The sequence below is a fragment of the Rhinatrema bivittatum genome, chromosome 1 (assembly GCF_901001135.1).
Source record: "Rhinatrema bivittatum chromosome 1, aRhiBiv1.1, whole genome shotgun sequence".
Lineage (NCBI taxonomy): Eukaryota > Metazoa > Chordata > Amphibia > Gymnophiona > Rhinatrematidae > Rhinatrema > Rhinatrema bivittatum.
Genome location: NC_042615.1, coordinates 243,302,975 through 243,375,063, shown reverse-complemented (window position 1 = coordinate 243,375,063; position 72,089 = coordinate 243,302,975). Strand labels below are relative to the sequence as shown.

At 44.0% G+C, this 72,089-nt stretch overlaps 1 long non-coding RNA gene across 1 annotated transcript; it reads left to right on the top strand.

Moving 5' to 3' along the window:
- The first annotated feature begins 29,675 nt into the window (after positions 1 to 29,675).
- On the top strand, positions 29,676 to 56,696 carry LOC115080382. The gene is made up of 4 exons (XR_003853557.1): positions 29,676 to 29,799; positions 51,618 to 51,697; positions 51,850 to 51,964; positions 56,370 to 56,696. It is a non-coding gene; the product is annotated as an uncharacterized LOC115080382 (long non-coding RNA).
- The last annotated feature ends 15,393 nt before the right edge of the window (positions 56,697 to 72,089 follow it).

Sequence of the window (72,089 nt, the reverse complement as noted above, 5' to 3'; positions counted from 1 at the left end):
TGTGAAGCCAGCCTCTCACTAGTAATGCAGGGAGGGAGCTGTCTCAGCCTTCACCATCCTCCCCCCCCCCCCTCACCCACACACCATTCACTAGCTGGGACATGGGGGAAGTCAGGAGTGAGGGTCAGGCAGCTCCCCCCTGTCTGTGAAGCCAGCCTCTCACTAGTAATGCAGGGAGGGAGCTGTCTCAGACTACACCATCCTCCCCCCCCCCCCCTCACCCACACACCATTCACTAGCTGGGACATGGGGGAAGTCAGGAGTGAGGGTCAGGCAGCTCCCCCCTGTCTGTGAAGCCAGCCTCTCACTAGTAATGCAGGGAGGGAGGTGTCTCAGACTTCACCATACTCCCCCCCCCCTCACCCACACACCATTCACTAGCTGGGACATGGGGGAAGTCAGGAGTGAGGGTCAGGCAGCTCCCCCCTGTCTGTGAAGCCAGCCTCTCACTAGTAATGCAGGGAGGGAGCTGTCTCAGACTGGTATCAGGGATAGGGCACTGAGTGCAGAAAGATCACAACACCCCTGGTATCAGGAATAGGGCACAGGTTCTAGTCATATTGACTGATCACATTACTTTTTTTGTCAACTACCAACAGTTTTCATTTCCCATCCCCCCAACCATCACCTCAGTTGGAACCTTGGTAACATCAATAGATAAGAGGGCAGCCAGCCAATAGGAACACATATTCATTCTTAACTGACCTTTACTGACCTGGATAGTGTCAATAATTTGTATCATTTTCCGTTAGTGTTCCTGAGTTTCCATTTCCATTTCCCATCCCCCCAACCATCACCTCAGTGGGAACCTGGTTAACATCAATAGATAAGAGGGCAGCCAGCCAATAGGAACACATATTCATTCCTAACTGACCTTTACTGACCTGGAAAGTGTCAATTTGTATCATTTTCAGTTAGTGCGCACTAACTCGGAGTTAGTGCGCACTAACACGATTTAACGATTTTTAACGATAAATCGTTAGAATTTCTATTGTATCGTGTTCTATAACGATTTAAGATGATATTAAAATTATCGGACGATAATTTTAATCGTTAAAAAACGATTCACATCCCTACCTGTCATTGCTATTCATGGTACCTTGTAAGTATGTACAGTTCTCTTTCAATGTTATATCTGTCTCTGTCTGGCATAATATTATAGTATGCGCTGAATTCTCCAGCCTCTTCCATGTGTGTCATTTGGTCCAAATTTAACACAGTCAGACTTCAGTTTCTCTCTATTGCAACTGTGTGTATGGTTGTTTATATAATTATATTACATTGTTTCCTTTCTGTGCTCTGAATGTAGCCCTTTGCTGCATACAATAGAATGGTAACTGCTGTTTCTGTGTTCTCTACAGAATATGTCATGTTGCTTGTCTTTGTTTTTTTTTCGTTTTTTTTGTATTGTGGGAACATTTTCAATAGGTTGCAGTTTGCAAAGTGTGGATAAAGCGTGCTCTGGCTTTTAATTTGGCTTATTTTGTTTTTAGCTATTTGCATTATGTCATTATTATTGCTAGCCTTATATGGGTTTTTAATATAATATGAAATGTGAGTGTGTTATCCACATTGAACTGATGTATTTGGAGGTTGAGAAAAATAAACTCTTCTAAATAAATTAATAAATAAATTCATAAACTAACTAACTAGCCCCATCATTCATCAAAAAATGTAAATAACGCATGCGTTATCTAAAAGGGGCGTGTTTAGTGAAATTTGTAAGTTACTGCAGCAACTTACTGCTTCAGATAGGTATTATCGCATGGCACAGCACAACCTGTGATAATCCGTATTTTTTGCATGAGAGAGAAAGAACACCTCTGGGGAGCGCCTCACTGTGTGCACCTATTTATATCTCTATAGAAGAGCCCCCTGATAGATCAAGATGAGGTGTTAGTGGTGGTTTAGGGTTTAACCCATTAATGCCCAAATCTTACGTGATGAAACAATTTTGGTTTAGCTTAAAGTTTGAAACACATGACATGAGAGGATCACTTGACTGAACAAATTTTTTTAATATTTGTCACGTACACAAGATGGCGCTTTGTTCCCATTTGGGAACAACACTGTTTTAATTATGAACTAATGACATTAAAATCATAGACTCAAGTATTTTAAGCAGTTTTGATAGAAAACTATCTAGTAACTACAGAAAACCATTTAATTAGCTACGGGAAACTATTTAGTAACTGTGTTCTCAATCAGCAGAGTTTGCTAACTGGCTCTGGGCTATGATACTGCTGTTCGCAATGAAGATGAAGCGGAACCCTGCACTTGGAGCACACTAGGTGGGAGTTTTTCTTGCACATCCTACATCTTCCTTGTTTCTCTGATGGAGTAAGGTGATGATTATGACCATCAAACCTCACATTGCTGACTGGCCTACTGGAAGGTCCAGATGTCGATGGTGTGCGATGTTCTGAACGCTGAAGCAGGGTGTGAACAATGTACCGACGAAACTCCAGGTGATCAAATTTACCTCCTACTTCAACATGAAGACGCCAAGCTGCAACAACTGCCATGTTAATACCGTTGACAATTAGAGGCCACCACCATTTATTTGAACGAAACACTGGACGTAGTTTGCCCTAATAAGCTAACTAGTTCTAGACCAAGCTCGGTCATTTCACTATGTATTTAATTTAATACCCTCTTAAGGCTTCTCTTTTCTCAGCTGAATTCAGCTTCCTAGTTCATGGTCCTTGTTATTATGTAACTTTTTTACTTCTCTGCTTTGTCTCCACTAATTATAAAAAGTTGTTCCTTATGTTACTTTATGTTACACTGATCTACCCCTGTTCGATGTAAACCGACCTGATATGGTATTCAACCTTGAAGGTCGGTATAGAAAAATTTTAAATAAATAAATAAATAAATCAATCTGTCCAGTATGTCCACTCCTCCCATATGGGTATTGTATAAGCCAATTACCGCTGGCTGTGGAAGGTCAACTGGACACTTTTTGGCATTGCTCCACCTTCTTGCTTTTCCCAGTGGTTCTATGTTGTTGTAGTTTGAAGCTACAATAACACTCTGGTTGTCATGCCATTTCACAGCCAAGACATGCCCGTCGCATATGGCATCAAAGCAGCCTCTCTCCTTCTTTTTCATTTGGCTTGTCTCCATCAATGAGCACTGCTTCAACCTATTTTCGCGAACAGTTCCAGTGGCCTTGATGTTTTGCTTTTGCAGTGCCAGAAGAAGATCACATGAGGTGAAGAAGTAATCAAAGAATACCTCATGGCATAATGGATTTTCTATGCAGCTCAGTAATAATGTCACAACACGATGACCTAGCCCAAAACTTTGATTCTGACCATCCTGTTCGCAGTTGGTCTTTTCACAATAAACATCAACATTGAAAGGATAACCTTTTGATGAGGCAAAATCACTTAAATATAAGGATGTTCCCAATAGTCGAAGTTGTGCCCATTGTTCCCATTTGGGAACATCACTGAGTTGATGCAATTTACATATCTATAAACATTTTCAATTTTAAAATAAATAAAATCAAAATGATAACTAAACACTTTTGTATAGTTTTGCAGCAAAATTTGTAAAAAATATTTTATTCTTTCCTGCAGAAGAACTTTTTAACAAAAAACACACGTGGCTGTTGTAAAAGGTCAACTTTCAAGATGGCTGCCGCAAACACAGAGTGACTAAATATACCTCAAATGATACCAATGGATGCAAAAACAAAGAATTAGAGTCAATATGGGAATATCTTACGTATCACAAAAATATTAATGTGAAATTTCAGTGTTCCCAAATGGGAACATTGGGCTTTAAGGGATTAAGGGACAGTTTCACATGTAGAATGAGACGTATGAACAGCACAATACACCTTGGTGAAGATTTGACGTCATTTGGAATGAGGAAAGTCTCACAAAGATGAAATTTTGTACTATGTTCTCACACCCTAGCTTGACCACTAACACCACACCTTGATCTATCAGGGGGCCCTCCTACAGAGATATAAATAGGTGCACACAGTGAGACCCTCCCCAGAGGTGCTCTCACTCTCTTTCTTTCTCTCTCTCTCCCTCCCAGAAATGGCCAAAACACATAAGAACATAAGAAATTGCCATGCTGGGTCAGACCAAGGGTCCATCAAGCCCAGCATCCTGTTTCCAACAGAGGCCAAACCAGGCCACAAGAACCTGGCAATTATCCAAACACTAAGAAGATCCCATGCTACTGATGCAATTAATAGCAGTGGCTATTCCCTAAGTAAAATTGATTAATAGCCATTAATGGACTTCTCCTCCAAGAACTTATCCAAACCTTTCTTGAACCCAGCTACACTAACTGCACTAACCACATCCTCTGTCAACAAATTCCAGAGCTTTATTGTGCATTGAGTGAAAAAGAATTTTCTCCGATTAGTCTTAAATGTGCTACTTGCTAACTTCATGGAATGCCCCCTAGTCCTTCTATTATTCGAAAGTGAAAATAACCGAGTCACATCTACTCGTTCAAGAACTCTCATGATCTTAAAGACCTCTATCATATCCCCCCTCAGCAGTCTCTTCTCCAAGCTGAACAGCCCTAACCTCTTCAGCCTTTCCTCTTAAGGAAGCTGTTGCATCCCCTTTATCATTTTGGTTGCCCTTCTATGTACCTTCTCCATCGCAACTATATCTATTTTGAGATGTGGCGACCAGAATTGTACACAGTATTCAAGGTGTGGTCTCACCATGGAGCGATATAGAGGCATTATGACATTTTCCATTCTATTAACCATTCCCTTCTTAATAATTCCTAACATTCTATTTGCTTTTTTGACTGCTGTAGCACACTGAGCCGATGATTTTAAAGTATTATCCACTATGATGCCTAGATCTTTTTCCTGGGTGGTAGCTCCTAATATGGAACCTAACATCATGTAACTTTAGCAATGGTTATTTTTCCCTATATGCAACGCCTTGCACTTGTCCACATTAAATTTCATCTGCCATTTGGATGCCCAATCTTCAAGTCTTGCAAGGTCCTCCTGTAATGTATCATAGTCTGCTTGTGATTTAACTACTCTGAATAATTTTGTATCATCCGCAAATTTGATAACCTCACTCGTCGTATTCCTTTCCAGATCATTTATATATATATTGAAAAGCACCGGTCCAAGTACAGATCCCTGAGGCACTCCACTGTTTATCCTTTTCCACTGAGAAAATTGACCATTTAATCCTACTCTCTGTTTCCTGTCTTTTAACCAGCCTGCAATCCACGAAAGGACATCGCCTCCTATCCCATGACTTTTCAGTTTTCATAGAAGCCTCTCATGAGGGACTTTGTCAAACGCCTTCTGAAAATCCAAATACACTACATCTACCAGTTCACCTTTATCCACATGTTTATTAACCCCTTCAAAAAAATGAAGCAGATTTGTTAGGCTTGACTTCCCTTGGGTAAATCCATGTTGACTATTTTCCATTAAATCATGTCTTTCTATGTGCTCTATGATTTTGATCTTGAGAATAGTTTCCCACTATTTTTCCCGGCACTGAAGTCAGGCTCACTGGTCTATAGTTACCAGGATCGCCCCTGGAGCCTTTTTTAAATATTGGGGTTACATTGGCCACCCTCCAGTCTTCAGGTACAATGGATGATTTTAATGATAGGTTACAAATTTTAACTAATAGATCAGAAATTTCTTTTTTTAGTTCCTTCAGAACCCTAGGATGCATACCTTTCGGTCCAGGTGATTTGCTACTCTTTAGTTTGTCAATCTGGCCTACTACATCATCCAGGTTCACAATTCGAAAAAATGTATCGTAAATTGCCTCATAGACATTTTGGACATATCACATAGCTTAATGCTAGGGAAAAAGGTGTAGTAATATGGCCCCTAATTTAACTAAAAACCGCTCAAACTCCTCCCCCAATCCCACCCCCCCCCCCTCAAACATTTGCATTTGCACCATACGCTACTATACTTTTCACATGCGTTATGGTGTGAATGCCTGCGATAACGCGTTAACACTCACGTTAATGCCATAATGCATTTTAATGCATGATGCTATTAATAAATAGAAGACCTTGTTGCTAGTTAGCTGCTACAACTAGCATATAAATGGCATGCCTACATTGCACTTGCAAGTTTTTCAGGCAGCTGTTCAGATATCAAGCAATGTACAATTTAAAATCCAAGTCTACATGCAGCACTGTTTGCGGCCACAACCTAAATACCTCTGGAATGCTTCTTTTTAACCAGCTAAAAGTATTCAGATTGGGAAATCCTGTGTTTACTTTTAGATGCACTGAGGGCAATGTTAGGCAAATATCTGTTTATCTGGGTAAATGTGTTTGACAATTGAATTTTCTTCTGTGCATCCTGCCTTTACATTTTTTTTTATTCATGGTTTTTAGTCTAACTGGAACTGTCTTGTAGCTGAATTTATTCTCTATTCTTATCCTTTCCTCTGATATCCCTAAGCTTGAAGCCGCCTTTCTACAGGGCTAGTATCCTTCAAACCATACATCCCAGAAATGGATCAGATGAAATCTGTAATGGAAATCTCTTATTTTTATTTGTATAAGTTTTTTGGGGGATTGAGAAATGTTCTCCTTACACAGGACACAACTCTTTCCTTGTGGAAAGGGTGAAGGTTTTCTTGGAGCAGGTACATTATTCTCACCCTTCTAGAAAGAAAAGGAGTATGTTGAGGTTTAAAAGGAATTCACTCTCCTCTCCCCCTTCCCCCCTCCCCCATGGACCAGATTGCAATATAATCATCTCGTGTGTGTGTGTGTGTGTGTGTGTGTGTGTGTATGAAGGGGGAAGGGGTAGATGAGACACAGTTTAAGGGAAGGGCCATCTATAAATGACATCATTAATGGGAAGGAGGGAAGTTACTACTTTTGTGATGAGGGGGTAGCGGGGATGGAACATATTGTGATGTCACAAATTAAACGTCATAAGATTACTTTGCTATCATGGTGGCAGTGGGATAGTGACGGCATGCTGATATGTTCCATATGACCGTCAGTCCAGTCAGATTTGAATTTTAGGATATGCAAGATATGTAATCAATATTTTGTTCTATGGTAATGCTGCAAAGCCAAACAGCAATGCACAAACAACAGGCAGTTCCAACCAAAATTGTAAGAGCTCTGAGAGTGGCTGCCCCTCGTCAACGTGAGCTGATGGTGATCATTTCACATGCAGAGAATGTAGAGAGTGTGGCGTGGCGAGATGAAGATGATCTAGATCTACGTGGACTATCTGCTCCAGAAAACAATGCTTCTGTCAGCAGCATCCCTGTTTGCACAATGACAGATCACTTTTCGTCACCATGGTAGGATGAATAGTTTTTGCCACAAAACAGTTCAATGTCTTAGTTATTTTATTTTGCAACACTGAACAACAGCTTTAATTATAATGCAAACTGACTGCAGGCGTGATGAATGCTAAACTGTGTACAGTACTAATCTATTTTGCGTGAGTAAAACAAAGACTGATAATTGTTTGCAGCTTAATATAAGGAAGAGGGGTGTCTAAGTTTGGATTGTTATAATTGAAAGGGGGTTTGGAGATTTGTGACAAAATGTGACGAGAAGGGGGGTGGGGGATGATTTCATTCCAAAATAGTGTGATGTAATTTATGGATGGCCCCCATCCACATAGTACTTAATGCACATTATCTCACCTATCATAAAATACCTCACTATACTAAGGCCACTTCCTCAGTATACAAGCAGCAAGTTTATTACGGTGTTAAAATAAGAGCCAAGAATGAATTATTAATCAATATATTAACATTCTCTGCATGCTAGCAGTATGCTGAAATTAAATGCATTTATTGGATGCTGATGACATGCTTTGGCAAAGATATATGTAAGGAACAAACTGATTTTATATGTAAGAGAAACCCTGATTTCTATGGGAAGTTATTATAGATACAGCTGCCATTGCCTTATGTTCCATTTTAAATGATTAATATTGTTTGCTGCTGCCAAAGTATCATTCTGGTCTGCTAACATCCAGTGCAGAGTCAGAGTGATTGCCTTCTTTTGTGGATCAGAGTGATTAATGATGGATAAACCCCTTTTATTTTATTATGAGCCTCTTTCAACTGAAGAGTTGGGTTATAAAAACTTCAGCAGAACTTTATGAATTAAACACAGATTAGGAAACTTTATTTTTCTCTTTCACGCTGCCCTTGTAATACACAGAATGGAAACACAAAAGGGAATGTTATTTTTCTTCTACTTGAGTAGCAGGATATGTGGAGATAGCCACAAAAGATTAAAGGCTGGCACAGAAGGAAAACTAATTAAGTTCTAGTGAAAAGCATAAGCATGGATAAAAATGAACCCATTGGAAAACCACACTTGAATGAGAAAATATAGCTGTAAAAACAAGAATATTTTAAATATTGAGAAGGTTTGAGAAAAAAAAGTGTCCCTTCACTTTTTTCCCTTTGTTCTTCTACCTTTCCTGTCACCCCTCCCCCCCAATCCTGATGTCCCCACCAGTGCCATTTTGATCACCTGCCCGCTGTCAAGCCCTGCTATCTCCACCCTGTTCTCTCATCCACACTGTGCCAAATCCTACTGTTTCCACCCTCCTCGCTTCTTAATTAAATGTTCTAATTTTTTAACTGCCCAGGCTGGTGTACAGGATACATAAAATAGCAGCCAGTTAAGGCAACAACACATCAAAAGTATTATCTACCAAGGTAGTGTCGTGTTCTGATCCAGATCTTTGGAACTGACCACAATAAGATGACTATGGATGAGATGTACTAAAGGTTTTTCCAGTAGACACAAAGAGAGCAATTTTCAAGAGCAATTGCCTGAGGAAAATGGCCATCACTATGAACTTATGACCTTGGCAATCCTATCTGAAACATGACTGACCAAAACAAATAGAACTAACTGCTGTAGACACTCTATAGAGTAGCTAAGCAATATTACATTATTTGGATACATTGCATTGCCTATACGAGATACCTTTCTTGCATATGCCATACAAATATAGTAATCTCTTGGGTCCCTGCACTTTCTGTTGCCATGCACTGTTGCACATATCCTAAGAACATAAGAACATAAGAAAATGCCATACTGGGTCAGACCAAGGGTCCATCAAGCCCAGCATCCTGCTTCCAACAGTGGCCAATCCAGGCCACAAGAACCAGGCAAGTACCCAAAAACTAAGTCTATTCCATGTTACCATTGCTAATGACAGTGGCTATTCTCTAGGTGAACTTAATAGCAGGTAATGGACTTCTCCTCCAAGAACTTATCCAATCCTTTTTTAAACACAGCTATACTAACTAGGGATGAGAATCGTTTCTGGACGATTTAAAAAAATCGTCAGATATTTTTTAAATCATCAAAAATTGCCAAAAATCGTTAGAGTCGCGATACAATAGAAATACCCCCGATTTATAGTGAAAAATCGTAAATCGGGGGAGGGGGAGGGCGGGAAAACCGGCACACCAAAACAACCCCTAAACCCACCCCGACCTTTTAAAATAAATCCCCCACCCTCCTGAACGCCCCCAAAATGTTTTAAATTACCTGGTGGTCCAGTGGGGGGGTCCCGGCACGATCTCCCGCTCTCGGGCCATCGGCGCCATTTTGGCTGCCACTAATATAAATGGCGCCGATGGCCTGATAAAAAAAACAACCCACCCGAAACTTTAAAATGACCCCCTTGACCCCTCAAAAAAACCTTTTAAAATTACCTGGTGGTCCAGCGGGGGCACGATCTCCCGCTCTCAGGCCATCGGCTGCGTTAATAAAAATGGCACCGATGTTCCTTTGCCCTTACCCTGTGACAGGGCAAAGGTAGCGCCGGCACCATTTTGAATATTGGCAATATGGCCTGAGTGCAGGAGATCGCTCCCGGACCCCCACTGGACCCCCAGGGACTTTTGGCCAGCTTGGGGGGGCCTCCTGTCCCCCACAAGACTTGCCAAAAGTCCAGCGGAGGTCCGGGAGCGACCTCCTGCACTCGGGCCATATTGCCAGTATTCAAAATGGCGCCGGCTCTACCTTTGCCCTGTCACAGGGTAAGGGCTACCTTTGCCCTCACTATGTCACAGGGGCCGACGATCGGCCCCTGTGACATAGTGAGGGCAAAGGTAGCGCCGGCGCCATTTTGAATACTGGCAATACGGCCAGAAGTGTAATCTTCCTTTATACTTAAGCACAGCCCACTACTACACCCTTTATATAAACACAATACGTCATCCTATATATTTGAGCACAATACAACAATGCATGCATAACACATTTCCATTACTAAATATATAAATGTAAAATTTACACTTCATGATATGTTCCTAAGTATTACAATACAGTATTGAAAAAAAGAGCTGTTATGCCTGATCATAACTTTGCATCTCTTAGTATCACATTATGTGGTTTAAATGGCATAACTCATCATTCGCTTGTCCCTATCCATCTCCCACTGTGTCCAATGATGGCGTATTCACTTTTTTTGCTTATCCCAACAAGGCCTCATTTCACCTATTCGGCTTCTTCAGGGGAACTTTAATTTTTAAGTGAAACCGTCAGCTACACTCGGAACACTGATCTCAGTATAAACTGTATCTGTATTCCACATCCCATAATCTTCTAAGTGTCCATTAAACCAACATTCACTCGACCTCAAATGCTCAACTCATTGCTATTAAGAAGGGCTCCAATATTTACAGGGGCACAAATGTTAAAGATGTTTGAAACAAAGTTGATTCCCTTGCTCCTTAACGGCTCTCTTAGATTTTTACTCTGTGCTAGCCAAGTGGCTACAAACTTTTGTATATATATATATATACACACACACACACACACCACTGTAAGAGGGGACACTTTCAACTTGGAGTAGGTTTGGGGAGGAATGGTTTTACATGCAGTGAGAGGAATTAACTGCAAATTTTATATGACTGATGAATTTCTATCATCAATGAAAGGAACTAACAAGAGGAACTGATTTGTATAAGCTAGCTAGAGACTGCTTGTACAAATCAACTCCTCTTGTTGGTACTATTCATTGATCATTTAGGGCAGAGGAAGAAAACAATATACATGCATTCAGCTTCCAAATTCACACCTGCTATTAGTTCAAGAGCAGATTGGTTGGCAAAAGACTAACATTAGACAAGGCGTTTTTAAAATAGGCCCAGTGAGCGTAACCCGATTTACGTGCATAGAGCTTTGAAAATCTGGCCCATATTTTGCTTTGAAATTATTTGCAATACACTGGGAGTATTTGGGTGTCAGAACTCTTAAGTTGTTGATCAGGAGAGTCTGCAGAACTTTAGACCATCTTTCATTTACTATTTTCCTTAGCGTAAGGCACATACTATGTATTGGTTAATGCATTTTGTGTGCCTTAAACTTTTTTCACCACTAGATGGCAGCATTTACATATGTTTTGTTCCAGATTTAGCTCCTGTGCTCACCACAGAGGCACTAAGAAGGTAGAACTCAGTGTGTAGCATCTGGTATATTGATAACATCTGATAATTTTGCTGTTGACAGTGTCTAACATTTTTCTTTCTATAACCTCATGTGTTGTGTATTCACTTGGCAGTTCCCTATTTTTTCCATTTTCTGGTGGGGAATATACAGGATTGACTAGGCCCTTGTATATTTTACAAGAGAAAAATATTCCAGCAATGGGCAATTTCAAGGGTGTTGTGGTCACTTAGGAGTGACAAGCAAATCCAAAAGTGAGTCAGTGAGGAGGTCTGTATCAATGACTCAGAAAGTTATTAGGGGAGTTCTGAGGGGTGAGAAATTGGCATCAAAGAGAGCTGATGAGACACAGTCATGGGCTGTGGTTCTTGCTGGGCTCCTGGAAGAGAGGAAATTGGTTACCTTTCATTCCATGGGGGGATCCAGTAGTGTCCATATCCTAGAAGACTTCCTGATCCAAAGATTGATGGGAGAAGGGAAGAGCTTGCTAAAGAGCTGGGACAACCACTAGGCAGAATGCTACCTTTCTTGTGTAAGAGAAGAGGGTAAGAGGAGAGGATTTTCCTGGAGTCCAAGGAAAATCAAAGGGAGAAGATGCCTTTTAAAAAAGTGGGATGAAATCCAAGACCTGCTTTAGTACTCAAGTGGGAATCTTAAACTTGTATTATATTTACCTTTGCTATGATATTTTCTCCATTATTTGTTTTACTTTTTTAAATTTTATAATCCAAAATATTCAAAGGAATTGCATTATTTGGCTTAATTTGTAAAATTGTATTAAAAATAAAATAAAAACTCATCATTTTCCTTTTGACTTCTTGCTAGAGGAGTTTACTGCCCAAGGTGAGGCTCTGAACTCTTTGAGAGGAGTTGATGGATGGTTATATCATGTGTCTTATAGCTAATATGTAGCCTTAGTCTTGTCTCCATAGTATACTGCACTTCCTACAGTAAAATAGCACATTTAAATTACCTAAAGCTCTTGAAATCTCTGGTCAATGACTGCAAAGTATACTATATACTATATGCAGCATATACACACACACCAGATTACTAGCAATATAAGCCAGAACAGCAGTACTAAGAGCTTTGTGGGGAAGAAAGCAAAAAACTAATTGTAACTCCACTGTCCTCCTCCTCCTCCTCTACAATGTAGGGGCACACTTTGATGCTACAGAGTACCAGCCAGCTCACTGCAGTACCTGGGGTTCTTCCAATGGAGAGAAGAAATTGCTTTGAGGCCTACAAAATCAGGACAAAGTTACCATGCAGGAAATAATCCACTGTCCACTCCATGGTTTATTATCCCAGAAACTGAAAGGTTTTACTGAAGCAATGAATGGCAATTTCGAAATGAACAGTTTAGAGCAATATCCAGCAATGAAATCCAAGAAGTCACATGCAAAGTAACTTTCAAATAACTCGTTGCAACCCCATATATGCATCTATATGGACGTGCGAAGATCTACTATAGTATTTTATAACCTGGTTATAAAATATGCATATGTCCATATCCAACAAATATACATATGTTTCAGTAAGTGCAAATATTGGCAGAGCATTGAAAGCACATTCTTTTTCTATCTATTTTATAAATATACGCGCATATATTTTACTTGTGAAAAATTATAACTTGTTTGCATAAAACTTTATTTAAACATGGAAGCAGGGGCTTTCTTTAACTCCTGAAACTACTTGTGAAAAATTAAAACTTGTTTGCATAAAACTTTGATTTAAACATGGAAGTAGGGGCTTTCTTTAACTCCTAAAACTCCTATCAGGCTACTCTTTAGAAATCTCCGAGAGCTAGGAACTTCCCTTTTGATACTTAATCTCTCATCCTTTCTCCTCCTCCTTTTGAAACATAGGGCAGGTTCCCAGTACTAGGATTTAGATATTTTGCTCTCTGCTTTGAAGGAGGGGGGGGGGGGGGTGTGGAAGGAATGAGGAATTTGGATTCAGAGACAACCCACAACCAAGTCCATAAGCAAAGCACGTCAATCAAAATTGACTTATGTATGGGGGTAACCTGCACGGTGTGGCAGATACTACCATGGGAAGCTTGCTGGGCAGACTAGTTGGCACGAGGCCTCCAATATAGCGGCCGGAGGCAGCCCAAAAGGTAAGACAAAGGTCAGGGGGGGTTAGAGTAGGGCTGGGAGGGGGAAAGGTTAGGGGAAAGGGTGGGGAGGTCAGGCTAGGGGGAAGGGAAGTTCCCTCACAGGCCGCTCTGATTTCGGAGTGTCCTGGGAGGGAACGGGGGAAGGCAGCTCAGCTCTGCGCGCACCGACCCCCGATTTTATAACATGCACGAGCCTGCACACGCAAGCACGTGCCTGCACGTGCATGTTATAAAATCGAGCATACATGTGTGCACGATGGGTAGCGCACGCACATGTACGCCCGCGCAAAGCTTTTAAAATCTTCCCTTATAGACTTACATTAATCTTGTACTGAGTTTTAAGCCATGATATTAGTCCATTACTTTTCAAAGAAATATACAATGACTATAAGCAAAATACATTGGAGGATTGTATTCTTCCAGCACATCAGAAAATAGGCACATTTCATACTCTTCCAGTGTGCCACCCTTTGTATTGAACATCCGGTAACCTCAAACAGTATAGCATGGTATGGGTGTGATTCCTGACTCAATGGGAGATGTTAGCATTATGACATCAACCTGGTGTATGCAGACCTATGAAGCAGTGAGACTTATGAATATGCACTTCTTTATATATGCAGAAATAAACAAATAATTGTTTTAAATACATTTTCTGCACATGAATTGTTTCATTTTAGTTTTCCACTTCCAGTATACATCTATTGAAGTACAGCATAGCAGAAAATGAACCAAAGCCAGTAGGTGTTTTCATTAATTTTGATTATGATTAATTTTATATGAATGTGTTATTTTGTTTGATTTTATGATTTATTTTATTTGAATGTTTTATTTTGTTGATATTTTTTATATTATGATTGTACTCTTGTTCATCGCCTAAACCTTTTAAGTGTTAGGCGATTCATAAATTTTAATAAATGTAAAATGTACCTAAAAAGTAAGATAAATAATTGATTTTGTGACAATTATTATAAATCTAGATCAGTTGTTATAATACTCTTTGGATTTCTAGACCATATATGTAGTACAAACCTCATTTTTCTTATTTCCATTGCCTTTGAGACAAGTTTCAGACTTGTTTTAAATGCACTTCCAGGTGGTCGAAATATTCAGCTTGCTGCTTAAAACCATTTTGAAATCATTTTCTAGGCTCATTAGAAAAAAAATTAGAATACTTGCATTTTACCTTGCTCTTGTAGCATGAAGCAGCATATGAACATTGGATTGACTTATGAGTTACAGTGCTAAAGAAATTAATTAGAAGGTAACTTTCAAATAACTCGTTGCAACCCCATATACGCATCTATATGGACGTGCGAAGATCTACTATAGTATTTTATAACCTGGTTATAAAATATGCATATGTCCATATCCAACATATATACATATGTTTCAGTAAGTGCAAATATTGGCAGCGCATTGAAAGCACATTCTTTTTCTATCTATTTTATAAATATACGTGCATATATTTTACTTGTGAAAAATTATAACTTGTTTGCATAAAACTTTGATTTAAACATGGAAGTACATATATTTTAAAACTAGCGGTACCCGGCCACACGTTGCAGTGGCAGACTCAGGTTCTTTTCCCTCCCTCCCCCTTCCCTTTGCTCATTTACCTCAGTCACTCATCCTCCTCCCCCTTGGTCACTCACCCCCCCTTCCCTCCCCTGTCCCCACTCCAACTCTCTCCCTCACACTCACCTCCCCCCTCATTCTCCCTCCCCTCACGGTCACCTCCCCCGCCTACTGCCTACCCTTCAGATCAGAAAACATTTTATTTCTGTGGGAACCCCCCCACCCCAACCCTTTAAATCAAATAATAACCCCCACCCTCCTGCCCCCCCCCAAGACCTGGGAAATTAAAATTGTTGGTGCTACCTGTGGTCTGCCCCTGGGCGTCTGTGCACATTATGTAGCCAAATAGGGGAGTGCCTAACCAAATTTGCACTTCCAAATTTGTTTTGTGGTCTGGGGAGGGCTATTTTGGTGCGTTCCCGAGATCGTGCAAGTTTAGTGTATGTATTTGTGTGTGAACCTCCCCCTTCCCCCAAAAAACAACCCTATGAGAAAAGTTCTCTTAAACTAACCACCCCACACTCTCCTGCCCCCCTCCCCCAGCCCTGCGAAAAACAGTAGCCCCCCCCCTGCCCCCCCCCCCCCAGAATTGCCAAATGAATGAAACCTGCCCTCCCTTGTGACCCCTCCCCAAGATGTTTGCAATAAATTCATTACCACCCCCACCCTCCAGACCCCCCGAGACCTGATAAAAATGTCAGTCGGTGGAGCGGGCATTCAGGAGCGGTCCGGGAGCGATGTATTGGCGTTGGTCCGTCGGCTGCGAGCACTGAAACGGGTTCCGACGGCCCTTTGCCCTTACTATGTCAGTGGGGTGGAGCAATGGCAGCGGTAGGTCCTCTGACATAGTAAGGGCAAAGGGCCGCCGGCTGCCAGTCCTGAAAATGGCGCCGAGGGGCCCTCGCCCTTACTATGTCACATGGGCTACTGCCGCCATTGGTGTCCCCGAGTGGCATAGTAAGGGAAAGGGCCATCGGCGCCATGTTGATTGCTGGCAGCCGACGGCCGTAGTGCAGGAGATGTGTCCTGGACCGGTCCTGGCCCCCCGCTGGAGCCTCCCGGACTTCTGTCAGGTTTTGTGTGTATTGTGAGGGCCTGGGAAGTAAATAAATTTGGCATGTGTGTGGGGGGTGTGAGGAGGGTGGTTTTGTGTGTGTTGGGAGGCTGTGGGAAGTAAATCAATTTGGCATGTGTGTAGGGGGTGTGAGGAGGGTGGTTGGTGTATTTTATCTGTAAAGGAAATAGTTATCTTCCGGCGAAAAAAGTGCGCAAATGTGTTAAAATGGAAGTGAAACGTGGACCTGGACTGGCGAAATGATTAGTGTAGCGTGTGTTAGTGTAAGGTGTAACAGATGGCGCTTACGTCCAGCAGATTCGCTGTTTTCTGGAAAAAAATTTTAAACCTATTTTACCTGTCACAGGTGTGACATATCTGTAATGTAAGTACAGAAGAACCTTCCTGTATGCGAAATGAAGGTTGTGTCCAAATTTGAAAGCAATCGGTTCAGTGGTTTCTGAGATTAGCGATTTTGTCCAAACTGTTTAACATTTTTATTTATATAGATATGCATGTGTACTTGAAATCATTAGTTTGCCAATATGTCCACCAGTTTACCCAGTAGATCTCTAGTTCATTGAGACCCTCCTAGAACCTCACCCTGAAAGCCCGCCAGTTCACGCAAAAATCTAACCATACAATAGCAGATGAGTCTGATATCAATTGCACTAGATAATTAGCAGGTTTAAAATTGCATGAATAAGTTGACTAAAGTAGTCACATAAATAACTTATAAATAGCAACTTACATGCATTCCTCTTCACCTCTTCCCAGAATTCCCAAGACCTTCCCTTTTTTGCACAGGTACAAATGCACAAGAAACAAAAAATATGAATGCATTTTTTATGTTTATAAAATAGTATATACATGATTATATGCTAATTTTATGTGCATAATTCCTTTGAAAATTAACTCAGAAGCTGAAAAATCACTTCCGTTGGATCTCATATGTGACTCTTAAGGGTTGATATTATCATTTATTCTAAGATGACAAGTAAATCTTTATCTTTTTTAAATAAATTCTAACGAGAATAGACAAAATTGCTGTTTGACTTCCTATAACGTAAATTTCTAGGAATTTTTCTACTTTCCAAAAGTGTTTTAAATATGAATCGATCACATTAAGGAACCATGTTAGTAACATGTATAAGATACATTAAAATTTATAAATGTACATGGATGTTATCACATTTACAGTAAGTATACCTCACTGAGTTGTACTTAGTTTTTTTCCATGAATAAGTTTGTGTCCATGTTTGCACATTCCCTATTATGCCCTAATAGGTAATGAACTGTTTTACACAGTTTTGAATATCATTACCTCATTAGTACAGGATTTTGTGTTAAAACTCCTGCAAATTAGTTAACCCACATTAAAAGTACTATTAACATATGGTAACTAAATTTTGCACACTAACACTTAACCCATTAACACTTGTAAAAGCAAAAGCACACTTTACTACATGAGCCTCTTTGTTTGAAAAGCACAGAAACAGAGATATAATAATGGCAGAGAGAGAATGTGAGACCTATCCAGTCTGCCCATTTTTCCTTCCTGTTGCCGTACCACAATATACCATTTGTGCCAGCACTTACATGCTGTGAAACAAAAACAAAATGTGCACGGGTCAGCATTATGCCTAATATGCATGCACATATTAAGCTGACATATCCACACAATGGAGTGAATTTTCAAAGGCATTCCATGTGTAAAAATAGCATATAGATGTGTAAATAGCATGTATGCACTTATATATTTTAGAAAAATTCAAAAGTATGCATGTATTTTTGGAGTCACGCAAAAAACGTTGTCCCTTTTCTTCCCAATAATCTAGGGACATTCCAGGGCGGGGTTCAAAGCTATGCACGGTAGTTGCTATTTTGTAAGAGATATACAAATATTGATTACCTAACTTATTTGTACATTTGTACACCTGATAATTGACTCATGAAAGTGAAAAGCGGACTTGTCTGTTGTCTACAGTTTTTTGGCGGGAGGTCTGAATGAACTGGTCGGGGTGCAGGGTGAAGTACTAGAGGGCCTTGGAGAAGGACTGCGTGAACTGATAGTGGTATCAACAAACTGGAGCTAGTGCTGCCCCTCTAGATTTTAGTTCATCCAGTCTCCAAACTGGGGTAATGGATACCTCTTTATTTATTTACTGGTATTTGTAGGCCACTGATACCGAGGCCCACAGCAGCTTAGAAGGCAAACATACATAACATTTTAAAAAAAATGTTTTAAATTGTTTCGGCATTCGACTGCTTGAGCTCATAAGGAAGAGTATTCCAAAAAAGAAGATGCAGCAGTGGAAAATGCACATCCCCTGGTCACAGAAAGTCTGGCCTGTTTTAAAAGAACAGACATCAAGCAAAGACCTCAGCGATCTTGTAGGATTGTGCATTCACAAACTCTTGTAATGTGGGCCCTACTAGAGGAAATGGAAATGGGATTTTTCAGCTGCCTATCACTTCCCTAGTTTCCCTGTTGTCTGAGGGGTGTGTTCCTTTAGAGAGTACTTCAGCTAGGAAAGTGGCTCTGGTTCCAATTACTGTATAGCCACCTTCTTTGATCTCAATTCCACCTGTTGTGGGAGCACTGGGTAAGGGTCCCATTTCTGGAGAGGAGGTGTACACTTGGGCCACGACGCGACCGAAGAGGAGCTCCGGGGAAGCGCCGTGGGAGGCAAAACATGTCCCAGCATGGGCAGGCAGGCTGGAGATATGGAGTCCTGGCCTCTGCCGAACCTGAACGCATCAGAGAGACCCAGGAATGCAAAGTTGGTCTCTAAAGTAGCCCTCCAGCCACTCAATAGCCCTTTCGTACCTGCCGTATGGAACGGCAGATGCGACAGGATGGACAGAGGCTGGGGGCAGAAACAAATAGACTCAGACGAAGACTCAGGGTACTTGACGGACTCAGATGTAGACACAGGTTGCTTGAAGATTCAGATGGGGTTCAGAATTAAGGAGAATACTGAAGAAGTACTGCCATGTCATGCGCCCTACACAGCCAGTCAAGGCAGGTCACAGACCACGTTGATGACAAAGCAGACTCCAAGCGAAGCAATGAACTTCAAATCCGAACATGGCAAAGATTCAGGTGAGGCCTGCACCAAGGCGCGCCCTCCACAGCCAGTCAAGGCAAGGCACGGCCACACTGGAACGGAGCAGGTTCAGGCAGAGTCTTAGGCGTGGACCGAAGCAGACATGAGGAACTCCAGAGACCATGTCAGGATAAGGATTCAGAACAGAACCTCAGGATCCAAAGCTTGGAGCAAGGAAGTCGGAGCAGATTGCTCAGAGCAAGGAGCTTGGAGTGACGACTCGGAGTAAAATAACTCTGAGCTAGGAACCTGAAGCTTGAAACATTAAAAGCAAGGGTCTACTGGAGACTTGCGCTGCCGATGAGAAGAGCATTTGGATATAAACATCAGGAACATCAGGGTATCATGATGAAGACACAGGATCAGATGAGAGACCATGACGAAGACACAGAATCAGACGAGAGACCATGACAAAGACACAGGATCCCATGAAGAACAGAGTGCCTAGGAGGAGCTGAGATGACGAGAAGTCCAGGAGCAGACTAACTCTTTGCAAAGGCGACAATGAACTGAAGGCAGAGCCCCTTTATAGGGCTGAAGAGGAACCACCCGAATGAGGTCATCAGAAGGGGCCGTGGGGCCACTCCCATGCTGGCCCTTTAAGAGGCTGAAGGAGGTGCGGCCACGTGCCTAAGGAGGAAGGAGGCAGAACCCTAGAGAGCAGCGTCCATGCCATGAGGGAAGGAGCAGGCCCCGACGTCAGCAGCTCCCTGACGCAAAAAAGGGAAGAAGATGGCGGCTTTCTGCCACAGGAAGAGGACTCCAAGGCGTCCTACAGGCCGCTGAAGAGGAGCAACGATGGCGATGTTCCCTGCCGTGGGACGTTCCCACGTTGGTGGCCCTCGGGCCGCATGGCAGGCGGCAGTGTCAGCGACCCTGCAGTGCAGGGGAGACATCGGCGGTCTCTGGGCCGCATGGCAGAACGATAACGGCTCCTGCCGCAAAGCAACGGCGTCAGGGAGCAGGAAAGCCGGCTGGAAGAAGGTGAGAGGCTGCCCGTGGCCCTAGCCACAGGCAGAATCGTAACACCACCTAAGGGAGAAGGATACTCTGAACCAGTGGAAATCACCCTCAGAGACATATAGAGTGGTATCTCAGATAGAGTCTTCAGTGGTCCAAACAACTGGACAGCTTTGTAACTTTTCTACCAGAGTGGCTACTAAACTTTCTCATTTGGAGAATAAATTGGGCTTTATGGAAAAACAAATCCTATCCTCAACTAACAGGGACAGAAACTTTCAAACGGGCTTGTGGGTGCACATATACATGTGTGCATCGGTGCAAGCATGTTATAAAATAGCCTAGGAGCGTGTATGTATGCGCCTAATTTTAAGTCTGTGCATGCCCAGCAGCATAAGTTGGTTTACAGATGCGCAACTGCCTGTATTTTAAAACAGACATGCATCCAGCTGAGGACCAGTTTCACCATTTTATCCACCAGTTTGCCCAGGATTCTCCTTAGTCCGCCCAAACCCCCCTGGTTACACAGCCTGAACTCCCCTCAGTTACCCCAGACCCCTCAAACCACTCACAGATTACTGTAGCTTCCTTTTTAATTTAAACCTCCTCCATGGCAGAAATAAAGTTACATAAGAACCATAAGATATGTCAGACTGGCTCAGACCAAGGATCCATCAAACCCAGAATCCTCTTTCCAAGTGGCTAATCCAAGTCACAAGTACCTGGCAAGCACCCAAACATTAAATAGATCCAAAGCTACTATTGCTTATTGATTACTGGTAGTTTATGGACTTCTCTAGAAACTTATCCAAACAATTTTTAAACCCAGTTACACTAGCTGCCATAATCATATCCTCTGGCAGTGAATTCCAGAGCTTAATTATGCTGTGAGTGAAAAAGAATTTTTTTTTATTTGTTTTAAGTGAGCTACTTGCAAACTTCATGGAGTGCCCCCTCGTCCTTCTTATATCTGAGAGAGTAAATAATCGATTTACATTTACCTTTTCAAATCCTTTCATGATTTTGTAGACCTCTATTATATCCCCCCTCAGCTGTCTCTTCTCCAAGCTGAACAGCCCTAACCTCTTTAGCCTTTCCTCATAGGGGAGGCATTCTATGCCCCTTATCATTTTTGTCACCCTTCTCTGCACTTTCTCTAGTGCAACTATATCTTTCTTGAGATGAGGTGACCAGAATTGCTCACAGTGTGGTCTCATCATAGCGATACAGAGGCATTATGACATCCACAGTTTTATTTGCCATTTCCCTCCTAATACTTCCTAACATTCTATTTGCATTTTTGACAGCCACAGCACACTGTTATCCACTTTGATGCCTAGATCTCTTACCTGGTTGGAAATGCCTAAAATGGAACCTAACATCATGTAACTATAACAAGGGTTATTTTTCCCTATATATATCACCTTGCACTTGTCCACATTAAATTTCATCTGCCATTTGGAAGCCCAATATTTCAGTCTCACAAGGTCTTCCTGCAATTTATCACAATCCACTTGAGATTTAACTACTCTGCATAATTTTGTGTCATCCACAAATTTGATCACCTTACTCGTTATGGTACTGGACCAGTGTGCACTGCCAGGTGCATAGGTACTTGTGCACACAACTCTTGGCCGTGCCTAGGCCCAGCCCATGCCCCACACCAATTTTTCTTCCAATGCAAGATGTGCATGCATCAACATGTGCGCTCACACCTGCTTGCTTTATTAAATAGGGTAGACACATGCTAGTGCTAGATACAACCCATCTTTTGATTTCAGCTAGCATCCAGCTTTTAAAATTCATCTCTTAGTGTCTACTCTGCAAATTTCCCTTGTGGCTAATGTGAAAGTTTATTTTTACATAATAAGATTGAGTATTTAGAGTTCAGCCCTTGAATTGTTTAAAAAATATATCAGAGATGCTTTACAAATATGACAGAGTAAAGTATTTAACTAAATGCTTCCATGTGCCTAAAATGAGGAGGGAGGTTAGACCAGAGAAAGATATGGATATTATAACATCTATTGATAGTTTCAACTTAACTGCTTTTCTTCAAAATACCCAGGATTAGGGATAGGCATTCAGGAAAAACAAAATAAGAAATGAGACTAAATTTCCTATTTCATTTCAGATCATTTTTAAAACAGACTGAATTAAATTCCAGAGCTGGGTCCCAACGCTGCGGCCTGGCCTGGAAACAGGACCTAAAACCTGAACTTCAGCCTAGGCCACAGCTCAGACCCAGGCCCAATGCCGTGGCCTGGTCTGTAGGCCAGGTCCAGACCCAGAGCCCAGGCCTAATGCCGTGGCCTGGTCTGTAGGCCAGGTCCAGACCCAGAGCCCAGGCCTTTCAGCTCCTCTTCAGTGTTTTATTTCTTCTGCAGTTGTATTAGCTGCTGAACATCAAAATGGTGCCCTCTGCTAGGAAGGTTGCACCAGAATTCATTAATTCCAGAACAACAACTCCAACAGAAGTAATCATTTGTTGAAGAAGAGCTTAAGAAAGAAGGCGCCTAACAGGAGCTCCAAGGCCTGGGATCCAGCCCTGGGCCTAACCCTGGACTAAGGCAGATGAGTCAGGACTCAGACTCTGGGCCAGGCTCTGGCATTGGCCCTAGGCTTGGGCTGAGGCCCCGATGTTGCATCTGAGTCTGGGCCCTGGCCTAGGCTGAGGCCCTTGCACTGGGTCCAGGCATCCAAGCCTGACCCTTGTATAGGGCCTAGCCTAAGGTTGCAATGCTCTATCATGGCCTAGGTCTAGACAAGGCCAAGGCTCCTGTCTGGGCCTATGTTGAAGCCTGGGACTTGCTTAGGCATAGACCACGGCAGGTTGTGGCCAAAAGTTTCAAATGAATCCAGATGTGCTCAGGAAACTCAAATGAGAAGGAAGGCCTTCCTACAAATTAAACAATGCAATTGTGCATCCTTCTTTTTGAAATGTCCTTGCAAGTGTATAATTTTGTACCAGGGTAATAAATTTATCTCCTCTAATCCAGCTTATTTGGAAATATTTCTTATGGCTATATTTCTGTACCTTTGGAATCCTAAGTATTGCAGTTAATTACTTGTGGTGGGCGGTATTAGTAGATAAATTCAGTTTGAACAGCTTCTCAATATTTAGAAAATGTTTATTTCTGTGACATTTCTTTTGCCTACTTTTGTTGGAATGATTAATGTCCTGTGTTTGAATTCAGAAGTTTACTGTTTTAGAACACATTTTTTTCTTTTCCTTTATTCATGTAAATGATTAAAAGCTAATAAAGATAAACTGACAAAAAAATCTAGCCTGCTAGAAGCAGTTGAAAATCAGTTTAATTTGGGTGGCCCAAATTTGGCTGGTTAAGTTACATATTTAAGTTTAAAGTAGCAAGTCATGTTAATTTATGTAAATTAATGTTAATATAAGTAAACGTTGATTCTAAGTTTACTGTAAGAAACATTAGAAAGAAAATGATGTATCTAGCCCCATTTGTTTTCTGTAAACCGATGTGATATGTCAGATCGAATGTCTGTCCATAAAAATAAATAAATAAATATTCATTCTCTTTTTGAAATTAGGCCTGTAATTAAATAAATAAATATGGCTTTTCAAAGAGAAAGACAACAGTCCTTTTCTCCAGATATCACTCAATGTTGTTTGTTGCAGGTATATCATTCTTAACATTGATCAAAAGTATAGATTGAATTAATTTTGATAATTTCTCAAAGGAAATTATCTTGAATGTCTATATGCTGTAAGAATATTGTTCCCTTTGTGAAGATCTGAGCTTTAATGATGGAGTAACATTTTACATAGGGTAAGTTGATTGGACATTGACAGTTCAGTATTTCTGGAGTTTTCTATTTAATGTATGTCACATAAATAACATATTTTGTAATATTTCCACATAACCTATGAACACAGTGATCTATAAATCTATTAGAAGAGTAGGATGTATATATTTTTAATCTTCTAAAATATGGGTTATGATTACAGTATGAAATGATTGATCTCTTTTGTGACAGCTTTTAAAATTATGTGACAAAGCCTGACCTTGCAGTAATGTTACATGATATCATAGATATTATAGGCCCTGGCTATACTGCTGAATATTTAACAGTATGCAATGTTATTCTGAAGTTTTATACAATTAAGGTAAACAAAATGAGATTCAGTACTGGTACTAGGAATTGGATTTATGAAGCATTTAGTCTAATTCTGACTCTGATCTTTTTTCTGGAAAACTTTTGTTAAAATAATATCATAGAGAGGAAATTTTAAAAGACTTATGGACTACACTAAACTCATTCTAAAAAGAGTTTAATGTGACTGCACAAAATATTTAATGTACATATTAAAATTCCATTTAGTTAGGTGGTTATTTAAAAGACTTATTGACTGCACGCCTCATAGTTCAAGGTAGGATACATAAAATCATTAATAATAAAATAGAAAAACAAAGCTAACTAATGAACAATTATTTTGACTCATTCGGCATCTTTCACATCCATTGAAGATTGGCAGTCACGGAAACCCCACTGCCTATTATTGTAAGCCAAATTCTTGTCTAAAAAAATGCTTTTAGTTGCTTCATAGGAACATAAGAAACAAGAACATAAGAAATGCCATGCTGTGTTAAGCCAAAGGTCCATCGAATCCATCGTCCTATCTCGAGAGTAATCAATCCAGGTCACTAGTACCTGGCAGGATCCCAAAAAATAGATCCAATCCTTCTTATTTATAACTATGGATATGTAGTAGTGTTCCCAAATCTTCATGGTTAATAATGATTCACTGACTTTTCTTGCAGGAATTTGTCCAAATGCTTTTTTAACCCAATTGCACTATCAGCTTTCACCATATCCTCTGACAAATGAATGAAAAAAATACTTTCTCTGATTTGTTTTAAATATGCTACCTAATAACTTCATAGAGCAACCTTTATGACCTCTTCCTTCCCACTCGTGATTCTGTAGATCTCTATCATATCTCTTCTCCAGGATAAAGAGCCCTAACCTATTTAGTCTCACCTCATAGGAGAGCTGTTCCGTCTCTTATATTAATTTGGTCACCTTTTTCTATACCTTTCCTAGCTCCGCAATATCTTTTTTGCTATATGGTGACCAGAAATGCACACAACACTCGAGCTGCAATTGTACCATGGATCGAAACAGAGGCATTATGATATCCTCTGTTTTATTTTCCATCCCTTTCCTAATAATATCTAACATTCTCTTTGTTCCTTTGTCTGCTGCTGCATACTGGGCCAAGGATTTCAAAATACTGTCCACAAGGATTCCAAAATAATTTCCCTGGGTGGTGACACCTAATACAGAACCCAGCAAAATGTACCTAAAGCAGTGGTTCTCAAACCAGTCCTCAGGGCACACCTAGCTAGATAGAGTTTTAGGATTTCCACAATTAATATGTATGAGATAGATTTGCATGCAGATCTATCTCATCCATAGTTATTAAATTTCAATTGTTTTTGTTTGTTCAGGATTTAATTAATTTAGGGGTCGATTTTCGAAAATGCATGCATGCGACGAGAGTAGGGTTTTCCCAGGTCCCTCCCAGTCCACTCCAGTTAAGGAGTGAACTGCAAGGGAACTTCCCTATCCCCCTAGCTACCCTTCCTACCTTTTCCCCTCTCCTCTCTTCCCCGACCCCTAACCCCTACCTAACTAGTTCAAAATTTTTTGTTTTATTACTTACTGCTCCTTCCGAGCAGAAGTAACTTCAGCGTGCTGTCGCCTGCCGACACGCATTTCCCTGGGACAGGGCCTAATGGCCACTGTCCTGGTGAGTCTCCTCTCCCAGCTCGCCCCTTTTCTATGGCCTGGCACTTCTGCGCATACCGGGAGATACACGTGTGGCTGAGCCACTTCTAAAATGTGCTCAGTCAGCACGCGCATATCTCTCAGATTTTACACACGCAGGCTTTTTAAAATTTGGGCGTTAATGTTAATTTTGGTTCAGTTTGTTTGCTGAACCAAAATAAACATAAATGAAATTAATCGTAAACAAAAAAAAACTAAAGTGACTTGCCACCCATCCCCCTACCTCCCTGCTTCCTCATGGACTCCCATTGGAGTTTCTTGGATCCCCATTGGAGTTTCTTGATCAAAGATAAAATGGGCAGGAATGATACCCAGTTGCTCCTGCTCCACTGGTTCTAATTTCTTTTAAATTTTGAAAACTTTATTGTAAAGATGCAATCATTACAAAATAAACAGAGCAAGGCAAAAAAAGAAAACAAAGTATAAACAAACAATACATACTCCATATGTCACAGATACTCAGTACCTCCTGTTTAAAATACATCTTCTCACAAATAAGTATAATAAAGAGAACTGAATAAATAAATAAACCCTCATACATCAATATACAAATTGTTATAATGTTTAATTATATTCCCCAACATTATCCTAGGATCACCCCACGATAGCTAGGATAGGTCAATTCTTCCTAGGATTAGTAAGCCACAGAGACCAGTAATCTAGAAAACGTCTACAAGGAGAGTTCCAGTTCAATATTTTTGCTGAAGAATAACATAAAATATGAAAAAAGTTATAACCAAGCTGAAACCAGGTCAACAATACATTGTACAAGATGCCATTAGACCAAATAGTTGTGACTGTGAAAGTGGAGCTTGACCTGCAGATAAATTTAGTGGACTTTAAAAATTCAAGATAGGATTCCAGTAATCTCCACATAGAAATCCATATGGCAATCCAATTATACTTAACTGCTACTATCTTTTCATATTTATAAAACAGACAGATAGTATTCTGCCAGAAATGAATATTTAATGGTATACTATTAATGCAATTATCTTTATCTTTATTTAAATTTGTTAATAGGTGATGTACAGGAGAAAACAAGCATAAAATCTATACATATACAGAACAAAACAATAATTACAGCAAACAGAGAAAATACCAATCAAAAACCATCCAAGGGCCTAGTAAAATGCCTGTCTGAATAGCTATGTTTTTAATAAAGTCTTGAAGGACTTGATGCTAGGGGTGCGCATTCGTTCCCTATGAATTGGTGGGGGGTTTGTTTAAATTGGCTCCTTTAGACGGCCAAATAATTCGGCGAAGATATGTTTTGCTTTCCCACGAATACAACAAATATGGCCCTATACGTTGCGGATTACCAATTCGTAGGAAACTAATGCATTCACAAACTGCCATTTTTCACTCACACACCCTCCCCGTTAACTCAATTAGTAAACAGTATCAGGCCAAGGTGGAATATTAGGTTACAAAGCATGATGCCATCTGCTCCACATCTTACACATTCACACATTCACATATCATAAAGAGTGGAAGCACAGGCTTGCTTGTGTCATAAGCCAGTGTGCACTAAATGTGTGCACACACAGTGCATGCTTTGGTTTATGCATTCTTGTGGTAAGGAACAGAACAATGAGCCCTACATCACTCCCAGACAGCAATAAAGACATAGGTTAGTATAGCATGTCACTCTCACAGACCTATATATGTAGTCTGTCATTATTTGGTACAGGCTGTCTCCAGCACTTAGGTTACCTACCCAGACCCAATTGTGATTTTGCTGGACAGTTTGTGCTCAACCATCAATGATGTCTGTGTCAAGCTTGTCCCTACCTGCTAATAATGTCATCTGAATCATTACTCCTCATAGAATATTCTCTATACTTTGTACCATGAAAGACATCTGTTTGAGGCATACATGATAACTAACATGTGAGTTATAGACAGGGACCCCTCCAACACTCAGGAGGTTGTAAATGCTAGTATTTCTACATAACCACACTGAAACTGAAGAGGCTATAATGCCTATCACATGATACATGATACATTTTGTACAGTGCCAAGCTATGGATAGAGGCTGGTTGTGGGCTCATGAGGGCATGACCTGACATCCTTCTCTAGCCTTTAAGCTAAGCATAGAGTTGATGACAGAATCTATCAACACATCTGCCTTGGTCTGGCTATGCACAATGTACAAAATGCTCAAACACCATAGGAGATGCATCCTATAGAAAATCTACTCTGTTGTAATGACCACAAGTCATGCCAGCCATGTGGAGAAGCAAGGGCTTCAAACCTGAATCTACCTGAAAAGTGGTGACTCTGCTTGGAATTTTCACATTCTGCAAGCTTACCTCCCTGGGAGTCAGGAGTCTAGGTGCTTTAAGGGTGGCCACAGATATGATAAGGAGTATGCAACTACTACCAATTTTAACAAACCAACTACTATGCCTATTTTGTATGTTCCTACAGAAAGCAGAACAACATGACTAGCCCTGAGATGCACAGGCTAAGGCCCAAGCAGCACCCTCACATCTCTATATTTCCGAATGGCTTCCTGTGACATATCAGGCTAGGTCCAGAGCTTAAAACATGACTTTCCCTTCAGTTGAATGAGGGGAACTTTTTGTTAGGTGACGTGTTTGTGCTATTATATTCATTGATTACCTTACTCTGACCTATCTGTTTCAGAAGTGACTTTCCAAAACATGTGAAGGCATGAAAACATTCTATTCCCAAGGCAGCTTCCAGATACTCAGCCCAGCATCCATGTCTAGCCTCCTCAAGCAGCTAATGGAACCAACATGTCAGCCCAAGGGCCAAGGCCCTCACCATCTGTACATGAGAGTTGACAGGTTGCTTATCTAGTTGTAGCAGGGCCCAGCGGTATGTGGTTATATTCAACCCCAATGACCTATGCTAGTTTGCAATGACCTATGAGAAGTTAGGCATTGCTACTGTTTTTGACATGTGCTTTCTAAAAGGCTTTAAATAAGAGCTGCTAGGTCAACAATCCAATGTCAGCACTGACTTTGAAACAGCTGAGGCAGTGCTATCATCAGTGAGTTTGCAGGCCTATGTGGCCACTATTGGAAACAGGATGCTGGGTTGATGGACCCTTGGTCTGATCCAGTATGGTAATGTCTTATGTTTCCTCTCACTTGGGTCAGACTTCTGAGCCAGACTTCTGAGCCTGTCTCAAACCTCCCCATTACCTCGGGCACTTTCATTAAAAAAATATATTGGACCATCTTTCTCTTGGGCACAAGTGCCCCCTATTGCTCCAGGGACACAGTAGGAGCATCAGGAATTGCAGCAGAGCAATGGATCCCCTGCAGAGCAGGTAAATTTAATTTGTATGTTCTTTTCACCCCATTCACATTTATTTATAAAACTTGTAGTCCACTGAGCCACACATCTCAGAGCTTGACAATGTATTTTGACATAGCTATGTGTCTTCTACAGTCAGACTAACAAATCATGTATCTAGAAGGTGTGGACATTAGACAACATAAACTGGCCAGAGCTGCCTAGCAACAAAAGGTAGCCAATTATGAACTAGATACCAATGATGACAAGCTAAGTTCCACTCATGATGACTACATATAAAACCACTAGCACAGCAGGAAGATGAGAAAAATATCAACAGGAAACAGGAAGTGCTAAGAACAAAATAGGGTACCAGCTTCACAGAGGCACACCTTTCTAAAGACTTCTTCAATTGACTAAAGACTTCTGAAACAACTAAACTTCATGTAATATAAATCTTAGATGGGGATTAGTGATTTCTGTTTAGGGTTATCTGACCAGCATCACAGATTAAGTAATGAATGTGTTGAACTTGTATGATAAACCTTACATGATTCTATTAATGTTTTCTCTTCATTTCAGATACAATAAGGTGAGGCCTGGGATTGGGGAAATGTTTCTCTAAGGGACCCAGTTTATAGGTCATTAGAACAGGTTAAGAAGCTCTGGCCTAGCATTTAGAATAGAAACAAGCCTAGCTCCTGTTGTTTTGCTACATAGCACCTATGAGGTTGTAGTTCCAAGTTTTCCAAGAGCAGTAGGTGCTCAGATGCTATGGGAACAAGAGCGGGAGTAGCTCAGCCTAAACCTTGGGATGAGGCTTCCAAGGCTTGTCTTATGGCTTCCTCAGCCAATTCTATTTCCAGGATATCCACAATAAATATGCATAAGATAAATGGTATAAGCTCTGCACCAAGATGAGATGAGGATATAAATATGTATACTCTGGAGGAGAGGTGAGACAGGAAAGATAAGATATTGACTTTTAAATATTTAAAGGTATTAATATTGCACAAGAATCAAACTTTTTCCAAAACCTGTAGAATTATGGTAAATTTTAAAAGATGCACAAATATGCCCATAAACACACGTATTGGGCACACAAGCAAAGATAAGCTTAATTTTATATTGTGTGTGCAAGTACACACATATCATTTAAAATATCCCTGCTGTGTGTATGTGTACAGGCTTTATGTGCATATGTTACTTGCTCACACAAGTGACCATGAGTGGGGGAGAGAGTTAGAGAGAATATGACACTCTATATATCTCCCACTGTAAGGGGGCACTTTCAGCTCAGGATGGGTTTTGGGGGAGTAGTGTTATAAGGGTCTATATACCCTTGTGCCCTAGGCAGACCAATGTAACACCACCCCACCCTGAGTTGAAAGTTCCCCTTACAGGGGGAGATATATAGATTATCATAATCCCTCTCTTGCTCTCTCTATTCTCTCTGTGTTCAGGACCCCTCTTACTCAAAATCTCCAGACTTGTGCCTCATCATGACCAACAGTAAAGTTATTCAAGTAACATGGCAACGCGTGCCATGATCAGCCTTTGCAAAATTTGGGGTTATGAGAATAAGCCTTGGCCCCACCCCTTTTCTGTCTTCTTATTCTTGACGCGTGCACGGGTATGTTTGCACGTACTTCCCGGCTGTACCATTGTTGTGTTCATGCCTGTTCTCGCCCTCGCTCCACCCTCTCTGCCTTAGTGGTGACTCCCTTTGGGTCTGACGGACAGATGCTGCTGCAACTTCTCCTCGCCGCTTCTCCCTGGAATCCCCAGGCTGGCCTGATACTGTGGATCCGCCATGTTCCTGATGATGTAAGGGTGCACGCATGCACGCTCCAGAGTTTGTACCGGCAGGGGCGCAAACCTTGGGGGCATCCCCCCCATAGTGACGTCATCCGCTTCCACCTTAAAAGGTCTTTGCTTGCAACTATGAATTGAGTTAGCAAGGGGAATTCTGCTCTGCCTCCACAAAATGACCTAGGGGTACCCACTCCTCGGGGGCCCCACTCTCTCTTCTTAATTTGATTGCTAAGACGGGATTCGGTACTCGCTCCTCGATGGCCTATGTCCCTGAATGCTCAGAAGACTCCTTACTACCTGGAAGCGATCGCAGACGTGAACACTGTGAGTTCTATTACAGATAGGAACTGGTACTCGCTCCACGAGGGCCCATGTTCTTAAATCCCTTCTCAACTCTCTTCTATATCTATACTATATCTTCTATATCTATATCTATACTATTATAGATTGCAGATAGGAACCGGTACTCGCTCCACGAGGGCCTATGTTCTTAAAACCCTCCAAAGACTCTCCTTCCAGAAGCCATCTCATGCACAGATATTGTGATTTCACATTCCAGACTGCATATAGGAGCCAGTACTTGCCTATGGCTCCTGTTCCTGAATATACTGAAGACTCTCTGTTGCATACAAGCCATTACAGATATCTACAATTGTGAGTGTATCGTCTACTACTGGTTATGTATCCAGCATACCCTGGCTACTCACTACCTATAGTCTCTCTCTACAGCTCAGCAACCCAGAGATCACTCCAGTATCTGAGGGACTTCAGCCCTGCCGGGCATATCAGCTCACTACTGCCACCTCTGGTGGTTCTACTTCCTGTCTAATAAAGAACTATCTGTGTCTCCATACTCCAGCCTAGCCGGTGGTCCCTCTCAGGATATCCTCCTGGGGGTGCTGTCATCTGCCATCAGCCCAGGGATTCACCAATTTACATTAAGTGCTCTTTCCTTACACTACTAGAGCGGTATTATACAGACTGCCACTCTGTGGGAAGCCAACCCATGACAGATCAGTAACTCCGCCTACAGAGTATTACAATTGTTAGCTCTTCCCCTTGGCAGGGTGATCCATAACAGATTGCTAACTCCCTGGCAGACTTATAAGATTGCCAACTCCTCCCCTTGGCAGGATGATTTATTACAGATTCTAACTCCACCCCCTGGGGAGCAGTTTCTACAGATTGCTACTCCTAGCAGCAGAAGATTGATAACAGATTGCTAACTCCTCCCTCTCCAGGAGGAGATCCATAACAGTTTGCTAACTTCTCCCTCTACAGGAGGAGCTCGATAACAGATTGCTAACTCCGAGCAGCAAATTTATAACAGATTGCTAACTCCTCCCTCTACAGGAGGAGATTTATAACAATCATCCCCTTTATCATTTTGGTTACCCTTCTCTGTACCTTCTCCATAGCAACTATATCTTTTTTGAGATGCAGTGACCAGAATTGTTCACAGTACTCAAGGTGTGGTCTCACCATGGAGTGATACAGAGGCATTATGACATTTTCTGTTTTATTTACCATTCCCTTCCTAATGATTCCTAACATTGTATTTGCTTTTTTGAATGGCACAGCACACTGAGCCGACGATATCAATGTATTATTATCTCCTATGATCCCTAGATCATTTTCCTGAGTGGTAGCTCCTAATATGGAACCTAACCATGTAATTACAGCATGAAATATTTTTCCCTATATGCATCATCTTGCACTTGTCCACATTAAATTTCATCTGCCATTTGGATGCCGAATCTTCAGTCTCTCAAGATCCTCCTAGCAATTTATTATAATCCACTTGTGATTTAACTACTCTGAATAATTTTGTATCATCTGCAAATTTGATTACCTCACTCATTGTATTCCTTTCCAGATCATTTATAAAAAAATACTGAAAAGCACCGGTCCAAGTACAGATCATAGAGGCACTCCACTGTTTACCCTTTTCCAATGAGAAAATTGACCATTTAATCCTACTCTCTCTGTTTCCTGTCTTTTAACCAGCTTGTAATCCATAAAAGGACACTGCCTCCTATCCCATGACATTTTAGTTTCCTTAGAAGTCTCTCATGAGGGAATTTGTCAATCTCCTTCTGAAAATCCAAATACACCTTATCTACTGAGGGGGGATATGATAGAGGTGTTTAAAATCATGAGAGGTCTAGAAAAGGTAAATGTGAATGGTTATTTACTCTTTCGGATAATAGAAGGACTAGGGGGCATTCCATGAAGTTAGCATGTCACACATTTAAAACTATTTGGAGAAATTTCTTTTTCACTCAACACACAATTAAACTCTGGAATGTGTTGCCAGGGGATGTGGTTAGTACAGTTAGTGTAGCTGGATTTTAAAAAGGATTGGATAAGTTCTTGGAGGAGAAGTTGACTTAGAAAATAGCCCGGGACTCCAGGAGGATGGAAGGCCTCCCGCTGCTAGTAGACACTTCACTGAAGAGCAGCCATGAGCATAGGATGGAGAATGGCCCCACAAGGAATCTGGGAACAGAAGACGGACATCTGGACAGAAGGAATCCGGACAACTCCAGTAGCTACGTCCTGGACAGAGCCTCAGGACCCAGGGTGATTGATGCACCTGACAGGTCAGTCGATGGAGGACGAAACCTCTGACCCAGCATGGAAGACACAACAGAGGAAATCCTGAGGTTGGGCTGAAGACGGCCACTAGGGTTCAATCCGGACCCCAGAACAATACGAGGATATCAGGACATGACGGACGAGGAGGATCTTCAACCCCGTTGGATGGAGCTTCCCACCAAGCATCCTACACACACCAGCGGGGGTGGTCGCAGACCACTGGGCCACTGCGCGCCCTACACAGCCCAGCCAGGCTGGTCGCGGACCACGCAGGGATGGAATGGCGGAGTCTCAGAAGACCTCTGGATGAGGAACCTCAGCAACATGGACGAAGACATCAGGACACATGAGGATGACAAGAACAATGGAACATCAGGACACATCAGGAGCATGAAGTACAGAGAGCAGGAACAACAGCGACAAGGGATCCCATGAAGATAAAGGAAGCCTGGCTGGAGCAGGAGATGAGGAGTCCTGAAGAAGGACTAGCTCCTTGCAAAGGCAACATTAGACTCAGAACTGAGCCCTTTTGTAGGGCTGGAGAACAGGAGATGCCCAGGGAGGAGTCCAGGTGGGGCCCGGGGCATATCTGGCCATGGGCCCTTTAAATCCTGATGAGAGACGCAACCTCGCCCCTAGGAGGAAGCAGGAAGGAAGCTGCAGGACCCTGGACTATGGCGTCCTACCAGCTCAGCCTAGGAGCAGGAGTAGGGCCGCAGGACAGGCCCCGACGTGGGAGGCAGAGCAATGGCGGCATCCATGCCACGAAGAGAAAGCTGGGTGCAGTACTCTGCCACAGGAAACACTGGCGGCGGTCTCCAGGCCACAAAGAGGAGCACCGGAGTGGCTACCGGCCGCAGAAGGGGATGATGACAGCTCTGGGACGCCAGCACGGCCGAGCCGTGCCGAAGAAGAAAGGTAGCATCCAGACCGCGGAGGAACATCAGCGGCAGCTCCTGCTGCTCAGAAGGTCCAGGGACAGCAGTGGCCTCTGGGCCGCGGAGGTAAGCACCTGCTAGCGGCTAGGCCCACGAGTAGGAGCGCAACAGCGTGCACTTCTAAGATTGTATTTTTAAACAATGTCTACACCTGTTGTACATTTTTAACATTTGCCGCTGCACCATTCAGTTTTTTTTAATTATTTTACTCATTTTATTAAAGTTTCCCTTTTGAAAATGTAGTGTTAGAGCTGTAGATTTAAATATTGTCTCCCTTCCAATCATTTGTTCAAATTTTGATCATGTTATGAGTACTATTGCCAAGTGGCCCCACCACTATTACCTCTATCTTCAAATCCTGTGTTCCACTAAGAATTAAATGTAAAATAGCTCCCTCTCTCATTGATTCCTGAATCAATTAATCAATTGCTCCATGAAGCAGTCTTTATTCCTTCCAGGAATTTTATGTCTCTAGCATGTCCTGATGTTACATTTACCCAGTCAATATTAGGGTAATTGAAATCTCTCATTATTACTGCACTGCCAAATTGGTTAGATTCACTGATCTCTTCTATCATCTGTGTAATCATTTTGGCCAGGTGGACAATAGTATACTCCTGTCACTATACTCTTACCCTACACACATTGGATTTCTACCCATATAGGGGCGGATTTTAAGAGCCCTGCTCGCGTAAATCCGCCCGGATTTACGCGAGCAGGGTCTTGTGCGCTGGTGCGCCTATTTTACATAGGCCTGCCGGCACGCGCAGAGCCCCAGGACTCGCATAAGTCCCGGGGTTTTCCGAGGGGGGCGTGTCGGGGGTGGGGCCGATCGGCACAGCATTTTCGGGGCGGGATGTGGCATTTTGGGGGCGGGCCCAGGGGCGTGGTTTCGCCAGGGGCGATCCGGGGGCGTGGCCACGCCCTCCGGAACCGCCCCGGGTTGCGTCTAGGCGCGCCAGCGGCCTGCTGGCGCACGGGGATTTACTTCTCCCTCCGGGAGGCGTAAATCCCCCAACAAAGGTAGGGGGGGGGTTTAGACAGGGCCGGTGGGGTGGGTTAGGTAGAGGAAGGGAGGGGAAGGTGAGGGGAGGGAGATAGCGAATTCCCTCCGAGGCCGCTCCTATTTCGGAGCGGCCTCGGAGGGAACGGAGGTAGGCTGCGCGGCTCGGCGCGCGCCGGCTACACGAAATCGGTAGCCTTGCGCGCGCCGATCCAGGATTTTAGCAGATACGCGCGTATCTACTAAATCCAGCGTACTTTTGTTTGCGCCTGATGCGCCAACAAAAGTACACGAAGGCGCGCTTTTTGAAAATCTACCCCATAGGTTTTAATGAGCATTTAGTCTCTTGTATGATCTTCATCCTGTTGGATTCTATACCCTCCCAGACATACAGTGCTACACCCCCACCAATTTGATCCTCCCTATCACTGCAGTATAATGTATACCTTGATATAGCACTGTCCCATTGGTTATCCTCCTTCCACCAGGTCTCTAAGATGTAAGTTATGTCTATCTCGTCATTCACTGCTATACATTCCAAATTCTCCATTTTATTTCTTAGACTTCTGGCATTGGCATACAGACATTTCAAAGTGTGTTTTTTGTTTGTATTGACAACCTTCTTTTCAGTTAAATTTGGAATTCTTTAGCTTAGGTGATTCTTTACTTATAGGAACATAAGCTACTTTTGTTTTTATTGGAACCTTTCTGTTTGGATGCCCTAACTCTCCTGTTTCATTAGTATCCTTCAAAGATACATTCCTCCGACCCATGCACTGCTGAATGACTGTTGGCTTTCCTTCTTGTTCTAATTTAAAAGCTGCTCTATCTCCTTTTTGAAAGTTAGCACCTGCAGCCAGGTTCCATTTTGGTTAAGGTGGAGCCCGTCCTTTTGGAAAAGTCTTCCCCTTCTCCAAAAGGTTGTCCAGTTCCTTACAAAACTGAATCCCTCTTCCCTGCATCATCGTCTCATCCACACATTGAGACTCTTGAGCTCAGCCTGTTATGAACCTTCCCACAGACGCCATCCCGTGAGCAGGCCCTCCACTTACCCAACACCCTGCTACTGCCGTCCTTTCTTGTTATGGTGGGGAAGCCACTGCTGGGATCCCTCTAGAGGCAGGAAGCTGCTGCTGCGGCTGCCTCCATCACATCATCTCTGTATTCCTGGATCAGCCCTATAAAAGGACTCTGCTTCATTCCCTCAGGGCCTTTGGATCTGGACAGCACAGTGGTCTGTGGTATTCTTCTGGTCCAGGTGCTCCATGATCTTCCTGCAGCTTGTTGGATCTTTATTCCATATTCTTCGTGTTCCTGAACTTCTTTACCTTGATGTTCCTGGTCTTGTCCCATGTCGGAGCTCCCTCGCTGCTTATTTCATGTTCCTGATGTCCAGATGTCCTGATGTTCCATGTCCAGAGGTACCATGTTCCAAGTTCCTGAGGTCCGATGTTCCTCTCCTGACTCCATCCGTCTCATCTTCAGCTCTTCATCCAGTTCCCAGGTCCCTTGTCTGTTCACCTTTCCTGGTGTGCCACCATTGTGGTCCATGACCAGCCTATGGGGAGCTGTGTAGCGCACCTCGTGGTACAAGGCCTTCTCATCAGCAGCACAAGCCTCCAGAAGACTCCTGTTTTTAATGCCTGCTTCTGAATCCTGAGCCTTGAATCCTGTCCCAGTCTTCGGAGTTCCTTGTGCCTGCTTCCATCCATGTCTGCCAGAACCTGCTCGCTTTAGCATGGTCCGTGACCAGCCACAGGCAGCTGTGTAGGGCGTGCCCTGGTCAGGCCTTTCCTGAATCTTCATCATGTCCTGGCTTCAAGTTCCACTGCTTTGTCTGGAGTCTGCTTCACTTTTGGCATGGTCCACAACCAGCCATGGGCAGCTGTGTAGGGCTCGCTGCGATGCAGTACTCACCCAATACTTTCTCCTGAATCCTCGCCTGAGATCTCCTAGTAACTTGAATCCTTGTCTGAGTCTTCTGAGCCGCCTGAATCCTTGTCTGAGTCCTCTGAGTCTCCTGAGTCTTGTCTGAATCCTTTGAGTAATCTGAGTCTTCATCTGAGTCTTCTGAAAATCCTGAGTCTTCATCTGAGTTTTCTTGTTCCTGCCCTCAGCCTCCGTCTGGCTTCACACACTCGTCATTCCCAAGCAGCAGGTCCGGAAGGGCTATCGAGTGGCCGGAGGACTACTCTTGAGACCAGCATTGCATTACTGGGTCTCATTGGCTGCATGTAGGTCTAGTGGAGGGCTGAGCCAGCCTTGTTCCTGTTCTAGACATTCCTTGCCTTGTCTTCAGTCCAGCCTTGCTTCTGCTCCGCCCGTGCTCGTACCTGCTCACCTCTCATGGTGTGTCTTGGGGCTCCTCCCTGAGCCGTGCCATGATCCAGCCTGCCTCTCGTGGTGTGTCTTGGGGCTCCTCCCTGAGCTGTGCCATGATCCAGCCTGCCTCTGGGGATCTGCACGTATAACAGGGAGCATATCAGTGAATGCCATTCTGGAAGTTCTGGATTTCAGCTTTCTACCTAAAATCTTAAATTAGGCTTCCAGAACCTCCCTCCCACATTTTCCTATGTAGTTGGTGCCCACATGTACCATGACAGCCAGCTTCTCCCTAGCACTGTCTATAATCCTATTTAGGTGACGTGTGAGGTCTGCCAACCGCTCCAGGCAATCAAGTTACCAGGCAGTCCTCATATCCACCAGTCGCCATGCTATCTACATTTCTAATAATCGAATTGCCAACTATGATGGCCGATCTAAACCTTCCCTCCAGGGCAGTAGCCCTGAGAGATCTGTCCACAGTGCGAGAGGACAACATATCACCTGGAGAGAAGGTCCTTGTTACAGGATCACTTCCTGCTATAACTGAGTAATGCTCTTCAACTGGGAGACATTTCTGATCCAAGGCAGCACCGGGTATATCAGACTGGATTTGGGACTTGGCTACTATGTCCCTGAACGTTTTATCAATGTTCCTCTCTGTCTGCCTCAGCTCCTCCAGGTAGGCCATTCTAGCCTCCAGAGATTGGACTCGTTCTCTGAGATCTAGGAGCTCTTTCCACCGGGTTCACACATATGATCTCTCACCGGTGAGTAAAAAAATCATACATGTGACAGTCGATGCAAAAGATTGGAAAGCCCCCCTCTTGCTGCTGGACTGCTGCCTTCATCTTAATTTTGTTGAGTTCCTAGTTAAGTTTAAGTTGCCAAGGGAGTTGGAATTAGAGTACTTTAAATTTATAGGTGTATTCACTAATTAATCTTAGTGACCTACAAGGGAATGATTAAACTCTTAATAAGGGCTGGTGCAATAGTATGATTTTAAAAAGAGACTGATTTTTTCTGAGAAAGTGTCTTTTGCCTACAAATTGAGGGTTGAGTTAGGGGTGGGTGGGTGGAGGGAAAGACAGACATTAGAATTAACTCTCTCTGGCTTGCTTATTATCTCAGAAACACACAAACTCTAAAGAATATATCCCACTGTTAAACCTCTCTCTAAACTTTTTTTAAGTCCTAAGAATTTCCAAGGCTATACTTACCAAGCCTCTTCAACCACCATTAAGTTGGTCTTCACTCAAAGGACTGAGAGTTTTGAGATTCACATGCTGAAGTGGTGGAAGTTTTGGTGGCTTCAAGCCTCATTTGTAAAATGGACGTGGTGTCTGCCTCAAGTGCAAGGGGGCACCCGTCAGGAGGAGGAGGCAGAGAGAGGCATCATACAGCCATTTTCATATTACAATTAAAATTTTGGGGCAAGTTCATTTTTTAAAACATGGTGTTTTTGTTGCTGAGGCAGGGCAGAGGCTGCCACTGTAATTTTAACCACTGGGTGTTGCGGCCGGGTTCTGCGGCTGAATAGTGGACCCTTGGGCCAACCTACCCCGAGAGGCGGAGCAGGTTGGGAGGCGGAGCCAAGACTCAGAGGGCGAGGCGTAGCGGCAGGAATCTGAATAAGGTCTTCACCCGGGTACACAGAACCCCCCAGGTGGAGCCCGTAGGGTTCTGGCACCTTGGGACTTGGGCCCCAGAGAAGCGAGAGTCCAGTAACAATGAGGCAGGTACCCCTCGGAGTACTAGCACAAGCTCTTCACCCGGACACCTAGCAACCCCCCAGGAGGAGCCCGTAGGGTTCTGGCGTCTTGGGACTTGGGTGCTAGAGAGGAAAGCCAGCAGTCCGAGACTAGATAGTTCAGGAGAGTAGAGTGTAAACCAAGAGCTTCACCCGGATGCCTGGAAACCCCCAGGAGGAGCCCGTAGGGTTCCGACGCCTTGGGACTTAGGAGAACCGCGAACACTCTATCTCTCAGAAGAGGTACAGGACACCTGGCGTAGGATCCGGAGTAATGGCAAGGCAAGGCAAAGCAGGCACTCGGGTAGGCCAACCTGGATGCAGGACCAGAAGCAGGCTGGGCACGCACCGGAGAATCGGAGTCAAGGCAGGTAGCCAGGGAAGCGAGGTCTGGTAGTCCGAGGTCTGGGCAGGCGGCAGGCAAGCGTGGTCTGGCAGTCCGAGGTCAAGGCAGGCGGCAGGCAAAGCGTGGTCAGGCAATCCGAAGTCAAGGCAGGCGGCAGGCAAAGCGTGGTCAGGCAATCTGAAGTCAAGGCAGGCGGCAGGCAAAGCGTGGTCAGGCAATCCGAGGTCAAGGCAGGAATCAGGCAAGGCGTAGTCAGGCAAACCGGAGTCAGGCAGGAAGCAGGCAGGCAAGGAACGCAACTCAGAGCTACAAGACTGTAGTGAACCTCGTTGCAAGGCGAAGAGGAACACACTGAGCGCCGATTATATTGGGATGGCGGGTGACGGAGCCAGACTTCTGGGGACTGGGCGCACAAGATGTCCGCACTCGCTGGCGCGCGATGCCGCAGGAATCAGAGCGTGGAAATGGCGGAGGCCACATGGGCCCATGCGCGGCCCCCGAGGCTGGAAGGTGGAACCCACGGCGTTTGTTGAGCTGAAGGTAGGCGCTATTCACCGGAAAAAGAGGGGAAGCGGTACAGACCGCAACACTGGGAACAACCTTGGTGAACCCAGAACCAATAGGTTGAAATAATGCTTCTCAAAGTATTAAAATGTACATTTTGCGAATAGTGGTCACCAGAAAAAGGCTAATTACCTGACCAGAGCTGAAATTTGAGCTCTGCTACACTTCATTTAAAAGTTATTTATCCTATTGGAAATTGTGACACCTACGGGCTAAAATATGGTTACAAACTTCTCAAAAATCAGTTTTCAGTGAGTTTAGTCACCAGAAGGAGTATCATAAATCATAGAAAGACCATTAGTTTGATAAAATGTTTCACATATTTTAAATTATTTACATAGCTCTGAAAGAAGCTATATTAAATATTTTTGCCAGAATTTGACAGTGTGATTGAATGTGAGGGTTGGGAATATTATTAAAATGTTTTTAGAATTGAAGTTATTTTGTTTAGGATTTTGTGGGATGTATTGTATTTCTATTGGTTTCAATGGCTTTTTCCCGTCTCATAGAAGTTAATGGGAGATGAGGTAAAAACAAGTTCCATTTCTTGAAAAAACTAGTTTAATCTGAGCATTCTGAAGCCATCACTATGGTAACACCGTGGTTACTAGATATTTGCACCAAGTGGAAGGTAAACAAGTTGGAGGAATAGTGTTACGCTTGGGCTCCGGACAGGAGTCGTGCACACCACCCAGCAGGGTGGCTCCAGGTGGAGAGAGACAGGAAGCTCGAACAGAGTCAGGTACCAGGCTGGGTCAGGGCAGGCAGCAAGAATCAGAGTCTGGGTTCAGGCTGGGTCAGGGCAGGCGGCAAGTGGCAGTGTCTAAGTACAGGCTGGGTCAGGGCAGGCGGCAAGTGGCAGTGTCAAGTACAGGCTGGGTCAGGGCAGGCGGCAGTCAGCAGTGTCTGGGTCCAGGCTGGGTCAGGGCACAGTAAGCAGGGCAGGGCAGGTCAGAAGGCCCGTAGGCCACACACACACACACACGGAAGGCCCGTAGGCCACACACCAATAGCGGGGCAAGGCAGCTCAGAAGGCCCGTAGGCCACACACACACACACGGAAGGCCCGTAGGCCACACACCAATAGCGGGGCAAGGCAGGTCAGAAGGCCCGTAGGCCACACACACACACACGGAAGGCCCGTAGGCCAGGTATGGAAATCAAGGAAGAAGGCCAAAAGGCCGCACAAGGCAAGGCAAGGAAAGGAAAGGCCCGAAGGCCACGCAAGGCAAGGCAAGGCAAGGATAGGCCCGAAGGCCACGCAAGGCAAGGCAAGGCAAGGATAGGCCCGAAGGCCGCGCAAGGCAAGGCAAGGCAAGGATAGGCCCGAAGGCCACGCAAGGCAAGGCAAGGCAAGGATAGGCCCGAAGGCCGCGCAAGGCAAGGCAAGGCAAGGATAGGCCCGAAGGCCACGCAAGGCAAGGCAAGGCAAGGATAGGCCCGAAGGCCACGCAAGGCAAGGCAAGGCAAGGATAGGCCCGAAGGCCGCGCAAGGCAGGCTAGAGCAGGGAGCCCAGGTGAGCTCGATGCCGAAGCACTGAGGGAACTGTCAGGCAGGGTTATAAGGGACCACCCAGAGCATAGAGTGGACATAGGAGATGGACTGGGCCTGTCAGGAAAGCCAGCACTAGAGGGACCCCTGGTGGTGAGGTGGTAGCACAGCAGCCACAGCCGTAACAGTACCCCCCCCTCAAGGCCTCCCCCTCCTCCTGGATCCCATCTGTGCAGGAGGTAATCAAGAATAACGGGAGACCACTCCGGGGGTGATGCGGCAGGGTCAACTCCTTCCCGAGGAAATAAGGCAGTCCATAACCCCACCTGGGGTGATAAGGCAGACACAACCCCAACCTGGGGCAGAAAAACAGTCCATAACCCCTCCTGGGACAAGGCGGCAGGGTTAGACCCCTCCTGGGGTAGCAGAGGCGGTGCAGATTTCCATAACCCCTCCTGGGGTGACAAGGGGAACACAAACCCCACCTGGGGCAGAGAAATAGTCCGTAACCCTTCTTGAGGCGATAGTAGAACCGGTCCGGACCCTTCCAAGGTCGGCATTAAGACCGGTACAGACCCCTCCAGGGGCGGCAGCTGGGCCAGTACAGCAGGCTCGGATCCTACTCGGGCAATTGTAGCAGGCTCGGACCCCTCTCGGGGCGATGAAGCAGGCTCGGACCCCTCTCGGGGCATTGTAGCAGGCTCGGACCCCTCTCGGGGCGTTGTAGCAGGCTCGGACCCCTCTCGGGGCGTTGTAGCAGGCTCGGACCCCTCTCGGGGCGATGAAGCAGGCTCGGACCCCTCTCGGGGCATTGTAGCAGGCTCGGACCCCTCTCGGGGCGTTGTAGCAGGCTCGGACCCCTCTCGGGGCGATGAAGCAGGCTCGAACCCCTCTCGGGGCGTTGTAGCAGGCTCGGACCCCTCTCGGGGCGATGAAGCAGGCTCGGACCCCTCTCGGGGCGATGAAGCAGGCTCGGACCCCTCTCGGGGCATTGTAGCAGGCTCGGACCCCTCTCGGGGCGTTGTAGCAGGCTCGGACCCCTCTCGGGGCGATGAAGCAGGCTCGGACCCCTCTCGGGGCATTGTAGCAGGCTCGGACCCCTCTCGGAGCGATGAAGCAGGCTCGAACCCCTCTCGGGGCGATGAAGCAGGCTCGGACCCCTCTCGGGGCATTGTAGCAGGCTCGGACCCCTCTCGGGGCGTTGTAGCAGGCTCGGACCCCTCTCGGGGCGATGAAGCAGGCTCGGACCCCTCTCGGGGCGATGAAGCAGGCTCGGACCTCTCTCGGGGCGATGAAGCAGGCTCGGACCCCTCTCGGGGCGGTGAAGCAGGCTCGGACCCCTCTCGGGGCATTGTAGCAGGCTCGGACCCCTCTCGGGGCGTTGTAGCAGGCTCGGACCCCTCTCGGGGCGATGAAGCAGGCTCGGACCCCTCTCGGGGCATTGTAGCAGGCTCGGACCCCTCTCGGGGCGTTGTAGCAGGCTCGGACCCCTCTCGGGGCGATGAAGCAGGCTCGGACCCCTCTCGGGGCGTCAGCAGGACCGGTATGGACCCCTCCAGGGGTGGCAGCAGGACCGGTATGGACCCCTCCCGGGGTGGCAGCAGGACCAGTTCAGCAGACTCCGATGGCTGACTCAGGAAGTCTGTCAGTAGGACTGGTTCGGACCCCTCTGAAGACGGCAGCAGGGCCGGTTCGGCAGGCTCAGGCTCTTCTCGGGGTAGTGCAGCAGGTTCAGATGGCAGAGTAGCATGGTTAAAGGTAGTGTGCATGGAAGACACAGATTGTACTGCCGTGGGCTTGATACCTCGAGCCAAAGTCTGATGCTCCTGATTTTGTTTCTGGAGGAGCAGTTTAGAGAAGGCACAGGCAGTTCTAGGACGTCTAGGGAAGGTGCTCGTTAGTGTCCACTTGGCAGCTGTGGGAAGCTGAGCCCTGCTAGAGTTAATCAGCTCTCTCCGTTGTAGAGAAACCTGTTCCCGAGGCTCTAGCACTGGTCTCACAGAAGCCTTCTTGGCCAGGTAAGTCCTGGGTTTTTCTACCCACAAACTGCCAGCAAAAATGTCTGTTTTAGTTGAGCCAGAAACAGAAAACTGGTTAGGAGAGCTGATAGCTTTTTCTAATGGCACAGCTGGTCCTTGAGCAGAACAACAGGGGCAGGGTTTGCCTGGTGGTAACAAACACGGGAGACAGGAGCATTTCCACCACCCTGGTTTAGGAGCCAGACAGTTCAAACACTCCTGATAGACAGAGACATTTTTCTTGTTGCAGTTATTGCATGACCAGTGTTCCTGACCAACAAGTTCACAGGCTAGACAGTTCTGATAGCTAGGATAATTCAAAGTTTGACAGGAACTGCAGGTATAAAACTTTAAAGAAGGAGGCATCTTGAATTAGTGAAAAGTTGACTCACCGGCAGGACACAGACTTATCTCTTCCCCTGGAAAATGTGATGGCTTCGGCATACTGTTACGCTTGGGCTCCGGACAGGAGTCGTGCACACCACCCAGCAGGGTGGCTCCAGGTGGAGAGAGACAGGAAGCTCGAACAGAGTCAGGTACCAGGCTGGGTCAGGGCAGGCAGCAAGAATCAGAGTCTGGGTTCAGGCTGGGTCAGGGCAGGCGGCAAGTGGCAGTGTCTAAGTACAGGCTGGGTCAGGGCAGGCGGCAAGTGGCAGTGTCAAGTACAGGCTGGGTCAGGGCAGGCGGCAGTCAGCAGTGTCTGGGTCCAGGCTGGGTCAGGGCACAGTAAGCAGGGCAGGGCAGGTCAGAAGGCCCGTAGGCCACACACACACACACACGGAAGGCCCGTAGGCCACACACCAATAGCGGGGCAAGGCAGGTCAGAAGGCCCGTAGGCCACACACACACACACGGAAGGCCCGTAGGCCACACACCAATAGCGGGGCAAGGCAGGTCAGAAGGCCCGTAGGCCACACACACACACACGGAAGGCCCGTAGGCCAGGTATGGAAATCAAGGAAGAAGGCCAAAAGGCCGCACAAGGCAAGGCAAGGAAAGGAAAGGCCCGAAGGCCACGCAAGGCAAGGCAAGGCAAGGATAGGCCCGAAGGCCACGCAAGGCAAGGCAAGGCAAGGATAGGCCCGAAGGCCGCGCAAGGCAAGGCAAGGCAAGGATAGGCCCGAAGGCCACGCAAGGCAAGGCAAGGCAAGGATAGGCCCGAAGGCCGCGCAAGGCAAGGCAAGGCAAGGATAGGCCCGAAGGCCACGCAAGGCAAGGCAAGGATAGGCCCGAAGGCCACGCAAGGCAAGGCAAGGATAGGCCCGAAGGCCGCGCAAGGCAGGCTAGAGCAGGGAGCCCAGGTGAGCTCGATGCCGAAGCACTGAGGGAACTGTCAGGCAGGGTTATAAGGGACCACCCAGAGCATAGAGTGGACATAGGAGATGGACTGGGCCTGTCAGGAAAGCCAGCACTAGAGGGACCCCTGGTGGTGAGGTGGTAGCACAGCAGCCACAGCCGTAACAAATAGTACTTACTTTAAGGCAAAGCACCAAGGTGTTTTTAAAATTAATTCTATTAAGAAAGATTCTGATGGCCTGTAAAATTCTTTCTTATCACAGTTATATGTGCCAGAGAGTTTTAAGCAGAAATTAAGATCATAATGGTGGGGGTGGAAGGGAAATAGAACCAAAAGGTTACTAAGGGCCAATAGCCTTTGACCTGCTATGTCACAGGGGCTACCGGTGCCATTGGTCAACCCCTGTCACATGGCCATCGGCGCCATCTTGTGCTCCTGCCATGTGACAGGGGCTGACCAATGGCGTCGGTAGCCACTGTGACATAGTAAGGGCAAGGCTATCGGCGCCATTTTGGTTCCTGGCACCCGACGGCACAAGTGAAGGAGATCGCTCCCAGACCTCTGCTGGACCCCCAGGGACTTTTGGCCAGCTTGGGGGGACCTCCTGACCCCCACAAGACTTTCCAAAAGTCCAGCGGGGGTCCGGGAGCGACCTCCTGCATTCGGGCCGTATTGCCAGTATTCAAAATGGTGCCGGCGCTACCTTTGCCCTCACTATGTCACAGGAGATGAGGGTCAGCCCCTGTGACATAGTGAGGGCAAAGGCTAGCGCCAGCGCCATTTTGAATACTGGCAGCCGCTAGCCTTTGCCCTCACTATGTCACCGATCGTCAGCCCCTGTGACATAGTGAGGGCAAAGGCTAGCGCCAGCGCCATTTTGAATACTGGCAATATGGCCCGAGTGCAGGAGGTCGCTCCCGGACCCCCGCTGGACTTTTGGCAAGTCTTGTGGGGGTAAGGAGGCCCCCCAAAGCTGGCCAAAAGTCCCTGGGGGTCCAGCAGGGGTCCGGGAGCGATCTCCTGCACTCGTGCCGTCGGGTGCCAGGAACCAAAATGGCACCGATAGCCTTGCCCTTACTATGTCACAGGGGCTACCGACACCATTGGTCAGCCCCTGTCACATGGCAGGAGCATAAGATGGCGTCAATGGCCATGTGACAGGGGCTGACCAATGGCACCAGTAGCCCCTGTGACATGGTAGGGCTATCGGCGCCATTTTGAACTGGTACAGAGGGTTTGAGAGTGCTCCCGGACCCTCCGCTGGACCACCAGGGAGTTTTGGTAAGTCTTGGGGTGGTCAGGAGGGTCGGGGTTGTAGTAAATTTAATTTTAGCCGGGTAACGAATAGAATTAGACATATAACCGTATCGGGACGCCATACGGACGTATACAACGTATCTGCCACCCGACGAATACGTATCCCGAATGCAACGTATGGCATCCCTCTGCACATCCCTAGTAAATAAGGGAAGGGAAAAATTGAAAAAATATATAATCCAGCTGTTAAAATTCCTATGCAGCTTCTGTAAAAGAAATTGCTGATACATAGGTAATGAGATTCAGGTCAGAAATAAAACCTGATAAGCTCTATTTCTTAAAATATTAGAATCTTCCGAGGGATCAATATTTTAACACCTCCTTATTATTTGGGGTGATTGTTTAAACAATAAGAGTGGTTGTGAATAATGGTTTGGATGAAAGTTTGAATGCATATGTCACCTACATCACTGTCTTATTATAGCACAACTGAATTTAAGGACATATACGTCTCAGCAGCTCTATCTCAGCATTTACAGATAGGGGTTCTATTTATCCTTTTATTTGTTGTAATTAGCAATTATATCACGAAGGTATGCAGATACCCTAGCTTACACTAACACATAATGAGAACATAAGAATATAAGAAAATGCCATACTGGGTCAGACCAAGGGTCCATCAAGCCCAGCATCCTGTTTCCAACAGTGGCCAATCCAGGCCATAAGAACCTGGCAAGTACCCAAAAACTAAGTCTATTCCATGTTACCATTGCTAACGGCAGTGGCTATTCTCTAACGGGCGGATTTTAAAAGCCCTGCTCGCGTAAATCCGCCCAGATTTACGCGAGCAGGGCCCTCGCGCTCCGGCGTGCCTATTTTGCATAGGCCGCCGGCACGCACAGAGCCCCGGGACGCGCGTAGGTCCCGGGGTTTTTTGAAGGGGGCGTGTCGGGGGCAGGGCCAGATGTTGCGGCGTTTCGGGGGCGGGACGTGGCGTTTCGGGGGCGGGACCGGGGCGTGGCACCGGCCCAGGGGCGTGGTCCAGGCCTCCGGACCAGCCCCCGGGTCGGATGATGGCGCGCCAGCAGTCCGCTGGCACGCATAGATTTACATCTGCTTCTCGCAGGCGTAAATCTAGGGACAAAGGTAAGGAGGGGGGTTTAGATAGGGCCAGGGGGGTGGGTTAGGTAGGGGAAGGGAGGGGAAGGTGAGGGGAGGGTGAAAGAAAGTTCCCTCCGAGGCCGCTCCGATTTCGGAGCGGCCTCGAAGAGAACGGAGGCAGGCTGCGCGGCTCGGTGCGCGCAGGCTGCCAAAATTCGACAGCCTTGCGCGCGCCGATCCAGGATTTTATAAGATACACGCGGCTATGCGCGCATCTTATAAAATCCTGCGTACTTTTGTTTGCGCCTGCTGCGCGAACAAAAGTACGCGATCGCGCTTTTTTAAAAAATCTACCCCTAAGTGAACTTAATAGCAGGTAATGGACTTCTCCAAGAACTTATCCAATCCTTTTTTAAACACAGCTATACTAACTGCACTAACCACATCCTCTGGCAACAAATTCCAGAGTTTAATTGTGCGTTGAGTAAAAAAGAACTTTCTCCGATTAGTTTTAAATGTGCCCCATGCTAACTTCATGGAGTGCCCCCTAGTCTTTCTACTATCCAAAAGAGTAAATAATTTCTGTGAAAGGGAGTTAGTCCTTTAAGTCTTTGAAATCTGGATAATAGCAAATGTCTTTGGAGTTTAGATTTCATCATGGTCAAGATTAGAGTGCGCTACAGTTGACCCACGCAAATAGCACTCCCTAGCATTGGTCCCAAAGCCATAAAAGCTTCTCACCAGTTTGGTGTTATTCCTATTCTCCACTCTCAATCAGCATACCAAAACAGTGCCCCCTAGTAGCTTTTGGCGAGGATTTCAAGCAATGTGCACCAGCAAAACTAGAAACATACATACCTAGGAAAGTAATACCTGAATACATGGAATAGACTTAGTTTTTGGGTACTTGCCAGGTCCGTATGGCCTGGATTGGCCACTGTTGGAAACAGGATGCTGGGCTAGATGGAACCTTGGTCTGACCCTGTATGGCATTTTCTTATGTTCTTATCTAACATTTTTCTTGGGTCCTGGAAAGGAAAGGAAACACAAAGAATCAGTTCTTAATTGAAGCTTTAAATTACCAAGTGAATAAAACTATGGAAATGCTACTAAAAAAAGATAGTGCAGTAGGTTACAGGGGACTAGACAATATAGGTTCTCAAATGGAATATCCAGTGAAATAAACCTCAGTTTTTTAATGAGATACCAAAGGTGACGGCTTAGGGAGGTACAGTAAATAATATTACCTATTTAGAGTTCAGTAAACCTCTTCGTAGAAAACTAGTATGCGAACTGATGAATGAGATTAGGTCAGAAAGTTATAAATTGGATGAGGAACTCTGAGCTGTAGGATGGAGAAAATGACAGTAAATGGAATCCACTCTGGTAAAGGCAGTGACTAACGGGGTAACCAGAGCTCAGGTTTGCAGATGATACAAAAATGCGACAAGCAGTGATAAAATAGTCCAAGGTTTAAAAAAATGTGCTTTAGTGCAAAAAGTGTGAAATCATGCATTTGGGATGAAAAGGTCCATTAGTCACATCAATTAGAAGGCCAGGAACATGAAACTCTCATTCAAGAAAGAGAGCTAGAGTAATTATCTCAGATTAACACAATGAGGCCAATGTAATAAAGTAATTGAGGGAAATAACAGTATGTTTGGTTACAAAAATAGAGGTATAGCCAGTAAGAAAAAAAGAGGTAATATTGCCCTAGTGAGACCAAACTGTGAATACTGCTTTTGAAAGCAGAAAAGTAAATTTAGATTAGAAGCCAAACTGTGCACTATGCTTAAACATTTGAAAGATCCTTAATTCCTGCTTTCTATTTTTATAGCTTTTCATTTGTCCTCTTCTTTTTTATCTGTGGATGCTGTGGGTTTCTGTTTGACCTTGCCGTTCTGACTGAATGCTGATGAGAAATGAGTACAGGACTATCGATGGACAGTAACAAGGCTGAATGAGCTAGCATCATTAATTTGACCAGTTTTAGAAAATACAGCTTAGAATAGAAAACAAGGAGTTACAATGAATATATTCAGATAGTTGACAGGCTTCAATAAATTACAGGAAGTTTAAAAGAAGTTTATGAACAAGGGGGGTCATGATATGATTATAAAGGTGCAGAGAGGAAAGTTCAGAGGAAATATGAGAAAAAACTCCTTTACTGAGAGTAAAGTAGATGTCTGGAATAGCCTAAAGGAAGAGGTAGTAGTAGAAAACAAAATCATTACATAATTTAAACATGCTTGGTACAAATGCAGAAAACAATTAGGCCAATGTAATATAGTGCACTTGGCTGAGTACACGGCTTTACAGACACCGGGACATGTGTTTTGGATGCGTGTCCAAAACCCCTCAAATCTATGCACAGGTTAGGAAAGCGGACGCTCGTAAATTTGAGTATCCATTTTCCTAACCCATCAGCAGCCACCTCTCCTGGACCCCCCGATGCCGAGAAGGCGCTAGGTACGCGAAATTTTCCCTAAAACCTTTTTACCACGGCAGCTGATTTAAATATTAAATTGGTTGCCCAGGAGAGGTGAATCGGTGTGCGTTAAGAGAAAGGGCGCTCAATCATGAGTGCCCATTTAACACACGCCGATATTGCATCGGCCTGACTGGTAGTGGCGGGGCAGCAAAAAGGTATAAAAATGAGAGGGGGTGGGTTTTAATGTTTTCTGAGTCATATGGATCTTTGGAGGTCCAAACAAAAAGGAAATGCAAGTGAAAGGGCGGACTGTGACCTCATGACTGCATCGGGCTTCCAAGAGTCCGCTGGGCTAACCTGCACAGAGCAGCCATGCTTTTAACCCTAATGTCAATGATCATGGTATGGCTAGATGTTCAGGACAGCAGCATCAATTCTTCTGCTGGATTGTTAGCCTTTTAAAAGGCTTATTGGTAAGACATTGGTCTTGGATTAAGCATGAGAATTTATAACAACAATTGAGGAAGATGACAAGAAATGAAATCGCCTACCAGCAGAGGTAGTAGAGGCCTGCACTGTATTGAAATGCAAACATGATTGGGACAGATATAGATTAGAGGGCGGTGGTTGGGACAATGGTGAATGACTGGATAAAAGACATTGGAGGGGGGGAGGGGAATGAGTTGATGGTGGCTTAAGTATGGGAATTTATAAGCTCCTTTATGCAAAGTGGAAGAAAAGCAGACATCAAGACAACTAGACAAACCAGATGGGTTAGTTGGTCCTTATCTGAAGACATTTACCATCTTACAATAAACAACATAATTGACCTTGGATGTCACTCTTCTTAATTTGCTTTGCCTGTCACTTTAGTTTTCTTGGCTGGAACTAGTGGTTTATTGCAGCAATCATCAATAGTAGGACTTTTTCATAACCTTTGCAGTAACTACAATTACATACACTTTAATCATTAATCATGACAAATTTATCTAAGATCAAAATCTTAACTTTTTGAGTTCCTGACTTGCAATTATAAATTCACTTTCAATTTATGTATAAAAAATAAACTTTCTAAGAAATATATGTGATAAAATGCATATCAATAAATATAAATAACCACTACCTCATGTATACTGACAACATGCCAGTTATTATTATTATTATTATTGGAAGTTCCTTATTTCATTAATTATGGATTAATGTTTCCATACTTTGTGATCAGCTCACTTTTGAAAAGTCCATTTAAATATACCAAAGGAGCAGAATTTTCTCTAAGCTTTTTGTTTTTCTTAAAATCTGATAAATTGAAGCTTATTGGGAATGTACTTGCAGTTCTTTTCCAGGAGCTATTGTCTAATTGAGCTGAAGAATGATTCATTAATTGGAAAAAGAATATAATCAATCCTTGTTATGTAAGTGCCTACCTATGCCAATAAAGACCATTGGAAGGAAAGGGTGAAAAGAACAAAGAAATCAGATAAGTAAATATATATAAGAAGAAGCCAAACTGAGCATGGGGTTTATAAATCTGAATGATCCGTGCTTTTGCTTTCTCTTGTTACAGCTTTTCATTAGTCTTCTTCACCTTCACCTATGGAGGTCGTGGGTTTGTGACCTTGCTATTCAGACAGAATGCTGATGAGAAATCAGAACAGGATTATAGAAAGACAGTAACAAGGGTGAGTGAGCTGAAATCACTTCTTAGTAGGGATGTGAATCGTTTTAGGACGATTAAAATTATCGTCCGATAATTTTAATATCGTCTTAAACCGTTATGGAACACAATACAATAGAGATTCTAACGATTTATCGTTATAAATCGTTAGAATCGTGAGCCGGCACACTAAAACCCCCTAAAACCCACCCCGACCCTTTAAATTAAATCCCCCACCCTCCCGAACCCCCCCCAAATGAGTTAAATAACCTGCGGGTCCAGCGGCGGTCCGGAACGGCAGCGGTCCGGAACGGGCTCCTGCTCCTGAATCTTGTTGTCTTCAGCCGGCGCCATTTTCCAAAATGGCGCCGAAAAATGGCGGCGGCCATAGACGAACACGATTGGATGGCAGGAGGTCCTTCCGGACCCCCGCTGGACTTTTGGCAAGTCTCGTGGGGGTCAGGAGGCCCCCCACAAGCTGGCCAAAAGTTCCTGGAGGTCCAGCGGGGGTCAGGGAGCGATTTCCCGCCGCGAATCGTTTTTGTACGGAAAATGGCGCCGGCAGGAGATCGACTGCAGGAGGTTGTTCAGCGAGGCGCCGGAACCCTCGCTGAACGACCTCCTGCAGTCGATCTCCTGCCGGCGCCATTTTCCGTACGAAAACGATTCGCGGCGGGAAATCGCTCCCTGACCCCCGCTGGACCTCCAGGAACTTTTGGCCATCTTGTGGGGGGCCTCCTGACCCCCACGAGACTTGCCAAAAGTCCAGCGGGGGTCCGGAAGGACCTCCTGCCGTCCAATCGTGTTCGTCTATGGCCGCCGCCATTTTTCGGCGCCATTTTGGAAAATGGCGCCGGCTGAAGACAACAAGATTCAGGAGCAGGAGCCCGTTCCGGACCGCTGCCGTTCCGGACCGCCGCTGGACCTGCAGGTTATTTAACTCATTTGGGGGGGGTTCGGGAGGGTGGGGGATTTAATTTAAAGGGTCGGGGGTGGGTTTTAGGGGGTTTTAATGTGCCGGTTTTGCGATTTTTAGATTTTTCACGATATTTTACCCCCCCAAACGGCAACAATACGATTCCCTCCCCCTCCCAGCCGAAATCGATCGTTAAGACGATCGAGGACACGATTCACATCCCTACTTCTTAGTCCAGTTTTAGAAAATACAGCTTTGAATATTATTATTTTTATATACCAACATTTGATCTGAGATCATTACATTGGTTTGCATTGAGGTACTGTAGGTATTTTCCATATCCCTAGAGGACTTATAATCTAAGTTTTGTACCTGAGGCAATGGAGGGTAAAGTGACTTGCCCAAGGTCACAAGGAGCGACAGCAGGGCTTGAACGCTGGTCTTGTGGCTCATAGCCCACTGCTCTAACCACTAGGCTATTCCTCCTCCCTAATGGGTAAATAGAAATTAAAAATTGAATAGAAAACAAGGAGGCCAATATTCAGCCAACAATGTGTGGACAAAGTTAATCGGATAACTTTGTCCAATTAGCTTTGTTGGGATATTCAGCCCAATTAAGTTCAGGCTTAATATTTCATCTAAAATTATCCGGACAAATTTGTCTGGACATGTTTAGGGCTGCCATATTGTTGGCCAGTTAATCAGCTAATTTTAACTGGCCAGCATTGAATATCCACACAAGCAGGCTTTAACTGCACTGCAGGAACATCCCCGGGTCCACTTTTTGTCTGGATACATTTTTTTACAGGCTACGATTTGTTCTGACAACATTTAGCTAGATAGAGGACGGGGTGGGGAGAAGGAATTAAAACAGCAAGGTTTCTCTGATTAACTCCAAATGTTACCTGGCCATACCTTTGAATATTGACCCAGATGCATTTCAAACTTCCATGCATTAAATAATGTTGCAACTTCTGTGTCACTTTGGCCAAATTTTAAAAGGTGCGCGCGGGCGTAGATTTGTTCGCACCACCCAACGCGAACAAATCTACGCTCAATTTTATAACATGCACGCTGCCGCGTGCATGTTATAAAATTGCGCGTGCAAGGGGGCGCACAATTGTGCAACTTGCACGCTCCGAGCCGCGCAGCCTTCCTCCGTTCCCTCCGCCTCCCCCCACATTCCCCTCCCTAACCCGCCCCCCAGCCCTACCTAGAACCCCCCCTTACCTTTGTTGGGTAAGTTGCGCCTGCCTAATGACAGGCGTAGCTTACACGCGCCGGCCGATGGCCGGCCCGCGATCCCGGGCACAGCTGCAAATGGCCGCTGTGCCTGGAGGCTCCGGCAACATCCCCACCCCACCCCCCAGACCGCCCCGGACCGCCCATGCCTGCCCCTTTTTGCAAGCCCCGGGACATATGCGCATCCCGGGGCTTGCGCACATTACTGAGCCTATGCAAAATAGGCTGGGCACGTGCAGAAGGGGTTTTAAAGTGTTACGCATGTATATTACGTGCATGACCTTTTTAAAATCTGCCCCTTTGTGCTAACATAGGACATATGATGAAAAATACAAGCTTTGTATCTATGATTAGGGATAGCGTTAATTCAAAATCCATTTTCTCTGATCCACAACTGAGAAGTTTGATCATGATTATTTGTGATTTGTTTTCAGTTTTACAATCTGACCTTGTAATTACAAATTAAATTGAGATTCATAAGGGGTCAATGCAATAAATTTGCACCATGCGATATTTAAATTAGGGGGTCGTGTTAGCAAGGAGGCGCTAGGGTCACTTGCGGGACCCTAGTGCCTTTTTGCTAACGAGAACCCAATCGGTTTTCGTGACTCGACATTGGTTTTCCTTACCGGCAGACGGCCGAGTCACGAAAATCTACGCCAAGTTTATCAGCATCGTTTTTCCTGACCGGCGGACGGCCGTCACGAAAACCAACGTCGATAGACCCGGCGTCTGTTTTCCTTACCGGCGGATGGCAGTCACGAAAATCGACACCGAGTTTATCGGCATCAGTTTTCGTGACTCGGCCATCCGCCGGTAAGGAAAACAGATGCCGATAAACTTGGCGTCGGTTTTCGTGATAGCTGTCCACCAGTAAGGAAAACCGACACCAAGGGTTCAGGAATCGAACGCTTGTCAGTCGAGTTCCTGAACCTGACTGTCTTTTTTTTAAACTTTTTTTGTTTCTTTGATTTTTCATCCTACTTAATATCACAACAATATTAAGTAGGAGGCAGTACAGAAAAGCAGTTTTCTCTGCTTTTCTCTACTTGTTAATAGGTGACAGTTAAATGTGTGTCCGAGACGCCCATTTTTTTTTTTGCATCGGGATTGAATGCCTAATAGCCTCATTCACATGCATTTGCATGTGATGAGTGCTATTAGATTCACTATGCACTGGGGGGCGGATTTTCAGAGCCCTGCTCGCGTAAATCCGCCCAAAACCGGGCGGATTTACGCGAGCAGGGCCCTGCGCGCCGGGAAGCCTATTTTACATAGGCCTCCCGGCGCGCGCAGAGCCCCGGGACTCGCGTAAGTCCCGGGGTTCTCCGAGGGGGGCGTGTCGGGGGCGTGTCGGGGGGCGGGCCCGGTCGTCACGGCGTTTCGGGGGCGTGTCGGCAGCGTTTTGGGGGCGGGTACGGGGGCGTGGCTATGGCCCGGGGCGGTCCGGGGGCGTGGCCGCGCCCTCCGTACCCGCCCCCAGGTCGCGGCCCGGCGCACAGGAGGCCCGCTCGCGCGCGGGGATTTACGCCTCCCTCTGGGAGGCGTAAATCCCCCGACAAAGGTAAGGGGGGCGTTTAGACAGGGCCGGGCGGGTGGGTTAGGTAGGGGAAGGGAGGGGAAGGTGAGGGGAGGGCAAAGGAAAGTTCCCTCCGAGGCCGCTCCGATTTCGGAGCGGCCTTGGAGGGAACGGGGGTAGGCTGCGCGGCTCGGCGCGCGCCGGCTATACGAAATCGATAGCCTTGCGCGCGCCGATCCAGGATTTTAGCGGATACACGCGGCTCCGCGCGTATCTACTAAAATCCAGCGTACTTTTGTTTGCGCCTGGAGCGCAAACAAAAGTAGGCTATTCGCGCTCGTTTTAAAATCCGCCCCTGGATGCGTGTTGAATATGCACTAATCCCCTTATTGCATTATCCCCTTATTGCCTTTTCTACCCTCATCCGACTGCGGGGTAACAGTGCGCTCAGCTGAGCCACTGTATGGCATCGGCCCCATAGATAGTGTATTGAACTGGGGTTGGGGGGGGGGGGGGTTTAGGTTGAAATCATTTTAATAATTAAATACTATGACTTAGTGTCCTTTACAATAAAATGTTTGTTTTATTATATAATGCAGGCACTCGCAAACTATAGCCCATGGGCTTAATACAGCCCATTGAGCCCATTTTTGTGGCTAGCCATATTTTACCATATACAAAATTTCACTTTACCACCACTGGCACCTGTAGCAACAGTACAGTAGCTGTATATTCATGCTGGCTCTCTATCAGCAGGCAATTGGAACGGCTGAAGAAAGGAGACCACATTATTAAAGAGGATTCCACTCAGACGGTTGCATCATCCTGTTGCTGGCTAAACCAAGGAGACTCAGTCATTGAAGAGGGACCCACTTAGGCTAGCGTGTCATTGTAGAGTGCTGGCATTTTGTCACCGGAGGAAGAAAGGAAGCCGGCTATGAAACCCAAATCTGGTGTGATGTCAGGAGGATACTGTACCCTTGGAATATCTTCACAGCAGCAGTGACTGTGGGGTGCAAGTGTAGCATGTACCTTGTGAAAAGCATTGCAGTATCAGCATTCACATACTCTCCTCTTTGTGACCTGAAGCACCCAGAGCATTCCTTCTGTTTAACCCACTCCTTGAGCCTGCAAGCTTGAGAAGCTTTACATTTCTTTACTATTCTGTCTGAGGGGTTTATAAAATTTAACAGTAGTTGCCATTTATGTTAGAACTTTTCAACATTTCACTGAGAAAAAGGGAGCAGGAGCCATATGACAGATGCTGGAGAAAGTGAGGGAGGCAGGGGGCAGGGCTAGGAAAGTGGGGGAGTTGGGGGGGCAGATTATGGAGAAAGAGATAGGCAGGGAAGGGGTACTCTGGTATGGGGCAGGGTTGCCATCGTCTAAAAAACTCCATCTGCCATTCTCCTGGGAACGCTGTCTCCTATCTCTCCACTTCCCAAATTTCAAATCACTAAAAGGACCAGGGTCACCTCTCTCTGCTTGCATCTAAGTTAGCAATAAAGTGAGAGATGCCCATTCAGTCTCAGTTTTTTGAAATGATATATGTGGTTGTTCTTGTGAAAAAGTTTGAAGACTTCTGGAATAAAGCCTTGGTGCAAGTATATGTTGTTTCTGCCTGTCAATTTTTATGCTAATTGTGTTAGAATGTGCAAGAGAAGAACATCTGAACATGGCAAGTGTGAGCATAAAAAACATGCACGAAATGAGAGAGAGGTTTGAAGAATATCGGGAGAAGGCACAAGAGAGGAGGGATGGGAAGAATGAGCAAGAGGATTTGGGGAGGAGAGAGTGCATGCAGAAGGGAGAGGAAGAAAGGAGTCATGAGCAGCAGGTGCAGAGCTGAAGGCAGGAAGGCCTGGGGAAGATCAGATGGATGGTGGGAAGTGATACTTAGTAGAGGTGGTTGGGAAGGCACAGCAGGGAATAAATCAAAAGTGAAGGCAGGTGAAGTTTAGAAAAAGGAGGAGGAGGATTAGAGGAGGAAAGGAGAGAAGCAGGGAGAAGAAGGAGCAAAACAACAGGGATGGAATCATTGCAGCAAACCAGTGGACATTGGCTGGACCTAGCAAGGCATTCCCCCAGAGCACAGTCAGTACATTTATGATATGTATTTCGCCCAGAAGAAACATGAGCTGCTTATGGAGCAGATGATCCTACACTGCAATATCTTAGATGGAAAAGAGTCACTGAGTATCAAGTATAAGATCTAATGGACAATTTCAAGAGATTTGTGCAACTTCAGATTTACAAAGTAATTTGTTGAACAATGCCAGCATAAATACTTGAATATCAAGTAGAAGTTGAAGTGGAACATATTGGAGATCTAGCGGCATTGGAAAACTACTGGTGGAGGGAAACTGTGCAAAAAAACCCATTACTTCATGATATTGTCATGCATACATAGCTTGGAGATAACAGCAAAGGGCTTGAGTGCAGGTGTTACATCTTCTATCACAGTCAGTTGGGTTATCAGAAAATTAAAAAAAAAAGTTTCACTACTGATACTAGAGCTAAACATGATTATTCATTCCCATTGTGGTCTTTGCATAACAGTATAGATTTATAATTAAATAAAATGCTTAAAAAAAAACAAAACAAGGAGATACAAAAGTGCATAAGATCATAACAACTGTGTCAGCAATTTTTTGTTTTACACATAATGGGCTAGATTTTCAAAGCCCTATGCATGTAAATCCGGAGGACTTGCGCGCGTAGGTGGGGTTACACAAGTAAAGACCTGGGATGCGTCTAAGTCCCAGGGCTTCGGGAAAGGGGTAGAGAGGGGATGGGGCAGGACCAGGGGCAGGGCGAGGCGGTTCAGAGCTAGGGGTCATTTGCCGCTGTGCCGAGGGATCGCATGCCGGCAGGGTGCTGGCACATGCAACCTGTGCCTGCTTCAAGCAGGCGCAAAAGGTAAGATAACTCTTTGGGGAGGTTAGGATAGGGCTAGGGAGTGGGTAGATTAGGGGAAGGGGTAGGAAGTTTAGATTAGGGGGTAAGGAAGTTCCCTCCCAGGCTGATCCTAATTGGAACGTCCTGGGAAAGAATGGGGGAAGGCCGCGGGCGTCGGCGCATGCAAATTGCACTAATGTGCACCCCCTTGCACGCGCCAACCCTCAATTTTATAACATGCGTGCACCTGCGCGCACATGTTATTCAATCTGGCGTCCATGTGCGAGCACCGGGTAGCGCGTATACATGTACACCCGTGTGTAGGTTTTAAAATCTTCCCCTATTTGATTTATATCTATGTATTTATATATATATAGAGAGAGTGAAATATATAGAAATATATAAGGTAACTTTGTTACATTGTGCATGTTAGCCAGCAAATAATATATTCAAAGGTTGCACCAATTTTCAAAGCAGAATTATGCACATAAATTCACTTTGACAATGAGCTTGGTAAAACTTTGTGCATACAGTTACATCTTTTCATACTATTGCTAAGATAATTTATGCACACACATTTTCAAATAAAAAATACATATGCAAATCCCAACCCCACCCAGTCTCTCCTCACTGGAACATCTCTCCCCAAGCACATAAAGAACACGCATACAGCGTATGTGTGTGCAGTTTTATGTTCCTTTGGGTGGTAAAGCACTACTTAATCCACAGAAGTCCCTTTAAAACTTACTCTCTAAAAGTTTATAGAGGAAAGATCAGGTGACTACTTAAGAAGAAGGATATGTAAACACAGAAGTACTACTAAAATGGCAGCTGGCACATTGGTAGTAGAACATTATTTGGAGTTCTCCATTCTGATACAGATCTGAAAGTCTGAGAGATCGACTAAAGGAGAGAATCATGACTGCTGCAAATAGAACAACATCTGTAGGATGAAATTTTAGGTCTCATCAGATCTTAATGAATAATTTGGTCTTAAGTTTTTTATATGATTCTTGATAGCTCTGTGATTTATGTCCCTTAGTTGATTGCCTGTGACCCTGTGGTGCATGAGAAAGGCATGTTAGAGAGGGCTGACTTTTAAGGTTATTTATTTATACAAAACAAATGTATGAAAAACATTCAAACTGCTATTTGGGAGCCATTCAGCCCACTGAGTTCCTTTCTAGAGTTGTTAGGAGTCTGGCCTATGAGAGAGTGGGACGGGTAAGCATGGGGTTATTGGAAAGAGACTGGGTTTGATTTGGGGGTTGCTAGTGTAGTTTTATGGCATGATATAATGTTTTGTTTTGATTTTAATGCTTTACTGTATTTTACGTTGAGAGAATGTTTTTGCATTGTGTTTCTAATTTGGGATTTTATATGGATTCCTCCCTATCTTGTCAACAACAGCTGAAATGAGTTTTATATGTAGGGCATGCAAAGTTACACCATTTATGTCAACTCACATCTTTAATGGAACAAGCGGATTTTAGAAAGACAAGTTTTTAAAGTTTTCTGAAATAATTTGTAATCAGAAATAACTTGAAATTCAGGTGCCAAGCTATTCCAGAACTCAACTTCACCAATGGAAATGCTGTGCTGCCTTTTTTCCTGAAAATGGACTGCCTTAATGGATGTTAATTCAAGATGTTTATCTACTGACTGTAGTGCCCTACTAGGCACATAGAATTGAACAACTCTCACAAAAATGATGGGGCCTTATTCCTTAATGACTTAAAAATCAGTGATAACATCTTGAATTTGACCCTTTGCTCCACTGGCAACCAGTGGAACTGATACAACAATGGAGTTATATTATCATGTTTTGAGGCCCATGTAACTAACTTACCAGCAGAATTCTGCAACAGCTGTACTTTTAATCGAGATTTAGCAATTCCAAAATATACAGAATTTCCATAGTCCACTGTGCTAAAACAAACGCTTGAACAATAGTTCTAAAATCCACTTGTTCCATTACAGATCTGAGTTGACATAAATGGTGTAACTTTGCATGTTCTACATACAAAACTCAATTCAGCTGTTGTTGACAAGATAGGGAAGAATCCATATAAAATCCCAAATTACAAACATAATCCTGAAACTGTATACTTTCTCCACCCACTGAGATAGCAGTTAAATCTCTTCGTTGAGGTTTTTTAGAGATCCAAAGGGCTTCATATTTATCCACATTAAGCATCAATGTATTTTCAACCAACCAATTTTTTACTACAAAGAGACAAGAAATCAAATCCAAAGTATCCATAAGATTCCTTGAAACCAAAAAATTAAGCTGGATATTGTCTGCAAACACCCTAAACATAATATTAGACATATCCAATAAATGACTTAAAGGTTGTAAATAAATATTGAAAAATGCGGGAAACAAACTTGACTCTTGAGAAAACCTGACTAAAATTTGGACCTACTCTGAGGATTTATCACTGATCACAATCTGTTGCTTCTGGCAAAAAAGAAAGGAAGAAAACCAATCAAATACTCTTCCCCCTAACCCCAAAACTTTTAACTTACTAAGAAATAAAAAATGATTTACCCAATCAAATGCCCAGGAGAGATCTAAGAAAATAGCAATAACATCCTTACCAGAGTCATTGGATTTTAAAAGGAAATCATTAACCGAGACCACAACAGTCTCAGTGCCAAAGTTCTCCTGGAAACCACTTTGATTAAGGTGTAGAATTGCATGATTTTCCAAAACACTCTTTAAGCTGTAAAAGAATTGCTTTTTCCAATACTTTCCCCCAACAAAATTAAATTTGAGATAGGCCTATGATGAGTAGTAGGAACATCATTGGGAAGATTAGCCTTTTACTTCAATTGGTGCACCAGAGATTTTTTAAAGACCCCAGGTACCACCCCTTTCATAAGTGATAAATTCACCACTTTAGCAACAATGTGAAAAGTTTCATTCTCTAGGGTTGCTATCACCCCCATCAGGCAGGAATCTAGATCACATTTTAACGTTTTTAATTGAGATAGCAAATTCCTAGTCTCCAATGTGGAGACTGAATCAAAGGAGTCCCTCTTCTCAGAGCCCTCCCTCCTTTTCACTCATCCCAGGACAAATTGCTGACCGGTAACAGTCAGCAATTGTAGGTCCTAATTTAGGTACCTACATTCAACTGAAACTGCCTATATTTAAGTATCTAAAATTTAATACCTAATTTAGAATTTTAGCACTTTTTGAAAATTGGCCCCTTAATGATAATACTATTTTTTAAAATGTTAACAGCTTATTGTGCAATAGTCATTATATTTCACTTCAATAGGTAATAGGCTGGGTCTTTTATTCCCTGGGACTGGGAGTAAGATTACATAAGGATAATGGAATCTTTGTAAAACAGATTTATTGCTCTAAGTTCATTAGGAGACTTTTTTTTAAACTCATATATGACCAGTTTTCAGAACAAATAATTTGGAGCAATGTAGAACTACATATGCCATATGCATTTGTTGATTCATTGTGTGGTATCGGTAAACAGCTTTTCAATCTATGAAATAATGAATTATATTGATCATTCATACTTAGATAAGTACTAGAATATAACACAAGACCAAATGAACTTGACCCTTGAGGGATAATTTTCAAATTGTCCGCACTGGAAAAAATTTCACAGATACTTTATACCCATGGACTGTTCACCAATATTCAAAGTGAAATTATGTGCATTCTTGCACTTTGAAACTTGTCATGGATATAAGGTACCATTGACAATTCCACCTGCTTTTTGTATAAGCACTTTTTCCATGAAAAATAATAGGTTCATTTTATTCATTTTGGATAATTTTTATTCATTTTTGTTTTATGGCCATTTTTTCAAAAGTTTTTTTTTTAATTTTTATTCATTTACAAGAAAAGTGCATACCATTTGCAAATAGCACATACAATTCTAATCTGCACAATTTCCAAATAGTTTATGCTTCTTGCAAATAGCATGTACAATTCACAAAAAGTGCACACTGAAAGCCTGACTCCTGCATTAATTAAAGGATGCACAAAGAAAATAAGGTTCTCGTGCGCTGAACGGATTTTAAAAGCCGCTGAGACATTTATAGATATCTCCCATAGCATGCACATCTTGAAACCTTTCAAAAAGGGGCAAGGCATGGGAGTTGTCTGGGCAGGGTATGGGTGTTTCAGGGTGTGAGCCTAAGGTGTGCATTGATGCGATCCGGCAGCTGCTGAGGTCCCCTGCCGCTTAACTTTACTTCTGCTATGGATGGCGTGTAAGTTAAAAAAAGAAAGAATACTAGGCAGATCTGTGGGGTTTTAAGGGTCAGGGATAACTGGGGGAGTGAAGGCTATTAAACTAGGGGGGTTTGGAGGACCTGTCTCTTAACTGGGTGAACTGGAAATGAAATGGTAAAACCGGGAAAAGCATTGGTGCACACCCCTTTTAAAATCCCCCGATTTACATGGTAGAAGTGGTATTGTACACACATGCTCATGCCCACTTAAAATTGCATACACATGCACATGGCCAGGCAATTTTATAACATGTGTGCACATTTATGTGTATATTATAAAATGGTAATCACAAAGTGAGAGAGTACAAGCTCCCTACTCATCACATCACAACATACATAGGGAACCCTATGAGTTCATTTTTATAGCATTGACATTCACAATTTACTATAATCTCATAACAATTTTGTCATCAATATTACCATTTATCAGCAGTGCTTAACATAATACATACACATCAATTTTTTATCATTTTTATTAATTACATCCACTGATGTTTACAATAATTCAAAAACATGTGCAACCCAATATACAAAAATATACACATTTATTTAGCAGCAATGTATTAACATTTAAAACACACATACCCACTACAATCACTCATCCACATACATATATGTGGATATGGTGCGCCTGGTGCGCAAACAAAAGTACATGAACGCGCTTTTTAAAAAAATCTACCCCATTGAGTATTGTGTGCAGTTCTGGTCACCACATCTCATAAGAACATAAGAACATAAGAAAATGCCATACTGGGTCAGACCAAGGGTCCATCAAGCCCAGCATCCTGTTTCCAACAGTGGCCAATCCAGGCCATAAGAACCTGGCAAGTACCCAAAAACTAAGTCTATTCCATGTAACCATTGCTAATGGCAGTGGCTATTCTCTAAGTGAACTTAATAGCAGGTAATGGACTTCTCCTCCAAGAACTTATCCAATCCTTTTTTAAACACAGCTATACTAACTGCACGAACCACATTCTCTGGCAACAAATTCCAGAGTTTAATTGTGCGTTGAGTAAAAAAGAACTTTCTCCGATTAGTTTTAAATGTGCCCCATGCTAACTTCATGGAGTGTCCCCTAGTCTTTCTACTATCCGAAAGAGTAAATAACCGATTCACATCTACCCGTTCTAGACCTCTCATGATTTTAAACACCTCTATCAAATCCCCCCTCAGTCGTCTCTTCTCCAAGCTGAAAAGTCCTAACCTCTTTAGTCTTTCCTCATAAGTGAGTAGTTCCATTCCCGTTATCATTTTGGTAGCCCTTCTCTGTACCTTCTCCATCGCAATTATATCTTTTTTGAGATGCGGCGACCAGAATTGTACACAGTATTCAAGGTGCGATCTCACCATGGAGCGATAAAGAGGCATTATGACATTTTCCGTTTTATTCATCATTCCTTTTCTAATAATTCCCAACATTCTGTTTGCTTTTTTGACTGCCGCAGCACACTGAACCGACGATTTCAATGTGTTTTCCACTATGACACCTAGATCTCTTTCTTGGGTTGTAGCACCTAATATGGAACCCAACATCGTGTAATTATAGCATGGGTTATTTTTCCCTATATGCATCACCTTGCACTTATCCACATTAAATTCCATCTGCCATTTGGATGCCCAATTTTCCAGTCTCACAAGGTCTTCCTGCAATTTATCACAATCTGCTTGTGATTTAACTACTCTGAACAATTTTGTGTCATCTGCAAATTTGATTATCTCACTCGTCGTATTTCTTTCCAGATCATTTATAAATATATTGAACAGTAAGGGTCCCAATACAGATCCCTGAGGCACTCCACTGTCCACTCCCTTCCACTGAGAAAATTGCCCATTTAATCCTACTCTCTGTTTCCTGTCTTTTAGCCAGTTTGCAATCCATGAAAGTACATCGCCACCTATCCCATGACCTTTTACTTTTCCTAGAAGCCTCTCATGAGGAACTTTGTCAAACGCCTTCTGAAAATCCAAGTATACTATATCTACCGGTTCACCTTTATCCACATGTTTATTAACTCCTTCAAAAAAGTGAAGCAGATTTGTGAGGCAAGACTTGCCCTGGGTAAAGCCATGCTGACTTTGTTCCATTAAACCATGTCTTTCTATATGTTCTGTGATTTTGATGTTTAGAACACTTTCCACTATTTTTCCTGGCACTGAAGTCAGGCTAACCGGTCTGTAGTTTCCCGGATCGCCCCTGGAGCCCTTTTTAAATATTGGGGTTACATTTGCTATCCTCCAGTCTTCAGGTACAATGGATGATTTTAATGATAAATTACAAATTTTTACTAATAGGTCTGAAATTTCATTTTTTAGTTCCTTCAGAACTCTGGGGTGTATACCATCCGGTCCAGGTGATTTACTACTCTTCAGTTTGTCAATCAGGCCTACCACATCTTCTAGGTTCACCGTGATTTGATTCAGTCCATCTCAATCATTACCCATGAAAACCTTCTCCATTACGGGTACCTCCCCAATATCCTCTTCAGTAAACACCGAAGCAAAGAAATCATTTAATCTTTCCGCGATGGCCTTATCTTCTCTAAGTGCCCCTTTAACCCCTCGATCATCTAACGGTCCAACTGACTCCCTCACAGGCTTTCTGCTTCGGATATATTTAAAAAAGTTTTTACTGTGAGTTTTTTCCTCTACAGCCAACTTCTTTTCAAATTCTCTCTTAGCCTGTCTTATCAATGTCTTACATTTAACTTGCAAATGTTTATGCTTTATCCTATTTTCTTCTGTTGGATCCTTCTTCCAATTTTTGAATGAAGATCTTTTGGCTAAAATAGCTTCTTTCACCTCCCCTTTTAACCATGCCGGTAATCGTTTTGCCTTCTTTCCACCTTTCTTAATGTGTGGAATACATCTGGACTGTGCTTCTAGAATGGTATTTTTTAACAATGACCACGCCTCTTGGACATTTTTTACTTTTGTAGCTGCTCCTTTCAGTTTTTTTCTAACAATTTTTCTCATTTTATCAAAGTTTCCCTTTTGAAAGTTTAGCACGAGAGCCTTGGATTTGCACACTGTTCCTTTTCCAGTCATTAAATCAAATGTGATCATATTATGATCACTATTGCCAAGCGGCCCCACCACCGTTACCTCTCTCACCAAGTCCTGTGCTCCACTGAGAATTAGATCTAAAATTGCTCCCTCTCTCGTCGGTTCCTGAACCAATTGCTCCATAAAGCTATCATTTATTCCATCCAGGAACGTTATCTCTCTAGCGTGACCCGATGATACATTTACCCAGTCTATATTGGGGTAATTGAAGTCTCCCATTATTACTGCACTACCAATTTGGTTAGCTTCCCTAATTTCTCTTAGCATTTCACTGTCCATCTCACCATCTTGACCAGGTGGACGGTAGTATACCCCTATCACTGTAGTCTTCCCTGATACACAAGGGATTTCTACCCATAAAGATTCAATTTTGTATTTAGTCTCATGCAGGATGTTTATCCTGTTGGACTCTATGCCATCCCGGACATAAAGCGCCACACCTCCTCCCGACTGCTCCTCTCTGTCATTGCGATATAATTTGTACCCCGGTATAGCACTGTCCCATTGGTTATCCTCTTTCTACCATGTCTCTGAGATGCCAATTAAGTCTATGTCATCATTTACTGCTATACATTCTAATTCTCCCATCTTACTTCTTAGACTTCTGGCATTAGCATACAAACATTTCAAAGTTTGTTTTTTGTTTGTATTTTTATTCTGCTTTTTAATTGATAGGGATAAGTTAGAATTTTTTAGCTCAGGTGAGTTTTTAGTTACAGGCACTTGGACTACTTTTCTAATTATTGGAACCTCACTGTCGGGATGCCCTAATTCTAATGCATCATTAGTATCCTTTAAAGATACATCTCTCCGAACCATGTGCTGCTGAGCGACTGTCAGCTTTCCCCTTTGTTCTAGTTTAAAAGCTGCTCTATCTCCTTTTTAAAGGTTAGCGCCAGCAGTCTGGTTCCACCCTGGTTAAGGTGGAGCCCATCCCTTCGGAAGAGACTCCCCCTTCCCCAAAAGGTTCCCCAGTTCCTAACAAAACTGAATCCCTCTTCCTTGCACCATCGTCTCATCCACGCATTGAGACTCCGGAGCTCTGCCTGCCTCTGGTGACCTGCGCGTGGAACAGGGAGCATTTCAGAGAATGCTACCCTGGAGGTTCTGGATTTAATCTTTCTACCTAAGAGCCTAAATTTGGCTTCCAGAACCTCCCTCCCACATTTTCCTATGTCGTTGGTGCCCACGTGTACCACGACAGCCGGCTCCTTCCCAGCACTGTCTAAAATCCTATCTAGGTGACGCGTGAGGTCCGCCACCTTCGCACCAGGTAGGCATGTTACCAGGCGATCCTCACGCCCACCCGCCACCCAGCTATCTACATTCCTAATAATCGAATCACCAACTATGACGGCCGACCTAACCCTTCCCTCCTGGGCAGTAGGCCTTGGGGAGATATCCTCAGTGTGAAAGGACAATGCATCACCTAGAGAGCAGGTCCTTGCTACAGGATCCTTTCCTGCTACACCTGGTTGGTGCTCTCCCATTATGAGACCTTCTTCCTCCAAGGCAGCACCAGGGCTGCCAGTCTGAAGTTGGGACTGGACTACTATGTCCCTGAAGATCTCATCTATATACCTCTCTGTCTCCCTCAGCTCCTCCAGGTCTGCCACTCTAGCCTCCAGAGATCGGACTCGTTCTCTGAGAGCCAGGAGCTCTTTGCATCGCATGCACATGTACAACTTCTCACCGGTGGGTAAAAAATCATACATGTGACACTCGATGCAAAAGACTGGGAAGCCCCCCTCTTGCTGCTGGACTGCTGCCTTCATCTCAATTTTGATCAGTTCCTAGTTAAGTTTTAGGTTGCTATGGGAGTAGGAATGTGTCTAAGTTCCTTTAAATGTATTAGTGAATTCACTATATGTCTGGTAGTGGCCTACTGGGGTCTGATCGAATTCTCAATAAAGTTTTTGTTGCTGGGTTGTTTTTTTTTTGTGCAAGTGGCACCTGCCTATAAATTAAGGGATGAGCTTGGGGTGGGAGGGTTGGGAATTACAAACAGTCTAACTTTAGTTAGTCAGCCTGAGTGACTCACAGCTCCCTTGATTAACAAACTCATGAAAGATACAGCAGAATTAGAAAAGGTACAAAGAAGGGTGACCAAGATGGTAAAGGGGATGGAACAATTCCCCTATGAAGAAAGGCTAAAGAGGTTAGGACTTGTCAGCTTGGAGAAGAGACGGCTGAGGGGAGATATGATAGAGGGCTTTAAAAGAATGAGTAAAATTGAACAAGTAAATGTTAATCAGTTGTTTACTCTTTCAAAAAATACAAAGACCAGGAGACATACAATGAAGTTAATGGGTAATACATTTAAAACTAATAAGAGAAAATATTTTGTTACTTAATGCATAATTAAACTCTGGAATTTGTTACCAGAGGGTATGGTGAAAGCTATTAGTGTAGCTGCATTTAAAAAAGTGTTGGACAAGTTCCTGGATGAAAAGTCCATTAACAATTATTAAGGTAGAGTTGCAGAAATCCACTGCTTATTCTTGGGATAAGCAGCTTGGGATCCTGCCAGGTACCTGTGACCTGGCTTGGCCATTGTTGTAAACAGGATACTGGGTTAATGGACCCTTGGTCTGACCCAATATGGCAAGCCTTATGTTCTTGAAATGAAAATGAAGAGTTTGGCTCAGATTACTATTTGTTTTAAAACAATTTCTGGAAAACAATGTACATAGTGTTGAAAAAGCAGTAGAAGAGGACTGGAAGGCTCATCTGAATACTGATCCCAGCATCCCCCGGGAGAGGCATCCAGAGTTCACCGCAATCAATCCAGGGATTGAATTCCACAGCCCTAGCTTTCAGAGGCTATGCACCCTTTGCAGTAGAAAAAGAACGGAAATGTGCACCTAATGACGCAAGGATCTCAAACCCTTCAATTAACTGAGTGAAGATCAATTTAATGGTGGTTAAAGATGATTGGTAAGTAAAGCTTTGGGAAGTCTTTGGGCTTATAAAAGTTTGGTGAAAGGTGAAATAGAGGGATATATTCTTTAGAGTTTGAGTGTATCTGAGATAATAAGCAAGCCAGAGATAGTTAAATCTAGTGTCTGTCTTTCCCACCCACTCAATCCTTGATTTTTAGGCAAGAGGCACTTTCTCATTAAAAATCAATCAGGGTCTTATCCAAATTATACTATTGTACCATGCCTTATTGAAAGTTTAATCATCCCCTTGTAAGACACTAACTGATTAATTAGTAAATTCACCTACTCTAATTCCAACTCCTTAGTATCCTAAACTTAAATAGCAGATTAATTAGTAAATACTCCTATAAATTTAAAGTACTCTAATTCCAACTCCCTTAGTATCCTAAACTTAACTAGGAACTCAATAAAACTAAGATGAAGGCAGCAGTCCAGCAGCAAGAGGGGGGCTTTCCAGTCTTTTGCATTGAGTGTCACATGTATGATTTTTTACCTGCCGGTAAGAAATTGTATGTGTGCACTCTGTGCAAGAGCTCCTGGCTCTCATGGAACAAGTCTGGAGGCTAGAGTAGCAGACTTGAAGGAGCTGAGGCAGACAGAGAGGTAAATAGATGAGTTATTAACTGGTTAACCATATTATATACCTTTTCTCAAATTAACTATTTTATGTTTATTTATGTTTATTTATGTTTTCTCAAATTAACTATGTTCAATGTAAACCGCTAAATGTTCAATGTAAACCGCTAAATGTTCAATGTAAACCGCTAAATGAAGCGATAGTTACGGTTCCTTAGCGATAGTTTTGGTTCCTTGTAAACCGGGGTGATATGTATACTATACAGGAACCCCGGTATATAAATTCTTTAAATAAATAAATAAATCTTCAGGGACATAGTAGCAAAGTCCCAAATCCAGTCTGGCAGCCCCAGTGCTACCTTGGATCAGAAAGGTCTCCCAGTAGGGGAACATTAACCTGGTGTAGCAGGAAGTGATCCTGTAGCAAGTACCTGCTCTTCAGGTGATGTATTGTCCTCTTGCACTGAGTTCAAGTCTCCCAGGGCTACTGCCCAGGAGGGAAGGATTAAGCCGGCCATCATAGTTGGTGATTCAATTATTAGAAATGTAGATAGCAGGGTGACTGGTGAATGTGAGTTCCGCCTGGTAACTTGCCTGCCTGGTGTGAAGGTAGCAGACCTCACGCATCACCTAGATAGGATTTTAGACAGTACTTGGGAGGAGCTGGCTGTTGTGGTAAATGTGGGCACCAACGACATAGGAAAATGTGGGAGAGAGGCTCTGGAAGCTAAATTTAGGATTTTAGGTAGAAAACTGAAATCTAGAACCTCCAGGGTTGCATTCTCTGAATGCTTCCTGTTCCACGTGCAGGTCCCCAGAGACAGGCAGAACTCCAGAGTTTCAATGTGTGGATGAGACAATGGTGCAGGGAAGAGGGATTCAGTTTTGAAAGGAACTGGGAAAAAGTTTGGGGAACGGGGAGACTTCCGAAAGGATGGGCTCCACCTTAACCAGAGTGGAACCAAGCTGCTGGCACTAACTTTCAAAAAGGAGATAGAGCAGCTTTTAAACTAGAACAAGGGGGAAAGCCAACAGTCACTCAGCAGCGCATGGTTCAAAGAAATGTATCCTTGAAGGATACTAATGAAACAGGAGAGTTAGAGTATCCCAACAGAGAGGTTCCAATAAAAGCAAACGTAGTTCATATACCTATATGTAAAAAATCACTGAAGCTAATGATTTCCAAATTATCCCTAACAACTGAAAAGCAGGTTGTTAATACAAACAAAAAACACACTTTGAAATATCTGTATGCCAATGCCAGAAATCTAAGAAGTAAGATGGGAGAGTGTATAGCAGTAAATGATGAGGCTGACATAATTGACATCAGAGAGACTTGGTGGAAGGAGGATAACCAAAGGGACAGTGCTATATTAGGGTACAAATTATTAGGGATGAGTACAATATTTTTTTTAGGTTCGTTTTTGTTTTCGGGTTCGGGGTGGACCATTTCGGTTCACTCCCCGAACCCAGAAACGTTTTTCATTTTGTTTTTGGAAATGGACCGAAAAAAAAAAAAAAACCTGCCCCAACCCTTCAAATGTATTTAATTACAAACCCCCCCCCCCCCACCATCCAGACCCCCCCAAGACTTACTAAAAGTCCTGGTGGTCCAGCAGGGTCCTGGGAGCCTGCCGTCCATTGCTCCTACCATGTGGCAGGAGACGACCAATGGCACCAATAGCCCCTGTCACATGGTAAGGGCAAAGGGCCATGGCGCCATTTTGATTCCTATCAGGCTCGATGGCCTGAGAGTGGAGGATCACTCCCGGGACCCCCGTTGGACTACCAGGGCTTTCAGTAAGTCTTGGGGGGGGGGAGGATTGGGATGGGGAGGTTGTAATTAAGTAAATTTGAAAGGTTGGGTTGGGTTTGGATTTTTTTTTTTTAATATATGTTCCCTTCCCCCCTGCACTAACCCAAAAACAAATTTTTCCCGAATTTTGGAAAACATCAGTTTCTGGACTCGGGTCTCCCGAATCCCGATGAATTAGGAAATTTCATTGAAATTGCCTAATTCGTTCTAAATGAATGCACATCTCTACAAATTATATAGCAATGATAGGGAGGATCAACTTGGTGGGGGTGTGGCACTTTATGTCTGGAGGGTATAGAGTCCAACAGGATAAAGATCATACAAGAGACTAAATGCTCAGTAGAATCTATATGGGTAGAAAACCCATGTGTGTTGGGTAAGAGTATAGTGATAGGAGTATACTACCTTCCACCTGGACAAAGTGTTCAGACAGATGATGAAATGCTAAGAGAAATCAGGGACGCTAACACATTTGGCAGTGCAATAATAATGGGAGATTTCAATTACCCCAATATTGACTGGGTAAATGTAACATTAGGACTTGCTAGAACATAAAGGTCCTGAATGTAATAAATGACTGCTTCATGGAGCAATTAGTTCAGGAACCAACAAGAGAGGGAGCTTTTTTAGATTTAATTCTTAGTGGACTGCAGGATTTGGTGAGAGAGGTAACGTGATGGGGCAACTTGGCAATAGTGATCATAACATGATCAAATTTAAACTAATAACTGGAAGGGGGACTATAAGTAAATCTACAGCTCTAACACTAAACTTTCAAAAGGGAAGCTTTGATAAAATGAGGAAAATAGTTAGAAAAAAACAGAAAGGTGCAGCTGCAAAGGTTAAAAGTGTTCAACAGGCATGGACATTGTTTAATAATACAATCCTTGAGGCGCAGTCCAGATGTAT